The sequence below is a fragment of the Durio zibethinus genome, chromosome 18, assembly GCF_047325235.1.
Source record: "Durio zibethinus cultivar Kanyao isolate XHJ-2024 chromosome 18, ASM4732523v1, whole genome shotgun sequence".
In the NCBI taxonomy this organism is placed as follows: domain Eukaryota; kingdom Viridiplantae; phylum Streptophyta; class Magnoliopsida; order Malvales; family Malvaceae; genus Durio; species Durio zibethinus.
The window spans coordinates 154,193-226,281 of NC_143179.1; the positions used below are offsets into that span (position 1 = coordinate 154,193).

The window sequence follows — 72,089 nt, forward strand, 5'->3', positions numbered from 1 at the left end:
TGAAAAACAGCTATCTGCTCATCTCTACAAAATTACAAATACAGTTGACTATGATTTGCAGAAACATTATGGGAAGCAATTAAACTGATAATTCATTAACGGTAGTATTAAAAATGGGTGAACCTCCGTAAAAAACCTATAATAAGACATCCCCAAAGAACTTATCAGAAAAATACAAAATTATGGTAAATGGTGTAAACATTTTATTACCTATATTATGTCTTCAAGTATGCAGTCCATGACAAATTTAAACTCCGTATACCTTGTTTTATCACAATCAAAGTATAGGTAAGGCATCAAATTTGTCTTAGGCTCCATTTGTTTAATAGAAAATAATTTTCAAAAAATAATTTCTGAAAAATATTTAAATTTTTTGAATTGAAAGAGATTTTTTGTTATCTAGATAAGTTAATGAAAAATATTTTTTGTTGTTTAATTTTTTTGGAAAATCTGTTTTTTTTAATAAATAATATTAATATAATTATTAAAATATTAAAAATTATTTATTATTAAAATTATTAATATTAAAAAATAATTATATTTTAATAATAATATTTAATATTAAAATATTATGTTAATAAAAAATACTTAAAATAAAACTATTTATTATTCTTTATATTATTTATTAATATATTATATTAATAGTATATTATTTATTAATATATTATTATAATATTTATTATTTAAATTAATAATATTTATTATTATATTTTTTATTAATATAATATTATTTATTAAAATTAATATATTAGTATAATATTTATTTATAATAACATTTATTAATATATTATTTATGAATATATTATAATATTATTTATGAATATTATTTATTAATACATTATATTAATTGTATATTATTTATTTATATAATATTATTTATAAGTTAAATTATGCTAAAAAATATTGATAAATAGTTCTACTCATAAATAATATTTTTTTTCAAAAAATATCTTTTCCTGTTTAAATTCGAAAGATAATTTTTAAAAAAATGATCTCATTTTTTATTAACCAGTAAATCATTTTTCATTGACTAATTAATTTTCTATCAAACAAACACATGAAGAAATCATTTTTTAAAAATAATTTTTTCAGAGCTTAATTTCATATTAAAAAACAGATATTTTAGAATAACTCATTTCTCACCATTATATATAGCGTTTTTCTCGGCCGCAAAATTTTCACACCAAAACATTGTAAAAGAAAAGAAGGAAAATAAGAGGGAAGAAGAGAAAAAGAAAAATGAAGAAGCAAGTTTGTTCAAAAGTTTTAGTTCTTATTTGCTTTCTTTTCCTATTTGTAAGCATTGAAGCTCAGAGTTGCAAGCCTAGTGGCAAGATAAAAGGGAAAAAGCCTCCACCAGGGCAATGTAACCAAGAGAATAACTCTGACTGTTGTAAAGAAGGCAAGTTCTACACAACATACAAATGTTCCCCACCTGTTTCCAGCCATACCAAGGCAATATTAACACTTAACAGCTTCGAAGCCAGTGGAGATGGCGGCAGTCGATCAGAAATGTGACAACCAGTACCACTGTGATGATGAACCTGTGGTGGCACTTTCAACTGGATGGTTCAACAATAAAAAAAGGTGTCTCAAGTATATCAATGTCCATGGCAATGGAAAGAGTGTTAGAGCCAAGGTTGTGGATGAGTGTGACTCCACAATGGGATGTGATTATGACCATGATTACCAGCCTCCTTGTGATAACAACGTTGTGGATGTCTCAAAGGCAGTTTGGAAAGCCTTGGGAGTGTCTGAAAGCCAGTGGGGTGGATTGGATATATATTGGTCTGACGTTGATGATTGATTTTCCAGTTTCCAATGTATTTATAGTCATGTCTATTTGTATTAGAATAAACTTTCTTTTGTGTTAGATTAGTGTGCAATAGTACCAAAATTGTGAGAGTTTGTATTATTATATGTGTGTTAATTTTTGAAGCAATATAATTATTTTTTTATACATCTTACTTAAAGTAAGTGCCGAATATGAATATATTTAATTTTTTTAAAGTTTTTTTTTTATATATTTAAAGATTTGATCTCAAAATTCATATTCATTGTTTATGTTTTTCCTTAAATCCTCGTTTGGTTAACTAAGTCATGATAATTTGAAAATAGAGTTGAAAAATTTATATGCTTCATATAATATTATTTTGAATTGGCATCTCTTAGTTAGATTTTTTATCCTATTTTTAAGAAAAATCCGTTAAAAAAAGGAAAAAAAAGTTGAGTTCTAATTATCTAATATGTTTTGTTCTAGCAAAGTTTCAAAATTTCAAAACATGAATTTTGACTATAATATTGTTCCACTCATGGATTATTAAGATGGAAATGGTAAGATTGCTTTTCATTCATCAATCATCATGATGATTAAAAAATAATTATCGAAAGTCAAAATCTCTTGTTTTAGTTTTAAATTATATTACTTTTAAATGGTAAGATCAACTAAAAGAATATTTTATTAATTCACTTAAGCAAAAAAAAAACGTAATTTACCCTTTTATAATCCTTGTCTCATTTCACTTGTTCTTTTAATCCAATGTCCATTATTAAGTCAATGGATTGGGCCCAATAAAAGGCCTTGAAAAAGTCATGTCTTATTCTTAGCCCAATAAAATAATAATTTAATAAAAATTCAACAATTAAAAATATTTAAAAAAAAAAGTCAAAGGGTTTTTGGATGTTTTAAGAAGGCCATGGAAGAAAAGTTCGCTTCAACCACCACTACAACGCCAAAAAAACATTGACAGTCTCTCTCAAAAATGCTTTTCAATTTTGTAATTATGAATGGATTTGATTTTTCTTTACTATGTTTAGGGTTTTATTAGTATTTTGTATATTGATTCTTACAACATGTTTGATAGCGGGAGTTACAATTTCAATCCTTTCATTTTTCTTATGGTCCTTGTATTCCATTATTTGGTTCATTTTTTTAGCAAAAAATAATTATTTCATTGAATATCAATTCCGTTAAAATAAGGAATAGCAATTTTGACTCATCCCTAAGAATTGTAATTCTTTACCCATCACGAATTAAGAATAATAATTTATGAATAATTTTGTCCATATATATTTAATTAATTCTAATTTTGTTCTTATATATTTAATTATGATATTTAATTAAATAATTAATTAATATTAATTTAATCAACACAAAATTATCATAAATTATAATTAAATAATATTTAAAACATTATTAAATTAATATTTAATATAAAAATAATATTATAATACTATTATAATATTATTAAAATCATATTTAATATTAAAATATTATTAACTTAATATTACAACTTTAAAAAATTATTAAATTAATTTTGAATATTTAACTAATATTATTATAAGAATAAAATATAGTAACATTAGTTATATAATATTAAAAAATCATTAAATTAATATTAAAATAAGAAAATAGAATTAAAATAATATGTTACATTAAAAATTATTAAAATATATTAAATATTAAAATAATTTTAAATTAATATGAAAAACTAAAATATTAATAAATTAATATTTAGAATAAAATAATCTCAAAATAATATACAATATTAAAATAATACTAAAATTTTTAAAATAAAAAATTCAATATTTAATACTAAAATAACATTAAAATATTATAATATGAATTAAGTAATATGAAAATATTATTTAATAAAATTTGATATGAAAAAATATGAAATATGAAATATTATTTGAACTAATATTTAATATTAAAATATTAATTAATTTATTATCTAATATTTAAAATTAAAATATTATTCAAATATCCTTAAATTAAAATTTATTATAATATATTATAAAATATTTATATTATTTAATTAATATTGAATGTTATTGAATTAGTTTAATATTATTAAATTTAATATTTAATATGATTGAATTAGTATTTAATATTCTTAAATAATATTTATTTTTATTAAATAATAGTTAATGTAATTAAATTAGTATTGAATTTTATTAAATTCATATTGAATAATATTCAATATTAAAATATTATTAAAATAATGTTAAATTTTAAAAAAAGTAAAATTAAATATGAAAATAAGTTTAAAATATTATGAAATAAATTAAATAATATTATATTCTTGTTAAATTAGTATTTAATACTAAAATATTATTGAAATTATATTTTATATTAAATATTGTTAAAGTAATATGTAATATGAAAATATAATTAAAATTAATATTTAGTACTTAAAATGAAAAAATTATTAAAAGAATATAAAATATTAAAATATTAGTAAATTAATATTTAGTATAAATATTATTAAAATATTTAATATTATTTAACAAATATGTAATATTATTAAATTGAATATTTAATATGATTAAATTAATATTTAATATTGTTCAATAATATTTAATATTATTAAGTAACAGTTAGTATTATTAAATTAATATTGAATATATTAAATAATTATTAATATTTTATTCATTTTATTAATTAATAATTTTGATAATAAATTACAAGGATAAAAAGATCTTTTAAACTAATTCCATTCATATTTTTTGAATTAACAAAAAATATTAATACTAATTCTTCCTTTATTCCATTCTAATAAACCAAACTTTATAATACAAATTTTATTTTATTCGTCTTTTTTATATACCACAAAAATACCAATTCCATTTTCTCTATTTCATTCCGTGAGCCAAATGTACTACTAATTTATATAGATGTTATTGAATTCAAATAATAACTTGTATAAGTTGTAGACACCCCATTTCATCAAGCACCTGTAATTGTTTCATCTGAGGCTTGTAATTGGATTTTTCAATTTAAATTTTGGTCGAACCAGTGGAATTTTATGTTGGGTTTCAGATAATTTTATTTTGCTTGGGCTATGAGCCCATCAAAGGGCTTGTTTGGATTTTTGTTCAGGCTGGCAATAGCTTTACTACCAGGTTTTTTTATGCTATTTTAATTAAAGAAAATAAAAAAACGGAAAGGAAAGAAAATTAAAAAAAAATTTTTTTGATCCCGTACAAGAACCATGAATTTGGCAAAAAGGAATAATGGTTGATTACTTGATTAAATGATTTGTGGGATTTTTATTTCTAATCTATATGAAATAGAAAAGTCATAGAAAATCAAATCACAAAATATCAAGTTTAAGGATTCGATTGAATTTATTTTTGCCCAAATTAGAGGGGTTGAGGCCTATATAAATTGCATTTCGACACACATAGAAAGGGGGAGAAAACATACAGAAAAAGTTGTCTACCAATTGGAGTTTTTTGGTTTCATTCTCGTTTTGGGATTTTTTTTTGGGTTAAATTTGGTTTGTTTGGAACGTGGTTTCTGTTTAGATTTGGATATTCAACTGAGTTTTTTAAGGAATAGTGAGTTATTTTTTTTGGGATTGGATTTGAATTTTTGAAGTTTTTCTGGGTTTTTTTAGAAAATTGTTTGAGTTTTTCAATGACATTTGAAGATTTTCCAATTGGAATATGGAATTTCCGTCATTTTTATGGAAAAGGACATTGTATTCTGAGTTTGTTGACTTTTGTCGGTTAAAACTATAGAGAGAGAACAGAGAAAATCCAAGTTAGATAGAGAATAAAAATTTGAAATATGAAAGAAGAAAGGGGAAATTTGGCTTTTAAAGTAGACCAAAATGCACCGTATCATTAATAGGGACCCGCGTATTTTTATTACCTTACCCGATGCCCACACTTAAAACCCGGTTCCAGCCATTCCCCTTTCAATCGAGTCAATCAACAAGAACCGAGTTGGTCCAGCCATAGTTTGTGCTTAAAGTCAAGCCACGCCTTCAAGTTTTCACTCTTGATCGAGTTCTGGTATTTTTATTATTTTATATTATTTTAATTAAATTTTTTAGTTATTTATGTATTCATTTATTTTATTTATTAGTTTAATAGTTATCTTTATTTACGAACATATATATAAATATTTTCTTAAAAAAAAAAAGAGAATTTTACCAACAGATTTGAGAGTTAATATTTTATTTTCATATAAGGTTTTATTAAAATATTAGAAAGTTTTATAAATTTTAAAATTTAAAAAAAAAAGCAATAATTTTTAAGAAAAAGTCTTACTAACATATTGGATGGCTAATATTTTATTTTCAAAATAAAGTTTCACCAACATATTGGAAAGTCTCATAATTTTTTCAAGTTTTAAAAAATAAAATAAAAAATAAATTTTTTTATAAAATCTTATCAACATATTGAAAGATAATTTTTGATAAAAAATTTTATTATCATATTAAAGGATATTTCTGACTATAAACTAAGTTTATAAAAATTTACTTTTACAAGCAAAATTAAATAATCTGACGATGAAATCTCTTCAAAGCGTGACAAATAGTCTTTTTAAATACTTTTGAGTTGAGAAAATATTCTTAAATTATTATCAGCATATTAAAGTAATTTAAGAAAAATTTTAAATATTAAAATTATTTGATAAATTATAAATATATTCATAGACTTGGATAATTTGAAATCAAACTAGTACCATTTTTTTTATGGGCACTGTAAGGGTGCTATAACTTTCCTCATTCATAACCGTACTCTCAAACCTAAACTTTGATTTTGTGAACTAGAATCTACTATTTAATGATACCTTAATCAATCTTAAGACTCCTATTAAATGGGACAGATTCAGTTAGGTGGTCAATTGTACCTAAAAAAATTTTTTTGTGGTGTCTCCATTAATCCATGTCTAGCAATAGGTCCATAAATATAAATGTTATGACAATTTGGCGACTCTACTAGGGATATCGAGAGTGAAACCAATAAATGATTTTTTGTTATCCAAGCTTGATTTAATAAATTTAAGAATTTCTCTCTTTGTTTGTATTTTATTTATTTATTTATTTATTTATTTTGTTGTCGTTCATTTGCACATGCATAACATGAGCTTTACATTGGAGTTCTGTCACTTGTGAAGGAGTAACGTACCTATGCCTTTGTGACATTTCATGTCTCTGTATGGGCTAGTGAAACACTCTTACCCAAATTGAACCTTTTTCGCTTATAGCCTATAATAGGTGAGGATTATGATGCCTTACTAGTCTATGATGGACAATAATATAAGAAACAATTTGAGAACCTTTAGAAATAGCTCAAACCACATATAGTTAACTTTATGAACTTAACCCATAGGCATGGCCATGTTCCCTCAACCTTTTAGAGTTTACCTTGAATTAGTATCATGTTGTTGTTGTATTTATTTTGTTAATATGCTTTATTTTCTATATATTGAAATAATTAACTAATTTCTTTTTTTTGTGTTTTTTCCTTGTCTTGCATATTCATAAAACATTCATATAGATTGCATAGCATATTTTCCCTAAGGATATTTTTAACAAAAGCTTTCATGGAATCCAACGAACGTCTAGTTTGCCCCCTGTATATGTTCTTTGAGTGTGAGTCACTTAATAATGTGAAGTTAGAATTAGAAAAAAGGCAACAAAAGAAAGGTGATTGTTTATCACTGGGTTATGTTTCCACCTTACTTAAAAAATTTCATTTGCTTCTCAAACAAAATGATTTAAAAGACTTATTAAATATATGGAAATGTATGAGTCAGTCTAGACATTCAACCTGTTATGAGAGGTATGGTCATATTGCACATCTCCTTTTGATGGTAGTTGAACATTCCCTCATCAGAGTAGCGGTAAAATTTTGGGATCTTTCATATAGATGCTTTATTTTCAATGAGGTCGACATGACACCGACTATAAAAGAGTACTTTACATTAATGGGTTTGCATTTCCAATCACTAGATAAGTATATGTTAAGAGGCAAAAACCAGCATTTCGTAAGAAACTAACAAATCTCATAAGAGTAAAAAAAAAAGAAAAAGATATGAGTGTATAGGTTCAATAAAGAAATGACCATATTTGTTTGCCTTGAGAGTTTTTTCGTGAATTCATGACAAAACATTTAAATGATGATTAAGGGTTGGATATATTTGTTTTGGCTATATATGGCATGGTAGTTTTTCTCAGAATTTTGGTCATATTGAAATAGAAGTGATCGATTTCTTTTAGCACGTGGAAAAAAGGTTGTAATCTATTTCCTGCAATCTTAGTTGAAACAATTAGATCCCTAAACTATTATCATCAGAAAGGCAAAAAAATGCTTCATTAGATGTGTGCCATTGTTATATTTGTGGATAAAAAAGTTACTTTGAGTGTAAGAAGAATGCATTTTCCAAACTTTAATTCTGGAATCGAGTCCTAATTAAGAAATTTTATAAGAGTGAATGGCCAAAGTCCAAACTTAAAGAGGAATGGATGATCCTGTTACAAGGTCTCACTTATACCTTGGTGAAATGGTTAATTCTATGGATGAATCATGAACTGATGTTATATCAATGTGAAGATGAGATTGGGGTCCCACTTCTAGGTTTATGAAGAGTAACAAATTATGCACCACATATGGTTTGAATGCAGTTTAGGGTTAAACAGTTCATTCCTATGATAGACAAACTCACTCAATTAGATTTTCTATATAATGAGTAAAAAATTTACAAATGGTGGATAATGTGATCAAGGCATGAAAAAAGCCCAAAAAAAATGAGTCTTGGGTCATTTACTGATAAAGTAACTCATAGGTATTTGGTGTGAAAAGCCAAGAGGGACAAGAAGGTTATGTTTACACTCAAAGATAATTATTAGCCAGTGAATTAGGAGTTGGATGAGATAACTTCAGAGTTAGAGTTTGCAAGAAAAGAATTTGAAGTAGAGAAAGATAAGATAAAGTAAGAGATTCAAAGGCTTTAAAAAAAAAGGGAGTTGTCATAACGTCTAGATCCGGGGATCTATCGCTAGACATTGACTTTAGGGAATCGCCACCAATCTTTTTTATCTAGGTGCGATTGGCCACCTAAGGAATCTGTCCTTTCAGGGAACACCTAAGCTTAAGGGTCCCTAAAAAAATAGGTTCAGGTCTGCTAACCAGAACAGGGTTTGGGAGTTCGGTTACGTGTGAGGAAGGTTATAGCACCCTCACAACGCCCATCAAAAGATGGTACCAGCTTAAATTTGTGTTATCCAAAAGCTTTAAAATTTTACCAAGTAGTTAATTATTGAAAATTATTCTCAATTGACTCTAATACTTTTAGCAAAAAATTGAGAAAATTCCCTCACCTCAGGAGTATGCAAGAAAAACTACTGTTTCACTTACAGAGGCTCCGTCGTCGGATTAGTTAAAGAAGAATCAAAATCAAAATCAAAATAGGAAGGAAGGAAAGAATGATTGCTCTTGCGTAGGGAAAATTGATACTTTCAACTTTTCCCCGAAAATATTTTTTTTGAAAATTTGATTTTCAAGGAAAATTGATACTTTCAACTTTTCCCCAAAAATATTTTTTTTGGAAATTTATTTTTAAGGAAAATTGATACTTTCAACTTTTCCTCAAAAATATTTTTTTTTAAAATTTATTTTTAAGAAAAATTGATTCTTTCAACTTTTCCTCAAAAATATTTTTTTTGAAACATTGATTTCCAAGGAAAATTGATACTTTCAACTTTTCCTTAAAAATCCATTTTTGAAATTTTATTTCTAAGGAAAATTGATACTTTCAACTTTTTCCTAAAAATATTTTTTAAAAATTTTGATTCTCAAGGAAAATTGATACTTTCAACTTTTCCTCAAAAATCTTTTTTTTTTGAAATTTTATTTTTTTACAAAAAATAAAAAAAATAAAAATAATACTCATCAAAATAACTAACACACAGAAAAAAGTAAATAAATAAAATACCAAAAAAAGATTATCTTACCTTGAGGAATTCGACGTAGCTCCACTAGATTATCCATAGCCTTCACCAATTTGACACGATCTCTCCTATTTTCCACGAAGGAAATGATGGCTTGAAGTGTTGCTGAACATAACCATATACTCCCATTTGGTTGCCATACATTTGTTACGGATACATAGAAGCCATTTGCTGTGAAAGTATGTCCATATACTGTGCTCCCAGAACTGATTGAGGATGAAAACCAGCAAACCGGTTTCCCTGAATAGCCTTGTTATTAATTGCTGACAAATGACTGGTTGTGATTGGCTAAATGTACATACCCACCATCTGATCACTTCTCATATGTTGAGGTCCTTGAGGTTGGCCATGTGTTACACTAACTTGAGTAACCATTGATTGAGGATATTGAGCACCCGCAACTGGGCTAGAGTCTGGCGCCTGTACTTCCCAGAGTGGTGATGGTAGCAAGCCACTTCTCTGAGCACCATAGACAGGTGAAGAAGGCTGCTGTTGTAGAACCAATTGACCATTCCAGGCAGGACCTGTGCCTTAAGCATATGACTGCTCAAATCGAGGCAATCCCGTGTTTGGTGCAGCTCCAGTCGCATGAAAATTCTGCTGCTACTGAGTAGGCTGTCGTTTCTGGTCTGTAAAATTCCCATCAATAACCTTCATTCCCACAAATATACACCAATCGGTTCTTCCAAAAATCAACGAAGCTCCAACACTGTCGCCTCTGCATGCCGCTACAGTCGCCCACCGTTGATGCTGAAAATTCACCATGAACCTTCCTTCGACCTACTCATCTCCTATTTATGGTCGGTTTCTCACCAACCATCCTCCAACAACGTAGATCCAAAAAGGAATCTGTGAACTTTCTTCACTGTTTTGGTTCCTTTACACTGTACGATCATTCTAGGTTCTGAGTACGTCAGTGGCCCCTTATTGCTCTTCATTTTTATTATTTTTGATCTCCAAAAGCTCAACATTCGCTATGGTTTGTCACCAGCGCTGACAGTGTATGACCAAAGGGCACTGTGGAAACTTGACCTTGAGAACTATTGTCAGAATGGAAAGCCATCTGCTGGAGTTGCTCTGAAGAATGCGATGCTGTCCTAGAAAATAGCTTCTGTCGAGGCTTCTATCAAGTGCACCATCTGCTCTTTTTTCTCATCGGCTTGGTTGCCAAGGCTGGGAGAAAATTAGAAATATTAGGCAGAGCCCAAAGTCTCCATTATTTTCGAGATGATGTACCCGAACTTGGTGCCAAGGCTGGCCATTGATAGGCGATCCAGCCTTGCTGTACAGCCTTGCTTTCTTAACATCCTGCACTCAGGACCATAAGGGTTAGCCGCTAATGTTTGACCAACAAGCATTCGTGATCTCCTTCGTTGGATAACTTTGTTTTGGCTCGAGAGGGTGCCTTTAGCACCTCGATCTAACGGGATGCCCTCAGGATTTTGATTTTGCGATAGCCCATGATCCTAGACGGGATCATCATTCATTGTGGGTGTAATACCCGAAACATACCACTCACTGCTTCTGTAATATTTTATGGACTGCAGGAAGTGAAAATGGTGGAAAAAAGAGTCATGTATGACACCCCGAATACCCTCACGATCCTCTTTCCACATACCACTGTCATAAGAACCAATCCCTGACTTGATTATGCCTTCGCCTCTGAACACACAAAGCATGGGAAAGAACTTGTCTTTTTATCACCAGCTTGAAGCCGTTGAACCCAAGACTGACATCTCCAGAATTCCTTTTCCCTCTTAAGATCCTGCTTCAATGATTTCGCCTTTACATGGTCACACACGGGCTGTCTAGCTAGCTTCTCCCTCGCCTATTCGATTCTCCTTCTCTATTTTTTTCTTTCCACCAATATTTTTTTTCCTTCTGTTTTTTGTGCTGCGCAACTGATACGGCCTTGGCCTGCTGAGAGCTGTGGGCGTCGCGCCATTGCTGAGTGCTAGCTATTGACTGCTTGGGTTCTATTACCGAATCTGGAATTGTGGTTCGGTGAAAAGTAGTTTTGGATACTGTTGGAAATGGTTATGAATGGAGATAGTGGCTCTGGCAGCAATGGTGGGAGTTTGGCTTGAGTAGAAATGGTGGTGTAATATGAGGTCTGGTTTTCAATTTAGCAATGGCATCCCACGGGACTAAGGCTAGTGATGGCAATGATGGAGAAGGGTGACGTTGGGTTCAGTTGCTGCTAGAGTCCAAGGGAATAGATGAATATCAGAGTCTTTTTATGACTCTTTCCTTTTTTTTTTGTTCTCTCCTTTCCTTCTCCTATTCGGATTTCTTTCCCTCTCCTAATCAAATTCTTCTTCTATCTTTTCTCCCTTTTTTTTCTTCCCGTCTCCTATTCGGATTCTTCTTCTCTCCTATCCCCCTTTCTCCTCCATCTTTTTTCCGTTTTATAAAACCATGCTGTTTTTTTTTTTTTATAAAATTTCAGTTCTATTCCACTTAGCCCTCCAATGCTAAAGATTAGCCACCAATCATGCTTTCTGATCATCATCCAACTTAATCTCAATCTTTCCTTTTTTTTTTTTAAACAATAATCAGATAATAAAAAAATGATAAATATGAAATAAAAAATCTAAAATAAAAATGAATAAAAATCCTTGCAACTGAGCTTGGATTAGTCTCAATTGACAAAGAATCCCGGACAAAATGGGGTGTCTACAGCTGCCCCTCTTTGCACATTTTTTGTGAAACAGAAATTGTGCAAAGACGTAGACACCAATTCAAGACTCAACTAAATTTCTTTTTTTTTTTGCCCCCTTTTTTTTTCTTTTTTTTCTTTAATAAAAAAAATCTTGATCAAAGCTCCTCTAAACAGAAGTTCAATGATTTTGAAAAACATAAACAAAGCTCCTCTAAATATAGGCAACTTTTTTTGTTATTTTATTTTATTTTTTTATTTTTTTTATATATATATTTTTAAATTTGATCAAAGTTCCTCTAAGCAGAGGCTCAATGACTTTGAGAAACATAAACAAAGCTTCTCTAAATAGAGGCAACTTTTTTTGTTTTTTTATTTTTTTTATTTTTTGTTTTTTTTTTATTTTTTTGTTTTTTTATTTTTTTTCAAAGCTCTTCTAAACAGAGGCTCAACGACTTTGGAAAGTAAATTGCTCCTCTAAACAGAGGCACCACGACTTTGAGAAAGTAAATTGCTCCTCTAAACAGAGGCACCACGACTTTTGAAAGTAAATTGCTCCTCTAAACAGAGGTACCACGACTTTGAAAAAGTAAATTACTCCTCTAAACAGAGGCACCACGACTTTTGAAAGTAAATTGCTCCTCTAAACAGAGGCACCACAACTTTGAAAAGTAAATTGCTCCTCTAAACAGAGGCAACGAACTTGGAAAAGTAAATTGCTCCTCTAAACAGAGGTACCACGACTTTGGAAAAGTAAATTGCTCCTCTAAACAGAGGCAACGAACTTTGAAAAGTAAATTGCTTCTCTAAACAGAGGTACCACGACTTTGGAAAAGTAAATTGCTCCTCTAAACAGAGGCAACGAACTTTGAAAAGTAAATACTCCTAGACAATCATGTTCGAAGGAGTTGAAAGTTATGTTTGGAGGAATTTCAGGAGATTATGCCCAAAGGTCTTATAAATCAACCCTGATACCAAAAGACATCCTATTTCAAGGATTAGGAACTTACCTGACAAGCTTTTTCTTTCTCAATTTTGAAAGTGTCTTCACATCTATCTTCTCTATGTGGGATCTTAGAACACCCCTGCTTCTTAGATTTATACACTATACTTTCCTGAAAGTAGTGTATGCTATGCAATGTGCATGATTTTCAATGCATGCTATGCAAATGTTGGCCAATTAATTCCTGTTCAATGTATGGTACTCAAGTTTCTCAAGTTCTTTTTTTCTTTCTTGGGTGTCAAGCCCTTTGATTCCTCAAGGATCCAATTGCACTGCTCTTCTAAGATCGAACCAGTGTAGCTCTCAATTGTCCTTTCCACTCACATTCTTTCTTTGTTCAGTTTCTCAATACTTTGGAATAAGCTTCATCAATCGATCATCCCTTGAGCATCATTCAATGAATTTCTCAGCACTAGCAAATTTCAAAACAAATTTCATCCACCATCACTGGGTCCTTGTCTCAGCATCAACCATTCCAAAACAAACTCTGTCCACTGATTGTTCCCACCATTCGACCAATTCATCCTTGTACTCATCACTTGGTTGTATCACTTTTCAAGATTTGCCCCATCATATTCTCTATTTGGTCACATCATACATCCTTTTAAATCATCTCTTTTAGGTTTCTACCATTTTTTCATCATCTTAGATTTCTTTTCAAATGAATGTAAGATTCTTTTAAACACATATTCATTCATTCATTATCATTTCAATTCTTGACAAATATAATGCAATCAAGCATTTTCTCAATTCATTTTAGGGGTGAAACAATAAGAGAACAGAATGTGAATTATGGTAAAGATAATCAATGAAGATCTATTTTGGTAGAAAATAAATGGGAAAGGAAATAAATTGGATGTCATTGAGGTGAATGGTATGTCCAAATGATGAATATTCAGACAATTTTCAACATTAATCTAGGATTCTTTTTCAGAAACTCATTCCATTTACTGTTGAAGTCATCTTGAACTTGGCGAACTCTGCCCCAGTCTTTGAGGGATCTTCAGATGTCTTTGATCTCTCATTCATGTGAGCCATTTGACCTGGATCTTTTTTTTTTGGACCAAAATCACCATTTCAGGTTTTCAATTTGAATTTTTTTTTATTTTTTTATTTTTTCATCTTTCTTCTTTTTTATTTTTTTTTTCATCATCTTTTTTTCCTCATTTTTCATCTATTATTGATATCTTTCATACATCAAACTTTAGAATAATGTAGCATGATTCCATTGCTTCCTCATGAGCATACCTTCGCCCAACATATGATCATTCAAATTGAGTATTCACACTTGATCCAAATGGACTTTTCAAGGTTATAACGTAGGCCAAGGTGAAGGGTCATAAAAAAATGGATATAATAGGCTCAAAACATATATTAAAAATGATTCAAGACCGAAAGATCATTTGATGCAGCTTGGCATTTTGCCCCCACATCATTTCACTATTTTTTTCTTTCCTCACACAAAGGATTCTCATTACCTTGCCCCAAGTCATGTGTGGCATTTTTTATTTTATTTTCTTTTTTTTTTGAGACTTTTTGTGAATTTTTTTTTCAAAAATTGCCCCCCAGTGTAGAGGGTGATCCTTGGTTAGGGTTCTTAAAAAAAAAATCATAACAGGCTCAAAGGGGTAGCAATAAATGGTTTTTCAAATGGTAAAAGAAAGATGGCCATTTTTCATCTCAATTATGAATACCTTTCTTGAACATCATCTATTGAACAAAGCTCATGAACTTGTATAAAAGATTGCACACCTTCAAGACATATCTATTTCACCTTCAGTAACAGCTTACTTTTTGCTCAAATCATCTCCTCACATTGATGTGGATGAGTTCTCAAAATTAAATCCCAGAATCATTGTTATCATTGTCTAAATATTCATCATCTGAAATTTGAAAATGGGAATGTAAAGTCATGAAAGGTATCAGGGCATGGAATAATGGTCGAGTGAAAGAGAAAATGTAATGAAATGCATTAACCTGCCCTTATTAAGATGATAACAAGTGAAATCATATTGCAGAAAAGAAATCCTATCATTACTTTAAAAGAACTCTTAGAATGACAAGTGGCATTCAACCAGTTTTAACATCCTCTTTAAAATCATGCCCCTGGGCAACCAGGTGAAGGATTTTTATCTCGCCCCATTGATTCATCGTGACTCTTCATATTCTTGATCCTCAAACAAAATGATTGGGCTTTTTCTGCTAAGTTCTAAAGATACAAGCTTGACCATTTGAGTGGCTACTTCCATTATCATGCTCCCTGTTGTAGTGCTTCTAGTAAAGGCAATCTTGTCAACATTGAGATGAGATGCCAAAGAAATCATAACTTTCGGGCTCGATCCAGTTAAAATGTTCAAGACACCTGAAGGAAAACCAACCGTCCTACACATGTCAGCCAGCTCCAAACAGGTGATAGATACCAACTCGAAAGGTTTCAATATTGCAGCATAATCTATAGCCAAAGCAAGAGCTACTTTTCAGGCTGTCATCAATAGTGGATACTTCCATAGAGTAATCAATCCAATGACCCCAAGTGGTTCCTTAAGCATATAACTCTTAAATGTCTCAATAGGAAGAGAGATGGCAACCTTTTACTTCACATCTAAACTTTCGGCAAGGTACGTATAGTACTCAAAATATCCAACAACATCATCAATGTCTTAAGTTGCCTCATCAAGTGATTTCCCGTAATCAATTGCTCAAGCTTTGCTAATTCAAATTTTTTCTTTGTTGTTTTGGAAATGATGGCCCGTAAATACTTGGCATGAACAGCGTCAGAAGCTGAAGCCTAATCTTTGCTTTTGTTTCCTGAAAAAGCTCTCTGAGTAGTAGCCACCACAAGCTTCACATCTTCAACTGTAGCTGTTAGAATATGATCGATGTTCTGTTCAATTGAAATTCACTTCTTGAAAAACAAGCTCTCTCCACTCGCTGTCGATGAGTAACATTTGACTTAAAATTTGGACCACCATATTAAATCAGTTTGCCCCTAAAATCTTATTCAACTCCCTTTTTAACTTTTCCTGAGCTTTCTCTATTCTCTCAAGATGACTGAAATTTTTTTGTTCCATTAGTCTAGCTTGAGCTCTTGTATTGGTGAGTGGGGTTATTTGGTGGAGCTATCCTTGAACCTCTAGCACCACAATTATGATTAAAAATGCTATGTTATGCTTTATGTATGATGCTTTGATGCACGAATGAAATGAACATTTTTTTGAATGAAGTCTAATATGAAATGGATGCAAATGATTGTGTTAAAACATGATCATGAAAGTAATACAGATGCATAAAATCAGACAAACAATACAATTAGTTTCATAGATGAAATGAAAATGATGCTGATACGTAATGTTACATATGATAATGAAAATGATGCACAAAGTCAGACAATCAAGATGATTAGATAAGCACCCTTTTTGTGTCTTAATTTCAGGGTATATCTATCATTGGGTAGAAAGGGCTCTATCCTAGGTTTAGGCACTCTTAAGGTTCACTATATGTGGTTTAAGGTCAAAGTCTAAAGGTTCCCAAATTGCTCCTTACATCCTTGTCCATCACAGACTAGTAAGACACCCTAATCCTCACCCATTACAGGCTACAAGCAGAAAAGGTTCAATTTGAGTGGGAGTATTTCGTTAGCCACTGCGGAGGCATTAGACCTCACGAAAGCAATAGGTACTTTACTCCCTCCTAGAGGGATGGAGCTCGGGTATAGAGCTCATGTTATGCACATGCATATGAATGACATAATTAACAAGGTAACTAAAACATGAATGAATAACAACACATATATACAACAAGGTTCAATTTCATTTGGCTTTTGGATAACACAAATTATTTGCTGGCCTGACTCTCAAGATCCCCAGTGGAGTCGCCAAGCTGTCATAACGTCTAGATCCGGGGATCTATCGCTAGACATTGACTTTAGGGAATCGCCACCAATCTTTTTTATCTAGGTGCGATTGGCCACCTAAGGAATCTGTCCTTTCAGGGAACACCTAAGCTTAAGGGTCCCTAAAAAAATAGGTTCAGGTCTGCTAACCAGAACAGGGTTCGGGAGTTCGGTTACGTGTGAGGAAGGTTATAGCACCCTCACAACGCCCATCAAAAGATGGTACCAGCTTAAATTTGTGTTATCCAAAAGCTTTAAAATTTTACCAAGTAGTTAATTATTGAAAATTATTCTCAATTGACTCTAATACTTTTAGCAAAAAATTGAGAAAATTCCCTCACCTCAGGAGTATACAAGAAAAACTACTGTTTCACTTACAGAGGCTCCGTCGTCGGATTAGTTAAAGAAGAATCAAAATCAAAATCAAAATAGGAAGGAAGGAAAGAATGATTGCTCTTGCGTAGGGAAAATTGATACTTTCAACTTTTCCCCGAAAATATTTTTTTTTGAAAATTTGATTTTCAAGAAAAATTGATACTTTCAACTTTTTCCCAAAAATATTTTTTTTGGAAATTTATTTTTAAGAAAAATTGATACTTTCAACTTTTCCTCAAAAATATTTTTTTTGAAAATTTATTTTTAAGAAAAATTGATACTTTCAACTTTTCCTCAAAAATATTTTTTTGAAACATTGATTTCCAAGGAAAATTGATACTTTCAACTTTTCCTTAAAAATCGATTTTTGAAAATTTATTTCTAAGAAAAATTGATACTTTCAACTTTTCCCTAAAAATATTTTTTGGAAATTTTGATTCTCAAGGAAAATTGATACTTTCAACTTTTCCTCAAAAATCTTTTTTTTTTGAAATTTTATTTTTTTGCAAAAAATAAAAAAAATAAAAATAATACTCCTCAAAATAACTAACACACAGAAAAAAGTAAATAAATAAAATACCAAAAAAAGATTATCTTACCTTGAGGAATTCGACGTAGCTCCACTAGATTATCCATAGCCTTCACCAATTTGACACGATCTCCCCTATTTTCCACGAAGGAAATGATGGCTTGAAGTGTTGCTGAACATAACCATATACTCCCATTTGGTTGCCATACATTTGTTGCGGATACATAGAAGCCATTTGCTGTGAAAGTATGTCCATATACTGTGCTCCCAGAACTGATTGAGGATGAAAACTAGCAAACCGGTTTCCCTGAACAGCCTTGTTATTAATTGCTGACAAATGACTGGTTGTGATTGGCTGAATGTACATACCCACCATCTGATCACTTCTTATATGTTGAGGTCCTTGAGGTTGGCCATGTGTTACACTAACTTGAGTAACTATTGATTGAGGATATTGAACACCTGCAACTGGGCTAAAGTCTGGCGCCTGTACTTCCCAGAGTGGTGGTGGTAGCAAGCCACTTCTCTGAGCACCATAGACAGGTGAAGAAGGCTGTTGTTGTAGAACCAATTGACTATTCCAGGCAGGACCTGTGCCTTGAGCATATGACTGCTCAAATCTAGGCAATCCCGTGTTTGGTGCAGCTCCAGTCGCATGAAAATTCTGCTGCTACTGAGTAGGCTGTCGTTTCTGGTCTGTAAAATTCCCATCAATAACCTTCATTCCCACAAATATACACCAATCGGTTCTTTCAGAAATCAACGAAGCTCCAACACTGTCGCCTCTACATGTCGCTACAGTCGCCCACCGTTGATGCTGAAAATTCACCATGAACCTCTCTTCGACCTACTCATCTCCTATTTATGGTCGGTTTCTCACCAACCATCCTCCAACAGCGTAGATCCAGAAAGGAATCTGTGAACTTTCTTCACTGTTTTGGTTCCTTTACACTGTACGATCATTCTAGGTTCTGAGTACGTCAGTGGCCCCTTATTGCTCTTCATTTTTATTATTTTTGATCTCCAAAAGTTCAACATTCGCTATGGTTTGTCACCAGCGCTGACAGTGTATGACCAAAGGGCACTGTGGAAACTTGACCTTGAGAACTATTGTCAGAATGGAAAGCCATCTGCTGGAGTTATCTGAAGAATGCGATGCTGTCCCAGAAAATAGCTTCTGCCGAGGCTTCTATCAAGTGCACCATCTGCTCTCTTTTCTCACCGGCTTGGTTGCCAGGGCTGGGAGAAAATTAGAAATATTGGGCAGACCCCAAAGTCTTCATTATTTTCGAGATGATGTACCCGAACTTGGTGCCAAGGCTGGCCATTGACAGGCGATCCAACCTTGCTGTACAGCCTTACTTTCTTAACATCCTGCACTCAGGACCATAGGGGTTAGCCGCTAATGTTTGACCAGCAAGCATTCGTGATCTCTTTCTTTGGGTAACTTTGTTTTGGCTCGAGAGGCTGCCTCCAGCACCTCGATCTAACGGGATGCCCTCATGATTTTAATTTTGCGATAGACCATGATCCTGGACGGGATCATCATTCATTGTGGGTGTAATACCCGAAACATACCACTCACTGCTTCTATAATATTTTATGGACTGCAGGAAGTGAAAATGGTGGAAAAAAGAGTCATGTATGACACCCCGAATACCCTCACGATCCTCTTTCCACATACCACTGTCATAAAAACCAATCCCTAACTTGATTATGCCTTCGCCTCTGAACACACAAAGCATGGGAAAGAACTTGTCTTTTTATCACCAGCTTGAAGCCGCTGAACCCAAGACTAACATCTCCAGAATTCTTTTTCCCTCTTAAGATCCTGCTTCAATGATTTTGCCTTTACATGGTCATGCACGGGCTGTCTAGCTAGCTTCTTCCTCGCCTATTCGATTCTCCTTCTCTATTTTTTCTTTCCACCAGTATTTTTTTTCCTTATGTTTTCTGTGTTGCGCAACTGATACAGCCTTAGCCTGCTGAGAGCTGTGGGCATCGCGCCGTTGCTGAGTGCTAGCTATTGACTGCTTAGGTTCTATTGCCGAATCTGGAATTGTGGTTTGGTGAAAAGTAGTTTTGGATACTGTTGGAAATGGTTATGAATGGAGATAGTGGCTCTGGTAGCAATGGTGGGAGTTTGGCTTGAGTAGAAATGGTTGTGTAATATGAGGTCTGGTTTTCAATTTAGCAATGGCATCCCACGGGACTAAGGCTAGTGATGGCAATGATGGAGAAGGGTGACGTTGGGTTCAGTTGCTGCTAGAGTCCAAGGGAATAGATGAATATCAGAGTCTTTTTATGACTCTTTCCTTTTTTTTTTGTTCTTTCTTTTCCTTCTCCTATTCGGATTCCTCTCCCTCTCCTAATCAAATTCTTCTTCTATCTTTTCTCCCTTTTTTTTTCTTCCCGTCTCCTATTCAGATTCTTCTTCTCTCCTATCCCCCTTTCTCCTCCATCTTTTTTTCGTTTTATAAAACCATGCTGTTTTTTTTTTTTATAGAATTTCAGTTCTATTCCACTTAGTCCTCCAATGCTAAAGATTAGCCACCAATCATGCTTTCTGATCATCATCCAACTTAATCTCAATTTTTCTTTTTTTTTTTTAAACAATAATCAGATAATAAAAAAAATGATAAATATGAAATAAAAAATCTAAAATAAAAATGAATAAAAATCTCTGCAACTGAGCTTGGATTAGTCTCAATTGATAAAAAATCTCGGACAAAATGGGGTGTCTACAGGAGCAATGGAAAGACAATATAAAAAAGATAAAAGTTAAAGTCCACAAGATCTCTAATGAGTATGATATAGTAGTAAATGATTTAGCCAAATTTCAATAACAATTTAAGAAGTAGAAAACTGAGAGTCAAGCTCCATGGGTTGTTAGTAAGTGTGACAATGCCCTTAAAGAGTTGATGGAACTATGTCAAGAGCATATAAGATTACGTATCTAGGTGAAGACCAAAGAAATAAATATAACTTATTTGACTTATGAGAATGAAAAGTTAAAGAGAAAATATTCCTAGATTGAGAATGATTGTGTTGAAGCCTAAAAAGAGAATGAGATGCTTGGAGGGTATATTTAGACATTGAAGCAGAAGTTGAATGAACAAGGGGATCATATCATGGCACTAATAAAAGAGCATAAAGAGTTATCTTACTAAGCATGGTTTAGCAAAAGAGAAAGTTTAAAAGGCAAAGGTATATAAAGCATCTTGCAACCTGGATAAGTAAAGCAGTGATCAAGGCAAGAGAAATGGTTGAAGAGGTTGAGGCATTAAAAATAGTGGTTACACCAACTAGAACATAGACAGCATCTGTTGAACTTCATTGATAAGGCTAAAGATTAGTATGAGCAGATTAAACTTTTTTACAAGTGGAAAATAATAGACTAAATATAAAATAGACTTTTATAGAATAAATGAAAGTTAACTTTTGTTGAAAATTTTTAAAAAGGCAAATATTTTCTTTATTGTTTTTTCATGCATTACATTCAATCATTCATAATTAAATTTTTAATTATGTTAGTCCATAATAAGATCACTAATTTAAGTTTACGGTACATAAGGTTCAAGGATAGCTTAACATTAGTACAACATCCGAGCTCAAGTTAGAAGAATAGAACAAGACAATGCAAGTCATTTTGAAAAGTTGAAAAAAGCTCAAGAGAAAATCAAGGGAGAACTAAGCAAAATCTTTAAAGTTTTAAGTAAGCTAAATAAAGGAAAAGCGATAGAAAAAGACATTTCACATAAAGTTACTAATCCTTTGTATCGTCTGGGTTATGACCTGTATCAGGCCTAATTTAGTCAAAGTTTCCCACCAAAATAGCCTATAGGTTATACAAGCTATACTTATTCAGGAATGCCATCTGCACCTAACCAAAGAAATGTCTAAAGTCACATCAACCATGCTTTCACTGAAAAAGGCAGTTAAACTAGTCCATGTTCCCAATTTGGACAAACCTAAAGAGAAACTAAAATCGAAGGTGGCTGAGTCATTGGAAGACTCTAAAGTTGATTACATGATGAACATACTTGAAGAGAGATTGTGAATTATGGAAAGCATTGATTTTTATGATTCCATGGATACCGTTGGGTTTTGTCTAATTTCAAATGTGGTTATACCTCAAAAGTGTAAGATACCGAAGTTTGAAAAATATGATGGTACGAAATATCCTATCACGCATGTTACAATATATTATTGTAAGATGGCAGCCTACACTAGTAATGAAAAATTACTTATACATGAGTTTTAAAATAGTTTAATTGGTTGGCTACAAGGTAGTATGTCTAGTTGGATAAAACTCACATCCGATCATGAAAGGATTGACTCGATTTTTCATCAACCACTATATCATAGATATGTCTCTTGATCGTCTTTATTTGTAAAGTATAAAAAAGAAAGCGATTGAGACATTTAAGGAATTTACCTAAAAATGACAGGATATAGCTACTTAAATCCAACCATCCTTAACTGAAAAAAAGATAATAGTTCTATTTGTGCGTACTTTAAAGTCATCTTATTATGAAAAGATGATAAGGAATATGATTATAAATTTTACTGATATGGTGGTCTCATGTAAGATCATTGAAAATGCCATTAAGAATGGCAAACTTGAAATATGAGAGTCCTCAACGACCAAGAAAATGCTTAAGAAAAAGAAATGTGAAACTCAAGCTGTGAGTTTCGAAGGGCAACAATTCAAGAATTATACTCCTTACTGACAACCTATTTACCCCACATATTACCCCATTATAAATAATGTCTTAGCTTTCCCATACTAACCAGTACCATAACCATCATATCCACCAATCTATCAACTATCATTCAAACCACCTACCGACGTATACAATCCTAATACCCCTCTTATTGCAAGGCCTTTTATAAGCCCACCAACCCAATAAGTGGTCTAAGAGAACCACAAAATAATCGAGAGAAACCTTAATTTGATCCATTCACATGACTTGTATGAATTGTACTAAGAACTCTACAACAATCATTTGATTGCTCCTCTCCGTATAAAACCATTTAAACCTTTGTATTTCAAGTGGTACAATCCCGTTGCTTATTATGATTACCATTATAGAATCATGGGCTATTCCACTAAAAATTACACTATTTTGAAATACAAGGTGCAAAATCTAATCAAAGATAGGTTGATCAACTTTGATACTAATAAAAAAATAATGCCCAATGTTAGTGGTAATTCATTGCCTAATCATGTAGTAAATGCTTTGAAAGAGAACAGGGGACATATAAAGAAAAAAGTAAAGAAAATCAAGATTTCATTCATTCAGTTGTATAGTGCTCTATATGAGTCTGAAATGATACAACCAGTGGACCCACACACTTTTCGTGATATATGTATCCTAAACCAAAGGTATAAATATCATAATGGGGCTCTCAATCATTCTATTAAGACTTACAAGTAATTTTAGGAAGAGGTATAGAAGTTGATAGATTCTTATCAGATTAAGCTATATGAGGAAAATGAGCCTTTGAAAAGTACTAAAATGTTTATAACTGATAAGTCAAAATGGATGTCGAAGCCAATAACCATTTATTGTGTTGAGAAGCCCAAATCAATCATAGACAAGTTTATCCTTAAGCCAATGACTTTCAAAGTCCCGAACCTGTTCCTATATAAAGATGAAAAGGTTGTGCCATTGAGGTATGGCTATGAAGTGACAGTCCAAAGTTAAGAGAAGATCATGTGCAAGCTAAATATCACCAAAATAATTGGCGTAGGTGGCATAACCAGAATTGAAAGTTGCTATACTCTATAGATGTTAGAAAAGGTAAGAAAAAAAATCTACAATGATGAAAAAAATAGGTTGAGCCAAAGTTAACTCCAAAAAAAGATAGTCCAAAGCCAATGTCTGAAAAAGAAACCTATGAATTTTTAAAGCTGGTAAAGCAAAATGAGTATTTTATGGTTGAATACTTAAACAATATGCCAACTAGGATTTTTTTGTTATCATTGCTATTAAACTCAAACTACACTGTAATACCTTATTAAAGGTGTTAAATCAAGCTTATGTGACACATAATGTATCTGTTGAATATGTGAACCATTTGACAAGAAATTTGGTGGTGTCATATTACATAGCCTTCAATGATTATGAGATCCCACTTGAAGGAAAATGAAGTACAAAGGCCTTAAATATTATTATCAAATATAAGAGTCACATTATAGCCAATGTGCTTGTTAATAATGGCTTTGTGATTAATGTTATGCCTATGTCCATTTTAGCGTAGCTACCCATTGATATGCCCTATATAAAAAGTAGTTATATGGTCATCCGAGCCTTTGATAAGACTAGGCATGAAGTATTATTGAGAGGCATCAAAATGCCTTTAAAAATTGAGCTTTTCACCTTTAATGTAAAGTTTCAGGATATGAACATCTTTCAATCTTATAACTATTTGCTGGGTAAGCCATGGATTCATATGACAGGTGATGTTCCGTCCTCCTTACACTAGAAAGTTAAGTTAAATGTAAAGGGTCAACTTGTGATCATGGTTGAGAGGAGTACATATTAATGACTCAGCCTATGGATGATCCCTGTATAGAAGCTGTAAAAGAATCATTTGAATGTTCTTATCGATCCTTTAAGCTTGTTAATACTATAGGTGAGGGGTCTAAATCATACTAGCCAGATTTCACTAGGATTGTGATCATTTAGATTGTCAATAAAGGTTGATATCTTAGAGTTAGGCTAGATAAAAATTTGTAAGAAATAAGGGAGCTTCTAATGATAACAAACAATAGTGAAAGATTGGACTTAGGGTATAAAGTTAAAAAATGAGAGATAAAAAGAATGCAAGATAACTAAAAAGGAAGAAAGATAACAAGAAATATGTCAATGGTCATTCCACATTTGTATGAAATATTTAGGCCATAAGGATATATGTATCTAGGATCAAAAGGAATTGTTGACGATGAACTGAGCATAAAAGAAGTTTTGGCTGAGATGTCTATCTAAATGATAGTGAAAAAGTTTAAGAGGAAGATGTGTTAGTCCGTCAATATTTAACAGGCCTTAAATTGAAAAATTAGAGTGTCATCAAGATGCCTGCTATCCTTGATACCTTTCTAATGTAATTATAATTTCTATTTGCTTATACCCAAAAGCATTTGGATGGTATTTCATGTATAGGCCTCTTTTATCTTAATAAAAGAATAGGAATATGCATTTTCATTCATTTCTTTTATTATTTCCATTCATTTTAGTCAAAGCATTTGCCAATACTTCTCATTTCACTTAATTTTTGGTCTCCAAATAAATGTAGAGATAATCATGATAATAATCAAAAATTTAATTTTGAAAATTTAATTAATGCTTATGAACTTGACACTGAAGATGACTTTAAAAAATACACTTTGCCTCTAGATCAAATGAGATTGTTTGAACAAGAGAATAAATCTATTGAATCTCATTAAAAAATCACTAAGATGACAAATTTAAGGGATGAAGAGAATTAGAATGAGGTTAAAGTTGGCACATCGCTTACATCGACTGATAGACAAAGGTTAAATGATCTACTCTAAGAGTTTATAGATATGTTTGCTTAGTCTTTTCAAGATATACATGGCCTTAACACTGAAATAATAGAGCATAAGTGACCCCTAAAGCCCAAGTGTAGGCCTATTTAACAAAATTGAAAAGAATGAAGCCTGAAATGCTATTGAAGATTAAAGACAAAGTTAAAAAGTAGTTCGATGCAGGCTTTTTGCAAGTGATTAAATATCTTGAATAGGTAGTTAATATAGTATATATTCTTAAAAAAGACAAAAAGGTATGAATGTAAGTGGATTACAGCGATTTAAATAAAACTAGTTTAAAGGATAATTTTTCTTTACCTAATATTGACATAATGGTAGATAATACGGATCAACATTTGGTTTTCTCTTTTATGTATGGATTCTCAAGTTATAATCAAATAAAGATGGCCTAGGATGACATAGTGAAAACCACATTCGTAACTATTTAGGGTACTTTTTGTTATAAGATTATGCCCTTTGGAGTGAAAAATATCGGAGTAACTTATCAAAAAGCTATGGTAACACTTTTCCACAACATCATGCATAAAGAAATTGAGGCTTATGTGAATGATATGATCACAAAATCTCGTGAAAGGGAAGACCATGTAGCTAACCTCAAAAAGTTGTTTGAAAGGTTAAGGAAGTTTTAACTTAAACTAAATCCATCCAAATGCACATTTGAAGCTAAGTCAAAAAAATTACTGGGCTTATTGGTTAATGAAAGTGGATTAAAGTTGATCCAGCCAAGATACGTGCCATCTATAATTTATCTCTTCAGCACATCGAATGAAGTTCAAGGTTTTCTAGGCCGATTGAATTACATCTGTCGATTCATTTCCTAACTTATCTCCAAATGTGATTTCATCTTTAAACTTTTTCGAAAGAATAATCTTGGTGAGTAGAATAGATAATGTCAAGAGGCTTTTGATAAAGTTAAGTAGTACTTGTTAAATCCTCTAATGTTGTACCCCTTATTCTAAGGATATCATTAATTCTATATTTAACTATAAATGTGAAATCAATAGGACATGTGCTAAAGCAGCAAGATGAGTCTAGTAAGAAGAAAAAAGCTATTTACTACTTAAGCAATAAGTTTAATATGAGTCCAAGTTTTCATCATTAGAGAAAATGTATTATGCTTTAGCTTGGATAACTAAAAGACTCAAGCAGTACATACTCTACCGTACCACTTGGCTTATAGTTAAATTGAAACCAATCAAGTACATCTTCGAGAAGTTGTCATTGTCTAAAAGGATTGCAAGATGGCAAGTAATGTTCTTGGAGTATGATATTATATATGCAAACCAAAAAGTAATAAAAAAAGTACCATAACAGAATTTCTTACAGATCGTGCTACTAAAAGCTATGAGCCAATGAAACTTGATTTTTTGGACGAAAAATAAATGGCCATTTTTGAGTCAAAGAAAGAAGATAATAATGAGAAAATTTGGAAAATGTACTTTGATAAGGCTATTAATGCCTTGAGGCATAGAATTAGGGCAATTTTGATATCTCCTGAAGAATATTATTATCTTGTTACGGTAAAGTTAAACTTTAATTATACCAATAATGTGATAGAATACAAGGCATGTGTCATGGGTTTACAAGTTGCTTTAGATAAAAAGATTAAATTATTAAATGTGTTCAGAGATTCAACTTTGGTTATTTATTAATTGAAGGGAGAATGAGAGACAAGAGATTCTAAGCTTATCTTATATCTTATCTCAAAGTTATGCAAATAGTTTTAAGAAGTCCAATTCAAACATTTGCCCAATGAAAAAAATCATATTACAGATACCCAGACTACTGTAACGACGATGATTCAAGTTGATAATAATACAGAGATATAGCCCATTAAGTCAGATGTCAAAGATATGTCAATACATTGCACCAATGTGGAAAAAAAACAAGATGGAAGCCTTGGTATTATGACATTCTATAATACTTAAAGAATCAACAATACCCAGATCAGGCAAAAATGAATGATAAAGGAGTCTTGAGGAGATTGGTTATGGATTTTTTTCCTAGATGGTCAAGTTCTTTACAAAAGAAATAAAAATCATGTGTTATTGTGCTGTGTAAATACAGTTGAAGCAAAAAAAATTATTGAGGATGTGCATGACGGGGTATATGAGGCATATGCTAATGGACACACGATGGCAAAATAGATTATAAAAGCTAGATACTACTAGTTAACAATAGAGAATGATTACATCGATTATGCTTGAAAGTGCAACAGGTGTCAGATTTATGCTAACAAAATCCATGCTCCGCCTATTGCTTTACATGTTTTGGCACCACCTTGGCCATTCTCTATGTGAGGCATGGATGTTATTAGTCCCATTACTCCAAAAGTATCAAATGAAAATAGATTTTTTTTCATGGTGATTGATTACTTCACTAAATAGGTTGAAGTAGCCTTATATATAAATGTTACACGATCAGTGATTTGTAAGTTTATGAAGAGAGAAATAATCTGTAAATATGGACTCCTGGAGAAGATTATCTCAGATAATGCTAAGAACTTAAATAGTAAGATAATGAAAGAGATATATGTTCAATTCAAAATTAAACACTATAACTCAACATTGGACCGCCCAAAGATGAGTGAGGTAGTAGAAGTTACGAATAAGAACATCAAAAGAATTTTAGAGAAGATGATTAAGACATATAACGATTGATAAGAGAAATTACGTTTTGCTTTATATGCCTATTGGATGTCAATATGCACCTCTATTGGGGCAACCTTATTTTTTTTAGTTTATGGGATGAAAGCTGTATTGCCAATATAAGTAAAAATCCCATCTTTGAAATCTTAAGAGAAATGGGATTGAAGAAACTGAATAAATTCAAAAGTGTTATGAACACCTAAACTTCATTGAAGAGAGGAGGTTGGTAGCATTGTGCCATGGTTAATTATATTATAGAAGAATAATGAAAGTTCATGACAAGAAATCTGACCTCGTCAATTTCAAGAAGGAGAGTTGATGTTAAAAAGAATTTTTTTCAAATCAGCATGATAATAAAGGTAAGTAAACCTTAAATTGGGAAGGGCCATATATGGTAAAAATGGATTTGTTAGGTGGAGCATTAATCTTAATAAAAATATATGGAGACGATCTTTCTAATATCATAAATTCTGCTATTGTGAAAAAATACTTTGCATAAAAAAAAGAGTTCAAATCGAAAACTTGGAAGGGCTATTTGAATTAAAATGGGGTTGATCTAAGTTAAAAACCTATAAAGACAACTTGGATAATGAGAGTACAACATTATTTAAAGGGTGCACCAACATGAAAGCTGGTATATTTTAAAGAGCTCTAAAATGCTAAGGGCATGGTATGGTTGAGTCTTTGGAAAGAATTCGAGATATCTTATCATGATTATCTAATTGTTTATCTTGGGGGTAGTGTTATCTCACATAGCCATCATTGTTTACTTTTACCATGTCCAATTGATAGAATTGTCCTAAATAGCCATCATTTGTAATCTGGCTTCTTTTTCAAATAAAAATATTAATTATCTATATCTCACTTTCAATCTTTGACCTTTTTTTTATTTAAATGCTTTGCAATGAATAGAAAAAATGTATGATTTGCATCTTATATTTCTTAAAATTGGGATAATGATTAATAATTGAATAATATCATGAAAGACTGTACATTACTATGAAAGGTTGAACGATAAAAAAGTAAAAGATGAAACCTTCAAAGCTTGGTAAAGACGTTGATTCCAGAAAAAAAAATTCCCCTAAAAAGGAAGACGAGCACCTATTTTGAACAATAAAGAATGGAGTTGGTTTTGTTCCCATTACTGGAAACTTGAAGTGTTTGGAATTCAAAAGAAAAAATCTTGATAATTTATGCACCATAATTGAAAATTCATTAATTATCATTTGCACTGCATACAGTACATATAGGGATATTCATTCCATTTATCTAGAGCATGGATGTTGTAAGATCCAAGATAGAGAATGCGAATGCAAAGATTTCAAATCCTTAATAAAGAAGAAACTTTTTGAGGTAAGATTTTTTAATCTTCGAAGAAAAAGCTTTTTAAAATCTTTGAACCTCTGGTTAGAGGAACCCATTTTCTGAGCCTCTAATTAGAGGATTTTAATTTAAAATTGTTTAACCTTTGTATAAAGGAGCCCATTTCTTAATTAAAGTCATTTAGCTTTTGTATAAAGGAACCTATTCCTTAATTTAAAATTGTCTAACCTCTGTATAGAGAAACCCATTTTTAATTTTTTTTGCTTCTGTATAAAAGAGTCCATTTTGTTAAATCTTTATTTAGAGGAGTTATTTGGAGTTTTTAAGTTTTATGCCTTTGCTTAGAGAAGTTTTTAAAATTTTTAAAAATTTAATGCCTCTGTTTGGAGGATTTTTTTAAAAATTGCTTGAGTTGAACCGAATGCTATAGTTGTTTATGTCTTTGTATCATTCTTGTTTCATAAAATTGTGCAAAGAGAGGAAACTGTATATACCTCTGAGGCTTGTAATTGTTTCATCCGAGACTTGTAATTGGATTTTTAGGTTTCAATTTTAGCAGAACCATTGGGCCTTTATATTAGGTTTCAAATAATTTTATTATGCCTTAGTATAAGCTCATCAGAGGGCTTATTTGGATTTTTGTTTGGCTCGATAATAGCTTTAGTAAAAGTTTTTTTATGCTACTTTAATTAAAAAATAACAAAAAAGAAATGAAAGAAAATCAAACAAAATTTTTTTTGATCTTGTACAGGAATCATGAATATGGCAAAGAGAAATAATGGCTGATTACTTGATTAAATGATTTATGGGATTTTTATTCATAATTTGCACGAAATAGGAAAGCCATAAGAAATCAAATCACATAATATCAAGGTTAGGGATTCAGTTGAATTGATTTTTGACCAAATTAAAGGGGTGAGCCTTGTATAAATCATGTTTCAACACAAAGAGAAAAAGGAAAAATATACAAAAAAGAGAAATAATTTTGTCTAGCTATCGAAGGTTTTTGGTTTCGTTCTCGTTTTGAGATTTTTTTAGGGGTTTGATTTACTTTTTCTGGAAAGTGGTTTCTGTTTAGATTTGGATGTTCAATTGGGTTTTTTGGGGGATATTGAGTTATTTTTTGGGGACTGGATTCTAGTTTTTGAAGTTTTTTTGGAAAACTATTTGAGTTTTTTGGTGACATTTAAAGATTTTGACAACCGGAATATAAGATTTCTACCTTTTTTCTAGAAAAGGATGCCATATTCTAGGTTTGTTGACTTTTACCAGTTGAAGCTATAAAGGGAGAATAGAGAAAATCTAAGTTAGAGAGAGAATAAAAATATGAAATCTGAAAGAAGAAAAAGAAAATTTGGCCTTTAAAGTAGACTAAAACACACTGCATCATTAACAGGGACTTATATGTTTTTGTTACCCAACCTAATGCCCACATTTACAACTCGGTTCCAGCCATTCCTCTTTCAGCCAAGTCGATCAGCATGAGCTGAGCTGATCCAACCTTGGTTTGTGCTTGAAACCGAGCCTCTTCATTTCGAACCAAGTTCTAGTATTATTATTATTATTATTATTATTATTATTATTATTATTATTATTATTTCTGTTAAATTCTTTAGTTATCTGTGTATTCATTTATTTTATTTATTAGTTTAATATGATCTTTATTTATGAATATATATAAATATTTTGTTTAAAAAAAAACAAAAGAGCTTTACCAATAGATTAGAGGGCTAATATTTTATTTTCAAAATAAGATTTTATCAACATATTGAAAAATCTTACAACCAAATACAATGCTCATGTTTATACTTGACTTGTAATGCTATAAGAATTGAAAGGGGCTTCACAGTGGGGGAATGAGGGAAACACCAGAAAAAAATCACATATGGGGCGAATTCAAGAGGAAAAAATTCACTTGCATGAACTTGAATTTCCTTTTGAAAAATTGGCTCTTTTGATCTTTGTTGTTGATATGTTCAATAGCATTTTTTTTTATTTTACAATTTTTTAAAAATTCATCTTTTATAATAATTATGAGCTACTCTTTCTTCTTTTCTTATTTCTCATACTTTTTACCCATCCTAAGTCTTAAAACTTTAACAAAATTCGAAAACAACCAAATCAAAACCCTTGCATTTGCTATCCCTTTTATTATTATTATTATTATTATGATATATTGTGTTTATTGTAATTGATTTTTTTTTTTTTGGATAGTGTCTTTTATGCTCTTGAACTATTGTTGTTTGTTAGATTTGGTACCTAAACTAAAAAAATTGTTAAATAGGTATCTAAACTCTGAAATCATGTATCGATTCGGTTCAAGAGTTTACTCTATTAGTTGAATTGCTAATTTGGCTATTTTAGCCAATAAAAATTCTCCATTTGGATACAAAATGACATGTTATGCTAACATGTTATGTTTGTATAGTCATATATTTTGAAAAAAAAAATAAGTAAAAAAAAATTAATTCCCCTTTAAATTGTAAATTACAAATTCAATATTTAAACCTTAAACCTCAAATTGGATTTTTTAATTAGAGTAATTTTTCTTGAATTTTTTATAAAATTTTTATTTATAAATTGCCCAAATCAAACATGGAGTTAAATTTTACAAGCAAAAAATACTTTGCTAAAATCCTAATATATCTACACCCAAACCATTAAGTCAAGAAATTACCATCATTAATTTCATCCCATCGCCACTATCACTAATTCAATAACTCATCGAAATCACTATCCAATCAAAATCATCACAGTCTATCGCTAGCCCTTAAGTCGTTGTTTTCATCAATACCAGCTAGCCAACACAATTGAGGTATCACACTAGCCAGAAAACATTTCCTTTTACTTGAGCAAATGCACGAAAAGAGAGAGTTTCGGTTTGGAAGAATTTTGAGTGGGCTTTGGATTTTAATTTTTTGGAGGGAAGGAGAATCAAGAAAATACAAAAAAGAAGGCCATCGATGGCAATCGTTGTCAACAGTGATAAACGAGCAATAACAAATTGAGGCTTATAAGGTGTGATTTTTGGGAGATCCAATTGGTAAAAACGAAGGTTGAAGAAAAGAGAACAAAATAATAAAAAAGTACATGAGGATTGGATAGTGGAAAGAGGAGATTTTGAGATTTGAAGTTTCGAGCTTTGACTTCATATCTAAGAGCTTTGAAATGTTTTAGGAGAAAACTAAGTTGAAAAATGGAAATAAAAGTAAAAAAGTTTTGTTTGGGTGAAATTGAAGATCAAAACGGCACCGCCAAGTGATGGCTAGGCTGTTAGTCGCTAAAATCTGGGTTAAGGGCTATTTTTTATTTACAATAATTATTATTTTAAAAAATTTAAAAATTATTTACAATTATCTTTATTTTTAATACGATTATATATTATTGTTCAATTTAATATCATTTTTATACATATTTTATTTTTTAAAAAAAGCCAGCTTGAAATAAGGTATAATTCTAATAATTAATAAAAAAAATCGTTTTATACTAAGAAAAAAATATATATATGTATATATAAAACAAAATATAACATTTTGTTGTTAAAAGGAAAGTTATAATATTGACATTATAACAAAACATAATTTTTTTTACAACTTTTCATTATCTCTACTCCTATAAATTTAAGAATCATCTAAATAAAATAAAATAACTTTAAGACCTTACTCATAAAATAATTATAAAGTTAAAATCCAAGAAATTCACATCATAAACCTCATTTTAATTGTGATAAGGATGGCGTGGCAAAATCAGAGCCGTTCATCTCAACCATCTCATCTATTGCCGCCATATCCGAACGCTACGGAAACCAAGTTCTCTCCACTTCCAGGCTCCAACTGAGAGAGCCGAGCCGATCCCTCTAGAAAAAACTGGAAAAAAAAAATCCAAAAGAAATGGCATTATTACAATTACGCCACTTAACGCCTCATTCACTTCCTTTCACTTCCAACCTCCTCCATTCCCGTTTCTCCCCTCTCAAGTCCCCTCGCTTCTCCTTTTTCGCCTCTGCTTCAACAGCCATGGCTAAGAAAGTAAATACCAAAAATATAACAATGGTTTTTTAATTAATTTTATGATTATGATTTTTTCTTTTTTTTTTTCTTTTTTAGGTTTTGGTGCCGATTGCAAACGGGACGGAGCCAATGGAAGCTGTGATTACGATCGACGTGTTAAGGAGATCGGGAGCTGACGTCACGGTGGCTTCCGTCGAGAAAGAGCTTCATGTTGATGCTTGCCACGGTGTCAAGATCATTGCTGATGCTCTCATCGCTGATTGTAAAGACACTATTTTCGATCTCATCGCGCTTCCTGTAAGTTGTAATTCTTTCTTTCTTTTTTATATCTTTTTTCAGGTTTTGGTGTTGAAGTAAAATGCAAAAAACTAAAAAACAATTTTAAAATTTAAATTTAAGAAATATTTGGTTAAAAACTGGGTTTTTTTGGTTATTTATTGCTTATTTACTTCTGGAAGCAAAAGCGACAAAGTGTTTTCGGTTACAAAAGCAAATGAATTGAATGAAAGTTAATGATTTTTGGAAGCAAAAAAAGGAAAAAAAATGGTTTTTGTTATAGAAGTAAATAATTTTTATGAAATTAAATGATTGGTTTTTGTTTAGAACAAAAGCAAAACTATCCTCTCCTTTTCATTGGTATGGAAACAAAGTCTAATTTGATATAAAATTTAAATTGATATATGGTAGAAACAATTTTGGTCTTCTCGTGTTTTAATTCTCATAGGTTCTAAGGTTTTCATATTTTTCTTGTTTATTGTGTCTGTGCTTGAAAATGTACTTTTTTTTAATTGAATTTTCTCATTGATATATATTTTTGCTATTAGGGAGGCATGCCTGGTGCTAACAACCTTAAAGATTGTGGAGTTCTTGAAAGTGTTGTGAAGAAGCAAGCTGCAGATGGGCGGCTTTATGCTGCCGTTTGTGCTTCACCTGCGGTTGTGCTTGGTTCGTGGGGTCTGTTGAAGGGACTGAAAGTGAGTACTAAGTGATAAGTTTTAAACTAAATTATTTTAGAGATCATGATATAGATTTTTGCTATTGTTGGCACCTTTTTTATCCTGTAAATGTTGCATGATTGATCTCATAATCATCGGATTTTTTCTGACAGGCTACTTGCTACCCATCGTTTATGGAGCAACTGAAATCTTGTGCAGCAGCTGTTGAATCAAGAGTTGAGCAGGATGGCAAAGTTGTGACAAGTCGTGGACCTGGCACTACTATGGAGTTTTCTGTAGCACTAGTTGAGCAATTGTATGGCAAAGAGAAAGCTGACGAAGTTTCTGGGCCATTGGTACATACACTTTTACTACAGTAGTTATTCATTCTTTTGGGGAAAAGGGAAAAGCCCTGTGGCTAATTGGAAGTTCAATAAATGAAACCACTATTTGCTAATAGGAGACTGATTATCTTCAGGTGATGCGTCCTAACCATGGTGATGAGTATACAATCACTGAGCTAAATCCCATGGAATGGAAATGCAACAATAACCCTCAGGTGAGGCTTTGGCTTTATTTTGTTGTTTTATTTAATTAAATTTTGAATGATATTTGAAATATTAATTTTTATTTTGAAGTATGTCTCAGTGTACACTTTCTAGTGTGTTCAAGATCTTAGTCTTACCCCAACACTAATTAGGATATCCAAAAACAGTTCTAACACATAATTCTAAAGAGTTTCAAGGACAGCAACTTTACAACTAGCTAGTGAAGTGCAGAAAGACTAGAATAGCATAAAGAGATAATAGTTGAAAAAGTAGATCTTAGGCATCAGACTTAGGGATCTAAGCTTTACATGTTAGGAGATGACTTGTATCTGGCAATTTCTGCACTGTTATTATCTTCTTTTCTTCAAAAAGTAACATTTAGACTTCTAAATATGCAACAACACTTGTTTTCCAAGTTTTGCTGCTTTGAAAAAGTAGATCCTAGGCATCAGACTTAGGGATCTAAGCTTTACATATCAGGAGTTGACTTGTATCTGGCAATTTCTACACTGTTCTTCTCTTCTTTGCTTCAAAAAGTAACATTTAAACTCCTAAATATGCAAGAACACTTGCTTTCCATGTTTTGCTGCTTTGAGTAACTGCTATTCCTATTTGTATTCAAGTGTGCTATTGCAGGTTCTAACAATAGTTTATGATTGAGACCCAAAAATGCAACTAGAACTTTGACAAGGTCAAAAACCAATTAAAGGCCTAGAGAACCTAGCACAAGCCGCCCATTAAGCCACAGAAATAAGAGTCTTCTAATTAGGCTCAATTAACATACAAGCCCACAGGACAATTACTAGTATGCACTCTGCCTTTATAATGAAAATCAACAGAAATTGAACCTAGCTGCAGTTACTCATTCCAATTGGCAAGTTCTATATACGAGTCTTGTTAACTAACTCTATAGCCTTTTGATCCAAATTTTCACTTTCCGATTATCATTGGTATTTCTGGCTCTATATATATTTGCATCAGTAGTTGATGAAAGCAGTTGAAACTCAGCTGAGTTTTGACAATCTTCTAGTGTCAATGGTTTCTTGATTGCATGTAAGAAATAATGGCAATCATTTTGGTACCTGGGCCACTGGACCAAGGTGGTGTTTCAAAGTCTGGCAGGCTTTAGTGGGGATTGTGAATTTGTTATAAATCTGTAGGTGCAGGAAATATGAAAAATTGAAAATAGGCTTCCTGGACTTGATATATCAATAGCGGCAAACTTCCCTCCTTTGCCTTCTTTCTGCTTTCTCCTGCCCTGGGTGAATCAAAACATTAGTTATTTTTTATGTAGTTTATTAGATATTTTGTAAGTTGATTGCAGCAAGAAGATAGTTATCGTATTTTCCTTGCTGATATGAGTCTGTGCAATCAGTTGCAAGTTCATTCGCGTATTCAGTTCCAAGTTTTCTGACGTTCAAATTTGTCTTCCTTGCAGTACTATTTCACTAAAGTTTTGGGTTTCTTTGCTATAATAAAAGTAGTGTTTCTTTAAATTTTCAGATCCTTGTACCAATTGCCAATGGCTCAGAGGAAATGGAAGCAGTTATGACCATTGATATTCTGCGTCGAGCAAAGGCAAATGTTGTGGTGGCCTCTGTTGGAGACAATCTTGAAATTCTGGCTTCTAGGAAAATAAAATTAGTGGCAGATATGTTTCTTGATGAAGCTGCTAAACTTTCGTATGACCTTATAGTCTTGCCAGTATGTTGGAATTCTGTCATGTTCCATGGTCCCTGATTCCTGCCGACTCTTTCTTTCTTTGCTAAATATATTTTGAACATTGTTTTGCATATTTTCAGGGAGGACTTGGTGGTGCTCAAGCATTTGCAAACTCAGATAAGCTGGTGAACTTGCTAAAGAAGCAAGCTGAATCAAACAAACCCTATGGAGCTGTATGTGCATCTCCAGCTTTGGTCTTGGAGCCCCATGGTTTACTCAAGGTCTAATTTTGATCATGTTAACATTTGCTTGTCTTGATTATAAAATTTGTATGGAGAGAATACTTATTTCATGTCTATTAATTTTGTAAAAGCTAATTTACTTCAATACTTCAGAGTCGATAAAATAAATTATTGACTCTGATGTATTTAGAAAACCATAATCTGCCTCCGGGAAATAGTCTCTGCCTCTCTGGGGCTATGATTAAATAATTCTAATATTTTATACATAAGAATGTATAATTAGGCTATAGGTTCATTACAAACTGTTTTCACTTTAGTTATTTGCTTTTGGCTCTGAAACTTTGAACTTTTACCATGGCACAAAGTTATCAGTAATTTGGAAATTGTGCTTGCTTTTGCCTTTTTAACTTTGTTACCTTGATAACCATAAAACATACATACATCTGCTTGAGTTTGTGTACGATTATTGTAATTATCTTTGTTTCAAACGTATAGATCTTGAGTAAAAAGAAATGGTAAACTGAGTCGTGAGAAATATTTTGCATTTGGTATTCTTGGATGCTTACGTTTGTATTCTCCTATGGTCCAGGGCAAAAAGGCCACAGCATTCCCTCCAATGTGCAACAAGCTGTCAGATCAGAGTTTCATTGACAACAGAGTCGTGGTGGATGGCAACCTGATCACAAGCAGGGGTCCTGGAACTTCCATGGAGTTTGCACTAGGAATTGTGGAGAAGTTTTTTGGACGCCTGAAAGCTTTAGAGCTAGCAAAAGTAATGGTTTTTGTAAGCGAGTAGAGCTAGTTAGAATATTTGTCCTTGGTCATTGGTACCATAAAACATGCTATGTGACAATGCTTGGTCACTTTGCGGTTTATGTACTGTTTGTTGACAAATAAAGGAGCTTTGGAACAGCTGAGCAACAAAGCCAACTGGTTCTTCTGTGATGTTATCCTTGTCGATGTATCATATTGACATCCTAGTTTACACCAAGCTTTAATGGGTGCAAAATTTTGTCCTCAGCCACATCTGGTTTTCGAGAAGTTTTCAATAAATTTTATTATAATCTCATCTAGCTATCATTTCCAGGAGTTGATAATGGTTTCGATATTCGAATTAAAATTTTATTGAAGAAATCTACTACATTTGTGATATGATGAATATATATATATATATATATATATATATTGATATATTAATATGATGAATTTTTAATCCTAAATAATTACCAGATCGTTGTCTCCGTGCTTCGACCGGGGGATTTTTTTAAATATTCAAAAGAGTGTAACAGGCGCTACTCGGGATTTACAATTAAATTTTAAATCATTAAAAGAATTATTTATGTAAAGTTTAAATATCTGTATTAACAAAATACTGATATATATTTAAGCATGCAAAAAATGTTTTGAATATTTTAATTTGCATGACAAATATATGATACGAATATTACAAAATAAAATATGAATAAAAAATGTTTGCTCGCAATTTTAAATGTGAGACCTTTTCAACCACACCATGGAACAAATTAATACAACCCTATTAGAAAGCTAGACTCCTATAACTACTTAACACAAACCTGATAGAAAACTAAATTTATTTAACAACTTTACAATAATAGACAAATGAATGAAATGGGGAATTTTTCCACTATTTCTAATTAGATAGTTTCCTTAACAATAAACAAAAGGTTTAACAAAATAGGAAACTGACCTCTTTAACTTCAGTCCTTTATGTTGGTCTAACAGCTTACGAATAATAAGTTATTCTTTTCTTTTGCATTTTTGTAATTCATGAAGGTCATAGTTTGGTAGTGCTTAGCATAATATAGTAATGCACTTAAAGTTAATGGTAATATCTGATTTTTGAAACAATCATGATGCGAAAAGATGAAATATATAACAAAATGCAATAAATTTTGTTGTTCCAAACAATATAAATACTTATGAAGATTAAATGCTCACAATTTTGAAACCAAAGGTGCATGCCAAAAACAAACGTTAACGCTATATAAAAAATGACAAACCTCTCACTCTCGAAACAATCCTATGATCACAAAATATTTACTAAATGTAATAAATTTACTTTTCCTAACAATATGATTAAATGCTTGTGATTTCAAGTACCCAAGATGCAAATTGTAAATTCCCTTAAATTAAATCCATAACAAAACTATAACTTTAAAGAAACAATATACTATCACCAATCAAATAACAAATACTCATATTATAACCTTTCAAAAAAATTCCAAAAGTTACCAAAATAAAGTAAAAGAGACTGTGAAGCAAATCCATAAAATAAAAAAAAAAAGACAGAGTATGAGAGAAAGGGAACATACAATTTGCCGTATACATCTTAACGAACTTAAATTATTTCCTTCGTATATTCCAGCTTCAAAATATATCAAATTTTGAATAAATACTCCATAAATATATTAGAGGCATAAATCGAATAATTTCAAGAAATAAATTATTTTTAAAACTTTCTTTTCAGAGTATATCCAAAAAGTGTAAAAAATTATCTATCAAACGCAATAATGAGTAATTAACAGTAGGAAGTCAAATTGCCCAAAAGATGAGCATGTTAAAACTGTGTCAATAATGCTTAAACTAAATTGATAAAAGAAAACTTACCTTATTTTCGATGAGTTCAGCATTTTCTTTGTAGTCTTTGAAGTTTGTCTCTCTGCAAGGAACCTTCCTCTTAACACTCCTCAGTCCTCAATCCATTATCTACTTTCATTAAATAAATAAGAACTTTAACATGAAATGAATAGTTGAAAAGCATAGTTCCAAAGACTAACAGAAAGAGTGGTCAATAAAAATGAAAAAGAAAAAGGATTTATTATTCCCTAGAAAACATATGCAACTAAAACATGCATTAATAGCAAATGTAAAAAAGATTAAAGTAACAAGCAAGAATTTTCTTTACCTCAATAATGTTAGGAAAATGGGGTCCAGCCTCATGCAAGTAGTTTTGGACCAAGTAAAGGCTATGGGTCTTAATCTTTCATTTTACACAGAGCCTTAGCTACTTAATAAAAAAGAGGTGAGGTTGTTTTAAGTGTGTGTCAAAAACCAAGTAGAGAAAGAGGAAAAGCCAGGAAAAACAGAGAGAAAAAAGAGAAAGGAGAGTTGGTTGAACAGAAGTCGATCCGTGGTCCGATTGAGTTGGAACCTTGTCAGGAGGTTTATGATTCAGAGTTTTACATTCTAAACGGTGAAGATCAGGTTTGAAGCTCTCTAGGAATAAATCCAGGGTGTATTTGTTAAATCACTTATTTGGTGAGATTTCTCCAATTGTTTCTCTAGTTATTGATTAACTCTAGTTTTAGCTAGAGAAGAACTTTGTATACATATTATTTGATAGTGAAGATTTTTCTGGTGGTCCGTGATTTTTTTCCCTCTACACTGGAGGGTTTTCTACGTAAATCTTGGTGTGTTTTATTTTTCTTGCGTCTTTGATTATTGATTGTTGTCTATTGCTTCTGTATTGTTGTGATTATTGCTTCAGGCGTAACAAGTCGTATCAGAGCGAAGTTATTTTGAGACATCGATACAAAAGCTACCCAGGATAGAAGTAAATTTTGTTTGAGATCATAAAGGGTGATACATGTTCCATGATAAAATTGACAGCATCGAATTATTCAATTTGAAAGCTTATGATGGAGGATCATCTATACTGTAAAGATTTGTATGAGCCAGTATTAGGTGATTCGGCTAAACCAGTAGATATGAAAGATGAAAGCTGAAAGAAGCTAGGTAGAAAGACGCTGGCTACAATCAGAAAATGAGTTGATATCAGCGTGTTTCATCATGTAGCGTAGGAGTCAGATGTTCACATTGTTTGAAAAAAATTGGCAGCATTATAAGAGAGAAAAACAGGTATGAATAAAGTTATGCTTGTTAAAAAGCTTGTAACTTTACATTACAGGGATGGACGATCTGTTACAGAACACTTGAGTGATTTTTAAGATATATTTAATCGAATGACTACTATGGAGCTTAAGATGGATGATGAAATGAAAGCGTTATTTCTTTTAGGTTCATTGTCAGACAGCTGGAACACTCTAGTTGAGGCTGTTCTTAATTCAGCTCCTGATTATAAGGTGACATTGGAGATGGTAAAGGATAGTATGCTTAATGAAGAAACAAGGCGAAAAGATGTAGACCTTGAAAATCAAGCTCTGGTCACAGAGAAAAGGGGTAGAAAAATCGATAGAGGTCAGGACTCAAAAGGCCGTGGTAAGTCTAAACATAGATCCAAGCCTAGAGGTAAAGTGAAGTGTTTCTATTATGGTAAGGTAGGTCATATAAAACGAAACTATAAAATCTTGAAGCAAGAGTGAAAAGATGAGAAAGCCAAGAATTCAGATGATGGCAATGTTGCAGCAGTGAATTCAGATAGTGATTCAGTTACTTTGATTTGTACACATGGTGATTGTAATCATGTTAGTGATCCCGACATTGAGTGGATAGTTAACACAGGAGCGGTATATCATTGTGTTCTTAAGAGAGAGTTGTTTATAACTTACAAAGTAGGAGATTTTGGTTGTACCAAGATGGAAAATAAGAGTGTGTCACAGATTGTTGGGATTGATGATATTGTTGTATAAACTAGTACAGGCTACATGTTGACTTTGAAGGATGTCAGACACATTCTAGATATGAGAATGAACTTACTTGCTATTAATGTCTTTGATAAGGAGGGATATTAAAACCGATAAAAGAATGGATAGTGAAAGCTTCTCAAAGGATCTATGGTAATTGTAAGGGGAAAACTATGCTGCAAATGTATAAGACATGGATGCAATTGAACGGTAACTAGGTAAATACCGTTGAAAATGATGCTTCAGCAAACTTGTGGCACAAGAGGTTGGCACACATGAGTGAAAAAGGGTTATAAGTTTTGGCAAGATAGTCTCTCATTCCCTTGACCAAAGGTATGTCTCTCGATTCATGTGATTATTGTTTGTTTGGTAAGCATCATAAAGTTTCTTTTTGTAAAAGTTCTCAGAGAAAAGAAAATATATTGAAATTAATTTATTCTGACGTATGTGGTCCCATTGAGGTTGAGTCATTAGGTGGTAGCAGATATTTTGTTACTTTTATTGATGATGCTCCACGTAAAACTCGGATGTATATGTTGAAATATAAAAGTCAGGTACTGTAGTATTTTCAAAAATTTCATGCCATGGTTGAAAGGATAACAGGGTTACCTTTGAAGTGTATTCAAACTGATAATGGTGGGGAATACACATCTAAAGGCTTTAAAGAATATTGTTCAAAGCATGGGATCAGGCATGAGATGGCAGAACCTGGAACATCGTAGCATAATGGTATAGCTAAAAGAATGAATCGCACCATTATGAAAAAAGTCAGATGTATGTTGAGGATGGTAACATTACCAAAGCCATTTTGGGGTGAAGCAATTAGCACAGCTTGTTATTTACTTAATAGGTCACCATCAGCTCCTTTGGGCTTTGACATTCCAGAAAGAGTGTGGACAGAAAAAGATACTTCATACTCTTATTTGAAAGTTTTTGGGTGTAAAGCATTCATGCATGTGCCGAAAGAGCAGAGATCAAAGCTTGACAGTAAAGCCACACAGTGTGTGTTTGTAGGATATGATGATGAAGAATTTGGTTACAGGGTATGGGATCCAGTAAAGAAAAAGACAGTCAGAAGCAGAGATGTGATTTTTCATGAAAAAAAAAACCATAGCAGACTTGAAGAAAAATGAGAAGATTACACGAGTTACTATTGAGTGTGATGTTTCAACACTGACAGAGATTTCACAGAAAAGAGCCACAGATGGTAAAAATGAGCAAGAAACAAAACTTGAGGATATAAATGAGCCAGCCACAGTAGGTGATGAGCCAGATGCAATTTGTTTTGAGCAGGGAGAGTAATCCTCTCTACCTGAAAGTGTTGAGCAGGAGGAGCTACCTTCGACATCAAGTGATGTAAAGTCTCAGCCCAAGAGATCTACTAGAGAGCGCAGGCCATCTACTAGGTATCCAAATTTAGATTTTATTTTAGTTACTAGTGAAGGGAAGCCAGAAAGCTTCCAAGATGTGTAGGTTACTCCGGATAGAGAGCACTGATTAAAAGTAATGAAAGAAGAGATAGAGTCTTTGCGAAAGAATGATACTTATGATCTTGTTAAACTTCCAATAGGAAAGAGGCCATTAAAGAATAAATGGGTGTTCAAGTTGAAAAATGATGGTGACAAACTAGTGAGGTATAAAGCTCGATTGGTAGTAAAAGGTTTTTCTAAAAAATCAGGCATCGATTTTGATGAGATTTTTGCTCCAGTTATAAAGATGAGTTCTATTCGAGTGGTACTGGGATTGGCAGCTAGTTTGAATCTTGAGCTTGAGCAACTTGATGTTAAAACTACATTTTTGCATGGTGATTTGCAGGAGGACATTTATATAAATCAGCCTGAGGGTTTTGAAGTGAAAGAGAAAGAGCATTTAGTTTGCAAATTGAAGAAAAGCTTGTATGACTTGAAACAAGCTCCGCGACAGTGGTACAAGAAGTTTGATTCTTTTATGGTGAGTCATAGCTATAAAAGAACAGCAACGGATTCTTGTGTGTATGTTAAATAATTCCCTAATGGTAACTTCATTATCCTATTATTATATGTTGATGATATGTTGATTGTAAGACAAGATGCTAGTATAGTTTACAGGTTGAAAGAACAATTGTCTAAGTCCTTTGATATGAAGGATTTAGGTCCAGCAAAGTAGATTCTTGGTATGGACATTATCCAGGATAGGAGAGCTAGAAAGCTGTGGTTGTCACAGAAAAAATATGTTGAACGAGTGCTTGGTAGATTCAACATGCAACATGCTAAATCAGCTAGCAGTTCACTTGCCAACCATTTTCATCTAAGTAAGAAATCTTGTCCAGTGTCTAAGGAAGAGCAATTAGCTATGTCTAGTATTCTTTATTCTTCTGCAGTCAGTTCTTTAATGTATTTTATGATTTGTACAAGGCCTGACATTGCTCATGCAGTTGGTGTAGTGAGTAGATTTCTTTCTAATCCAGGGAAGGTTCATTGGGAAGCAGTGAAATAGATTTTTAGATATTTGAGGGGTACCTCAAAAATGTGCTTGACTTATGGAGTTTCACAACCAGTTCTAGAAGGGTTTACGGATGCTGACATGGTAGGCGATCTTGATGGTAGGAAATCTACTTCAGGGTATTTGTTCACTTTTGCAGGAGGAGCTGTATCTTGAGAATTTAAGTTGCAGAAGTGCGTTGCTTTGTCAACTACAGAGGCTGAGTATATTGCAGCAACCGAAGCATATAAAGAAATGCTTTGGATGAAATGTTTTTTTTTTGAATTGAGATTGAATCAGAAAGAGTATGTGATATTTTGTGATAACCAAAGTGCTTTAGATTTGAGTAAGAATACCATGTACCATACTAGAACAAAGTACATTGATGTTAGATATCATTGGTTATGTTCAGTGATTGAAGAATAGCAGATGTTATTGAAGAAAGTCCATACGGATAAGCATGTAGTAGATATGTTGACTAAGATACTTCCCAGGGAAAAGCTTGAGCTTTGCAGTAACTTGGCCGGAATGAGTTCCCTAGTTAAGGTAAGTTCCAAATGAAACTGCTATGGTGATGAATCTCCTCCTAATGGGGTTGGAGGGGGAGATTGTTAGGAAAATAGGGTCTAGCCTCATGTAAGTGGTTTTGGACCAAATAAAGGCCATGGGCCTTGATCTTTCATTTTACACAGAGCCCTAGCTACTTAATAAAAAAGAGGTGGGGTTGTTTTAAGTGTGTGTCGAAAACCAAGTAAAGAAAGAGGAAAAGCAGAGAGAAAAATGAGAAGGGAGAGTTGGTTGAATGAAAGTCGATCCGTGATCCGATTGAGTTAGAACCTTGTCAGGAGGTTTATGATTCAGAGTTTTACATTCTGAATGGTGAAGATCAGGTTTGAAGCTCTCTAGGAATAAATCTATGGTGTATTTGTTGAGTCACTTATTTAGTGAGATTTCTTCAATTGTTTCTCTAGTTGTTGATTACCTCTAGTTTTAGCTAGAGAAGAACTTTGTATATCTATTATTTGATAGTGAAGATTTTTCTGGTGGTCCGTGATTTTTTTTCTCTACACTGGAGGATTTTTTACATAAATCTTGGTGTGCTTTATTTTTTCTACGTCTTTGATTATTGATTGTTGTTTATTATTTTTGTATTATTATGATTATTGCTTCAGGCGTAACAAATAATATTAGTACTAAGAAAACAGATCAGTTCAAATATGAGTGATAACTTTGCATCAAAATTTCATAAAGTTACGACAAAAGATAAATGGATTGTTATTATTATTTGTTTTGGAAGTCCTTTTTGCTTCCCTCTATTTTTATATAGGTAGAATTTTCCTTACCTCCCGAAATCCCGTCATTGCATGCAATAATAGATTAGAATAAAAGAAAATATAATCAAAAGCTGAACAATGAAAGTGATTGAACAAAACTCTTACTCTTTTCATTTCCTTTCCGCTTTTTAATGTTTTTTTCCTTGTTTTTCCCCGACTATCCTTCTCTGATTGCCAGTACCTATCCCTGCCTTCATTCTTCTTTTCTTCTTCTCTCATCTAATTTTTTCTGTTTAGATCAATCTTTTTTCTCTTCATCTCTTTATCCTTTTTCGATTTTTTTCAGTGAGTAGAAAGGTTAAGCTTTATCCTTCTTACCTTCATAATTCTCTCTCTCTCTGCTCTTTAGAACATCTTTTTTTGCATTTTAAATTTTTGATCCAAAACGAAAACTAACAATAACTATTTATATATTTTATTTAGCAAATTTGAAGTTTAATCTTTTCAAATATATATAATTGATTAATTAAATATCAATATTCTCTTAATTTTAAACATTATTGCATATATATTATTTTATATAATCAAATAGAGCTAATAGGCATTAGAATCATTATTTTTTAATTTTAAAATAACATGGTTTATTTTTAGACTCTTGATGAATGATAATTATTCGTATCAATATTATTTGAAGATTTAAGTTTGAATATTTTCAATTAAAATTATTAACAGCTTGGAATATGTTGGATTGAAACCAATTTGTTCAATGTCTTTTCATCGAACTGTTGCAACATACACACAATAACTTTTCTGGTCCAACTTTGAGAACATCACAAATCAAGCCAATCCAAATAAACAATAGAAAATAAACATGTGTGGTGCTAGCTAGAGGTTAGACGCCTAAATCTGGGAATTATATGACGAACAATAACATGAAAAAAAAAATCATAATTATGTTATAAAGAATGCGTTTTAGCAAATAATATAAAAAGTGAGTCAGTTAGTCACTTTTTTTTTATACTTTTTTTATTTACAAAAATTACAATCCTTTCACTGTATAAGGTAAAGTTAATTACAAAATAATTAAAAAACAAATTGAATCCCATAAAGTTAAGGCTCAAGTGGTTTGCAGAGAATTCTACTTTAGACTAATTAATCAAAAGTACAAACTTAAAAATAGATATTAATAAAAATCAAAATCATCAAAAGAGAAAATCCAATAATTCCAACCTTAAAACCAAAATAGAAAAAAAAAAATCACCTACAGCAAGAGAAATCTACCAAGCTGAGAACAAGCCAAAAAAACCAAACAAATAAAATCGGCTAAAAAAAAAAACAAATACTGAACAAAAAGCTTAAAAGAATCACATTCAACACATAAACTAAATAAATAACTAAGAATGAAGAAAGTATACAAAAAAATATTTTTTTGAATTAATTAGTGGAGGCAAGAACATGCAACAAAGAATTTTAAAATCATAAAAAAATACAAGCACATGCATCAATTATCAAAGAAGAAAGTAGAGAAAAAATAAAACATGAATGAAACTGAGCGCTCTCCCATTTCATACCTTGTCTCATATTTTTAGGCATATTTCTTCCCTTCTCTTGTTTTGATGATTTTCTTTTTCTATCTTATTTGTGAAAAGAAAATCAAAGAATAATCAAGAAAGAGCAAAAATAAAAGAAAATAAAAGAACAAAATAGGAAAAAGCGTAAAAAAAAATGAAAATAATGAAATAGTAAAATAACAAAATAACAAAACTGGCTAAAAAAGAAATATTCTATTTTGTTCAAATTTAGGCTAGTGAGGAGTCATTCCGACAAGTGACCAGTCTCCCTAAATCAATTACTAAAAGCCTTCTAAAATTAGCCAAATTAATTTTTTTAAAAAAGTCGAACAAAAAAAAATCCGACATATGAAAGCCGAATCTAGCATTGAATGATAGGAAAAAGCCGGTAAAGGATGGATTTCTCTCTACTATCCTGTTTATCCCCCTCTTCCTCCCCCTCTCCCTTCCTCACAGTTTTTATTTCAATCTTCTTTCACCATTTTCACCAGAAGAAATATGAAAATCATCACTTCAATGGTAATTATTATACCAACAAATTTGGACCAGTCTCTTGCTTGATCAAAGTGAGTCAAAATTCAATCAAAATGGACCAACTTGTCAACAAATTAAATGGTTGAATTGCAAATGAGCCAGTTGGAACCGCGTGTTGACGCTATAATTAGTCTCCAAACCAAACAGATTCGTCCCCCTATAGTCCCAAATTTTTTCCTGGCTATTTTAATACATCCCTTCTCTTTCTGGGTCACTCTCTCCCTAAAACCCAAAATTTCCTGTCGAAAAAACCAAGTGAAGCCCAATTCTCAAGCGGATACAACCGTGCCATTCCGAAAACTTCAAAAGGAACCCAAATTTCGGCAACTAGTTGCCAAAATCTCAACATTTGCCAGATCTCATCCACCGACAATCATGTGATTGCAGGAAAACCCTTCCAGCCGCTTCAAACCCTAAAATATCCCAAAAACTCCTCTTCAAAACCTCTTTTCACTTTTCTAGCTTGCTTCTCCAAAAAAAAAAAAAAAAAGCCTTTATTTTCCTAGATCTGGATTTAAATTTCTTCGTTTCAAAAGCCTAAAATTCCTACATCTACCTATGCGCTTCTCATCCTCAGTGTCATGAGCCACCCTTGTATAGGGCCATGACCGGGACTTAGGTTGCCATGAGCCACCCATATATAGGGCCATGGCCAGGTAGATCCCTTGTGCTAGGAAAAGTGTCCCCATTTCAAATATTGTAACGGTTATTGGTAGCATAGCTCTAAAAGTTCTAAGGCTCTTTAGGGGGGTGAGCCGGCAGCGTAGTGTTGGGCTGTCTCACCGGGTGCTATGCGAGCTTAGGCCACCCACCAAGGGCTGCCCCCTGGCCCTGGTGATGGTGGGAGGTCCCGATGTATAATTCCCGTTTATAATAAAATTCACCCCGATTGTTGCCTCATGTGTTTCTTTCTTTCTCGATGTGAATGTGCCTTGTTGTGTGTGTATGCTTGAGATTGACCTCGATATATTGTGCCTTATTGTGAATGCTTGAGACTAACCATGGTTCATGGTTATTTGTTCAGATCTCGATCTATTGAAGGCTGACTTGGGTGGAAGCGTCCATTCAAGTGCCACACGGGCTAGTGTTTGTTGAGAGAAAGCTTAGTCCGTGACACGTGGTATCAGAGCACGGTTGAAAAGTGCTAGAAAAATAGATGAGATGCCACAAGTGGTGGACCGGATCATCAACAGAGAATTGAGGAACTGGAGGCCGCGGTGGCCGTAATGAAAACTCATATGGTGACAAAAGCTCGAGTGAGGGAGATCGAGACAACCCAGCGGGAGTTATCCAATACTCTCCACAATGTGAGCGAAGAGGCTAGAGATGCCTTGAACATTCTCCAAAAGGAGTTTGAGGAGCTCAGGGCCAGGTGAGCATCCTACAAATGGCTGTGGCCAGATCAGGTTCGAGCTCGATGGACAGGGGATAAAGGCCCAAGGTGCCAGAGCCTCGATGCTATGAGAGGGCAAGGGATGCCAAGGAACTTAAAAATTTCTTGTTTGACATGGAACAATACTTTCGAGCTATACACACAAGTTCAGAGGAAGACAAGGTGACAATGGCGTCGATGTACCTCGCAGGGGATGCCAAGCTGTGGTGGTGCTCCAAGTTTGTCGATGACGAGTGCCTGATTAAGACTTGGACGGATCTGAAGCGAGAACTGAAAAACCAATTTTTTTCGAAGAATGTGGAGTATATGGCTCGAAAGAGACTTCGAGAGTTGGTGCAAACCGGAATGGTGCGAGAGTTCGTAAGGAACTTTTCTACCTGGATGCTGGATATTCGGGACATGTCCAAAAAGGACAAGATGTTCTATTTTCTTGAGGGCCTCAAGCCTTGGGCGAGGACAGAGCTACAAAGGCAGAAAGTGCAAGATGTGGCCACGGCCATGGTTGCAGCGAAACGTCTTCATGATTACAATGATGGCTCCATAAAACGGAAAACTCCTTCATCAACTGGCAGTAGCTTTAACTTTGGGAGTGGGAGAAAGATGACTAGGTTGGACCGACCCTTCAGTGAGGGATCAGACATGAGGTCCTTTGGTTGAAATAGCACCCAGCCCAAAACAAACAACGCAGGGATTTTCAAGCCTAGGCAACCGCTAGCTTGCTTTCTTTGCAAGGGGTCACATCGAGTGGTTGAATGCCTGCACCGAGGAGCCCTTAATGCCTTAAGGACCTCATCTCAAGAGTCCGCAAAAACGTTAGAGAGCGTTGAAGAAGCTGAAGAGGAGCCAGCCAGGATGGGCTCAATAAGGTTTCTCAGTGCCCTCTGCACCCAATTGAACACTATAAAGAAAGAGCAAAGCAAAAGCTTGATGTACGTGAACTTGACGATCAATGGGAAAGCCACCAAGGCCATGGTGGATATGGGTGCAACCGACACTTTCATCACACTAGAAGAAGCAAAGAGGTGTGGTCTTCAGATTAGTAAAGACTGTGGGTGAATGAAGGCGGTTAATTCGCCAGCCTTTACGATCAGTGAAAGCTTCAAAAGTGTGACAACCCGATTGGAGCCATGGGAAGGGAAGGTAGACTTCACAGTCTCCCCTATGGATGACTTTGATGTCGTTCTCAGATTGGACTTCATGATGTTGGCTCAGGTGATCCTTATCCCCGCTGCTAGCTGCTTGTTGTTTTTAGGAGAACACCCATGTGTGGTGCCAGCCAATATCTTGCCAAAGAGTGGGAAGAAAATGATTTCGGCTTTACAATTCAAGAAAGGGGTAAAGAGAGGGGAACCCTCTTTTGTGGTCATGCGGATCTACAAAGAAGGGTCGAAAGTAGAACCAATACCCGATGGCATAAAGAGAGTGTTGAAAGAATTCGGAGAGGTGATGCCAGAGATGTTGCCCAAGGTTCTACCCCCTTGACGAGCAGTGGACCACGAAATTGAGCTCCTCCCAGGAGTAAAACCCCCTGCTAGAGCTCCCTATCGCATGGCCCCGCCAGAGTTGGCCGAGCTGAAAAAACAATTAGATGAGCTTCTACAAGCCGGGTTTATCCGACCATCAAAGGCTCCTTTCGAAGCGCTAGTGCTATTCCAGAAGAAGCATGATGGGAGTTTACGCTTATGTGTTGACTACAGGGCCCTGAACAAAGTCACCGTAAGAAACAAATATCCTATCCCGCTTATAGCAGACTTATTTGATCAATTGAGTCGGGCCAAGTACTTATTCAAACTGGACCTGAGATCTGGATACCATCAGGTCAGAATCGTTGAGGGAGATGAGCCAAAGACCACTTGTATAACACGGTATGGCGTATTTGAATTTCTTGTTATGCCCTTTGGACTAACCAATGCTCCTGCCACATTTTGTACATTGATGAATCAGGTGTTCCATGACTACCTTGACAAATTTGTAGTCATTTATTTAGATGATATAGTGGTGTACAGCTCCACCTTAGAAGAACATCAAGAACACCTACGTCGAGTATTTAAAAGGCTGCAGGACCACCGGTTATATGTAAAAAGGGAGAAATACGCGTTTGTTCAGACCCAAATCCACTTTCTCGGTCACATTGTCGAATGTGGCCACATTCGAATGGACATGGAAAAAGTTAGGGCCATCAAGGAGTGGACAACACCAAAGAATGTTAGTGAACTCCGCTCATTTTTGGGACTAGCCAACTATTATAGAAGGTTTGTGGAAGGGTACTCTCACAAGACCACGACCCTCACGGAGTTATTGAAAAAGGAGCATAAATGGTGTTGGACTAACGAGTGCCAAGAGGCCTTTGAGAGATTGAAAGATGCTATTATAAAAGATCCCATCTTAGCTCTCCCCGATATTGAAAAGCCTTTTGAAGTTCAGACGAATGCATCAGATTTTACTATTAGAGGTGTGCTTTTACAACAACATCACCCGATAGCATTTGAAAGTATGAAGCTAAGCGAACCGGAGAAGAAATATACGGCCCAGGAAAAAGAGCTCCTGGCGGTGGTTCATTGCTTGAGGGCTTGGCGACATTACTTGTTGGGTTCACACTTTGTCGTGAAGATGAACACTGCAACCGTTAACCACTTTCTCACCTAACCAAGGCTTACGGCAAAACAAGCTAGGTGGCAGGAATTTTTAGTGGAGTTTGACTTCCACCTTGAGCATACCGCTGGAAAGACCAATCAAGTGGCGGATGCATTGAGCAGACGACCAGAGTTGGCGGCCCTCAGAAGAATGGCCCCAATGGCAACTAGTAGAGCCACTACGGACATTCATAAGTTGATTGGAGATCATCTAGGAAAAGACCCGCAAGCCTGTGCCATCTTGAAGCTAGTAGAAGAAGGGAAATCCAAATACTTCTGGCAAAAAAATGGTGTCTTGTGGACCAAAAGGCCTCGAGTGTTTGTGCTGAGAGCAGGAGGGCTGAGACAGATGCTGATGAGGGAATGCCATGACGCCCCATGGGCGGGACACCCAGGCTGGCAACGTACTTTAACGTTACTGAAACAAGGATACTATTGGCCCCACATGCGACAAGATGTGATGGACTACACGAAGACTTGCCTCATTTGCCAACAAGACAAAGTCGAAAAGAAGAAACCTGCGGGCATGCTGGAACCATTACCGGTACCCACCAAACCGTGGGAAAGCATCTCCTTCGATTTCATTTTGAGCCTACCCAAGGTTGGGGATCTTGAAACTATCTTGGTGGTAAATGACCGGTTCTCCAAGTATGCCACATTCATCCCCGCTCACAAGTATTGTACAGCAAAAGACACAGCTCGACTATTGTTCAAACATGTGGTCAAATATTGAGGCATCCCTCAAAACATCATCAGTGATAGAGATTCGAGATTCACGAGGTCCTTTTAGAGGGAACTTTTCAAGATTTTGGGGTCCCAACTCAACATCTCTTCGAGCTACCATCCTTAGACCGATGGCCAAACGGAACGTTTCAATGGATTGTTGGAGGAATATTTGAGGCACTTTGTCCAAGCCAACCAAAAGGACTGGCCTTCATTGTTGGATGTTGCTCAACTCTACTTTAATTCCAACAAGAGCTTTTCCACTAACAAGAGCCCATTTGAGGTGGTCACCGGACAACTACCAAGGCTACCCCACACTTCCTTGGAACAATATGGAGGAAAGAATCCAAGAGCTTTCAACTTCAGCAAGGAGTGGAAATAAAACACAGAGATTGCACAAGCTTACCTGGAGAAGGCATCAAAGCTGATGAAGAAGTGGGCAGACAAGAATCGCAGAGCTCAGCAATTCCAAGTTGGTGATTTGGTTCTGGTCCGACTAGTTCCAGAACAAATCAGGTTCTTAAGAAAGAGAGATCGTAGACTGGTGCGTAAATATGAAGGTCCAGTAAGAGTCATTTCCAAGGTGGGGAACGCTTCTTACAAAATCGACCCACCGAAGTGGATGAAGGTGCACCCAGTATTTCATGTAAGCAACCTGAAACCTTTCCATGCAGATCCTATAGATATTAACCGAAGGGACCCAACCAGAGCCGCCATCACCATGAAGCCACCCTCAGAGCGTCGAGTCGAAGAGATCTTAGCCGACAGGAAAACCAAGATATATCGAAGACTAGTTCGGGAGTACTTAGTGAAGTGGGAGGGCTTAGGATAGAAGAAACCAGCTAGGAGAGAGAACACGACCTCCAGAGATTTCAAAGGAAGATTGAAGAATTTCAAGCCAGCAAGTCGACAAGGACGTCGATAGAATAGGTGGGGGAGGATGTCATGAGCCACCCTTGTATAGGGCCATGACCGGGACTTAGGTTTGCATGAGCCACCCATATATAGGGCCATGAACGGGTAGATCCCTTGTGCTAGAAAAAGTTTCCCCATTTCAAACATTGTAACGGTTACTGGTAGCATAGCTCTAAAAGTTCTAAGGCTCTTTAGGGGGTGAGCCGGCAGCGTAGTGTTGGGCTGTCTCACCGGGTGCTATGCGAGCTTAGGCCACCCACCAAGGGCTGCCCCCCTGGCCCTGGTGATGGTGGGAGGTCCCGATGTATAATTCCCGTTTATAATAAAATTCACCCCGATTGAATGCCCGATTGTTACCTCATGTGTTTCTTTCTTTCTCGATGTGAATGTGCCTTGTTGTGTGTGTATGCTTGAGATTGACTTCGATATATTGTGCCTTACTGTGAATGCTTGAGACTAATCATGGTTTATGGTTATTTGTTCAGATCTCGATCTATTGAAGGTTGACTTGGGTGGAAGCATCCATTCAAGTGCCACACGGGCTAGTGCTTGTTGAGAGAAAGCTTAGTCCGTGACACTCAGCGTGTTTACATCCACCATATGGCCTTAGATCTGTGTAAAAGAATTAGAAATTTTTATGTGCCGCATTAAATGAAGTTTAAATATTTAGATGTGAAAAGAATAGACGTCTAAATGAATAGAGTTTTCAATGAATCATAAGTGAATATGTTTGGTTTTTATTCATTTATTAAGTTTAACAAATTATTTTAGATAATATTTGTTTGTTCGTTTATATGAATCAAACACAAACAAATTTTTATTTGGTTTATTTATATTCATGAATAAATTTCTTTAAAGTTTATTAAAACTCATTCATTTATTGTTAGTTTTTTTTGTTTATAATAATAATAAAATTATATTTTTAATTTTTACCCTAATCGTATTTTAAAATTCGTTTATATTTATTTGGATTCATTTATATTCGTTTAGGATTTGACTGTTTAAATTTGTTACGATTTGTTTATTGTTTATAAATATATTCATTTATTTATATTTGTGAATATATTCTTATAATATTTATAAACAAATTCATTTAATTTAATTAAATCAAATACGAACCAAACATGAACATGCTACTATTTAAAAGAACTGAGGTCTAATGAACAGAATAACTTTTTTACTAAATACAAACTGAATTTAAATATTTTTAAAAATAAATAAATAAATCATAAATATACATTCGTTTGTTCATTTATATTCAATTCATTTATATTCTTAATAAAAAAATCCATACTTTTAATCTTTATTATTAATTATATACACAGATCTAAGGTCATATAGTTCTGTTCTCAACATCTTCACCTAATTCCTTTACGTCTCCTTAGATCTTATTTTTGTTTGTATTTGGAAATTAGATCTGTTTATTGCCTTGTTAAGTGGCAAAATGAAAATTTTGTAACATTTAACAAGTTTGTAATATTAAAAATGAGTGAAGGTAAAATAGTAATTCTTGGACAGCTGTCAATCTTGTGGGATTATTTTAATATAGGTAGTAGATATATAAATGTTGTAGATAATTTTTAGAGGAGGGATGAACTTATACAGTGTTAAATTTTTTTAATTTCACTCATTTTTTTAATTATTGATTTAATAAATTTAAGATATGAGATTAAAATATTTTTTTATTTTTACTTGTCTCGCTAATCTTTAGATCTATTAAATTTAAAGGTTAAAAAATATATATATAATTTTTATTATTTTACATTGTGTAAGTTGATGCCTCTTCTAATTCTTATGCCTTTTATCTTTCAAACTTGGAGATTAATTTAAATTGTTTAAATTCTAATTACAGTAGTGCTCCTTTAATAACTCAACTATATCTTTATTTTCTTTATTTAAAAAAGATAACGAAACTCATCTATGAATAAGAGTATTTACGCTGTGTTGCAAACGAAAATAAAAAGAAAGGAAAAAAAGATTTTTTGAAAGAAGAAAAATATATATCTATTCTTTGTTTGAATAGTTAAAATTAATAAAAAAAATGTTAATAATTATTGTTTGGTTAAAAAGTAAAAAACAAAATATGCATTATAATATTTTTTTCTAATTATACCCTATTCTAAATAAAATGCTTCATTTACTATTGGAGTAATTTAGAAATTAATTGTTTCAAGTAAAAAAGAAAAAAAAATTCAATAAAAAAGATGAATTTTATTAATCCATAAAAGAATATAGGTTTGAAATTATTTTTATATAATTATATATATTTTTTAAATTAATTCTAATGAAAAAATTTTAAGAATCTAAATACGTTTTAGTTTTAGTAAATGAAATTAATTATAAACTTATATTAATATTTTCTTACAAATTTAACGAGCTTCATTAATATAATATAATTTATCCGATTATATGTGTCTGTTCATGTACATGTTTCTTGTTTTCCAAATTTATGAAACAATAATAAAACATCGAAAGAGATATATGGCTCGGCATAAATTAAAAAGTAAAGGATATGATTACTTTTTTATGATTACTTTTTTATGGGTAAGGTACTTAAACCAATAATTACTTCAAACTTATTTTCATGTAAAGTAAAGCAAACATGCTAAAAGAAAGCAAAAAATATGTATACATAAAAAATTCATAATAATAAATTTGTAGATCATAATATAAAAGTTGATGAAAGCTGTATGTAGACACTCTAATTTGTACGAGCTCATTGGGCCTGATTCTACAAGGGCCTAAGCCGATTGGGTTTAGTTCAGCTCTGGTCTAATTTTAGCTTTTAGTTTTTAATTTTTAATTTTTAATTTTTAATTTTTGTTATTTTTAATTTTTGTTTTGGTGTCTTGATCCGAAAATTAAACTTTAATTTTTGTTTCTTTCTGGAATAGTTTTTGGTAGAGTTGGACTAAGATTCAATCCTTGAATCTCAGTCAAAAAAAGAGTAAGAATTTATCAGAAATTGTTTCTGATCAATGCTTATAAATAGAGGCTCAAACAGAAACATAAAGAAAATCAGAGAGGAATCAGAGAAAAACTTAGACACGAATAAGAAAGAAATAGAGAGAAAACAGAAGCAAAGGAAAAAGGTTCTGAAGAATTATGAGCAATTTTTAGGATTTTTGAGAATTTTTTCAGATTTTTGAAAAAAAAAATTTTTGGGAATTTTTTGGAAAAATCCAGATTTCGAAGAAATTTTCTGTAAAACTTGAATTTTTCATCGTGTTTTCTAGATTTTTGCGTGATTTTCCAAAATCCAGTGAAAATTTAACCGGATTCTGGGTTTTGTTCTAGAAAGGGGAGAGAAAAAGGGAAAAGAGAGAGAGGGATGAGGAGAAGTCTAAAGGAAAAGATCGGATTTATGCTTTTATGCCAAGGCAAAACGGCATCGTTTTAGCGTTGGTAGATACCTAAGATCCGCGTGTTTCTGTCTAGGTCAACCCGACCAGATCGTAACCCGTTAGACTGACCTGAGTTTCAACCAACCATTCCAGCCGAGCCGAGCTTAGCCACATTTTTCAAGTCGAGCCAAGCCACATTCTTTGAGTCGTGCCTTTGAGACGCTTTTTCTGTCTTAAGCCGAGCCGATCCTAGCCGTAAGTCGAGCCGTTTCCATTTTTTGGTATTTTTAATTATTTTTTTATTTATGTGTTTATTTATTTTAAGAGTATTTTTTACATGATAAAATAAGAAAAAATAAAAATTTTGAGAGTAAATATTAATTATCCAATGATGAAATTTATAAAAATTTCATAAGAGAAAAATATTTTCGTAATTATAATACAAATGCAAATTTTCAATTTGATGTCATGTCAATTTTCTATCATATAATGAAAATGGTATTTTGATAATTTCTTAGGTGATTATTTAATAAATAATTATAAGAGAATGTGTATGTTTGTAATTACGACCTGAGGGCATAATAGTCCATTTGGTTACATGATATTTTCTTATCATATAATGGAAAGGGTATTTTGATAATTTTTTAAGGGATTATTTAGTAAATAATTATGAGAGAAGGGTATTTTCATAATTATGGTATGAGGATATAATATTCGATTTGGCCACATGTCAATTTGTTATCATATAATGGTAGGGGTATTTTTGTCATTTAATAAGGGATTATTTAGTACATAATTATAAAAGAAGGGTATTTTCGTAATTATGGTATAGAAGTATAATAGTCTATTTGGCCACATTGTAATTTCTTATCATATAATGCATAGTGTATTTTTGTAATTTCTTAGGGGATTATTTTAAAAATAATTATAACAAAAGAGGTATTTTCATAATTATAATATAATGGCATAAGAGTCCATTTAAGCATATGTCAATTTCCTATTGTATAATGAAAAAGGCATTTTGGTAAATTTCTAAAGGATTATTTAGTAAATAATTATAAAAGAATGGTATTTTCGTAATTATAGTATGAGGGCATAATAGTTTATTTGGTCACATGTTAATTTCTTATCATGTAATAGAATGGGTATTTTGGAAATTTTATTGGAGATTATTTTGTAAATAATTATAAAAAAATGGGTATTTTTATAATTATGATATTAGCACATAATTGGTAAATTGGTCACATGTCAATTTCTTATTATATAATAGAAAGAGCATTTTAGTAATTTTATATTGGATTATTTAGTAAATAATTATAAGAGAAATGGTATTTTCATAATTATGATATAAGAACATAATAGTACATTAGGATACATGTCACATTCTCATCAGATGATGGGATGGGTTGCTTGTAATTTCACAAACAATTTTTTAAATGTATATCATATAATAGAAATGGTATTTTCATAATTTCAATTGGAATTATTTAGTGAATAATTATTAAAGAAAGAGCATTTTTGTAATTATGGTATGAGGGTATAATAGTCCATTTGGTCATATATCAATTTTCTATCATATATTTGAACGTGTATTGTGAAAATTTTATAGGGGATTATTTAGTAAATAATTATAAGAAAAATTGTATTTTCGTAATTATGGTATGAGGGTAGAGTAGTTAATATCGTCATATGTCAATTTATTATCATAAAAAGAAAAGGTTATTTTAGAAATTTCATAGGGGATTATTTATTAAATAATTATATGAGAAAATGTATTTTTGTAATTATGGTATGAGGGCATAATAATCGATTTCACCAAGTCTCAATTTTTTATCATGTAACATAAAGGTAATTTTAATAATTTCATAAGAGATTATTTAGTAAATAATTCTAAGAGAACGGGTATTTTGGTAATTAAAGTATGATGGCCACATTTAAATTTCTTGTCATATAATGGAAAGTGTATTTTAGTAATTTCTTAAGGGATTATTTAGTTAATAATTATAAGAAAAGTTGTATTTTTGTAATTATGGTATAATGGTAAAATAGTCCATTTGATCAAATGTCAATTTCTTATCATATAATAGAAATTATATTTTCATAATTTCATTTGGGATTATCTAGTAAATAATTATAAGATAATGGGTATTTTCATAATTATGATATAAGGTGTAATTGTTAATTTCACCACATGTCAATTTCCTATTATATAATGGAAAAGGGCATTTTGGTAACTTTGATAATAGTCAATTTTAATAAGGGATTGTTTAGTAATAATTATAAGAATAAAGGTATTTTGGTAATTAAGGTATGAAGGAATACTAATCAATTTGACCACATATCAATTCTTATCATATAATGAAAATGATATTTTGGTAATTCTATAGGTGATTATTAGTAAATAATGATAAGAGAATGGGTATTTTCATAATAATGGTTTGAAGGTATAATAGTCCATTTGACCACATGACAATTTTTTTATCATATATTTTAATGGGTATTTTGGTAATTTCATTAGGGATTACCAAGTAAGTAATTATAATAGATGGGGTATGTTCGTAATTATACTATGAGGGTATCATAGTTTATTTTACCACATGTTAATTTCTTATAAGATATTGGAAACGATATTTTAGTAATTTCTTTAGTGATTATTTAGTAAATAAAGATACTAGAAGTGATATTTTCGTAATTATGATATAAGGGCATAATAGTCAATTTAATCACATGTCAATTTTTTATCATATAATGCAAAGGTAATTTTGGTAATTTCTTATGTAATTATTTAGTAAAAGAAGGGGTATATTTGTAATTATGATATGAATGCATAATTGTCAATTTAGCCATATGTCAATTTTTTATCATATAATGGAAAATGCATCTAGTAATTTTTTGAGAGATTATTTAGTAAATAATTATAAGAGAAGAGGTATTTTAGTAGTTATGTTATGATGGCATAATAGTACATTCAGTCATATGACAATTTCTTATCATATAATGAAAAGGGTAATTTCATAATTTCATAAAAGATTATTTAGTAAATAATTATAAGAGAAGGGGTTTTTTCATAATTATGATATGAAAGCGTAATTATCAAGTTCACCATATGCCAATGTCCTATAATATAATGGAAATGGCATTTTGGTAAATTTTTAAAAGATTATTTAGTAAATAATTATAAGATAAATGATATTTTCATAATTATAGTATTCGGGCATAATAACCTATTTGACTACATGTCAAATTCTTATCATGTAATAGAAATGGCATTTTGGTAATTTCATAAAGGATTATTTAGTAAATAATTATAAGAAAAGTATATTTTCATAATTATGGTATGAAAGAATGATAGTCCGTTTGGCCAAATTTTAATTTCTTATCATATAATTGAAAGGGTATTTTATTAATTTCATAAGGGATTACCTAGCAAATAATTATAAGAAAAGGGTATTTTCGTAATTATGGTATGAAGGTAAAATACTCTATTTGACTAAATTTTAATTTCTTATTATATAATGGAGTGTGCATTTTTGTAATTTTTTAGAGGATTATTTAGTAAATAATTATAAGAGATTCGGTATTTTCATAATTATGATATAATGCCATAATAGTTAATTTTACCTCATGGCAACTTCTTATAATATATTGAAAAGGGCAATTTAGTAATTTCTTGAAAGATTATTTTCTAAATAATTATAAGAGAAGGGATATTGTTGTAATTATGAAATGAGGTCATAAATGTCTATTTGATCACATCTCAATTTCTTATCATATAATAGAAATGGTATTTTCGTAATTTCATAAGAGATTATTTAGTAAATAATTATAAAAGAAAAGGTATTTTTGTAATTATGATATGAGGGCATAATGGTTAATTTGACAACATATCAATTTATTATCATATATTATAAAGGGCATTTTAGTAATTTCTTAGAGGATTATTTAGTAAATATTTATAAGAGAAGTGGTATTTTCGTAATTATGGCATGAAGGCAAAATAGTCCATTTGGTTAAATATCAATTTCTTATCATATAATTGAAAATGACATTTTAGTGTTTTCTTAAGTAATTATTTAGTAAATAATTATAAAAGAATGAATATTTTCGTAATTACGATATAAATGTGTAATAGTCAATTTGATCATATATCAATTTCTTATCATATAATGGAAATGTAATTTTGGTAATTTCTTATGGGATTATTTAGTAAATAATTATTAGGGAATGCGTATATTCGTAATTATGATATAAGCGCATAATTGTTAATCTGGTCACATGTCAATTTCGCATCATAAAATGAAAAATGTATTTTAGTAATTTCTTAAAAGATTATTTAGTTAGTAATTATGGTATATTGGCGTAATATTCCATTTTGTCATATGACAATTTCGTATCATATAATAGAAAGGATAATTTCATAATTTTGTAGGAAATTATTTAGTAAATAATTATAAGAGAAGGGATATTTTCGTAATTATGAGACGATGGTGTAATTATCCATTTGACCACAGTCAATGTCTTGTCATATAATGCAAAGTGCATTTTGGTAATTTACAAGGGTATTATTTCATAAATAATTATAAGAGAATAGATATTTGTATAATTATAGCATGAGGGTATAATAATTTATTCGGCTATATGTCAATTTCTTATCTTATAATTAAAAGGATGTTTTTGGTAATTTTATAATAGATTATTTAGTAAATAATTATAAGAGAAGTGTATTTTTGTAATTGTGGTCTGGGAAAATAATTGTCCATTTGATCAAATATTAATTACTTATCATATAATTGAAGGGATATTTTTATAATTTTATAAGAGATTATTTAGTAAATAATTACAAGAGAAAGGTATTTTCGTAATTATGGTATAGGGGTATAATAGTTCATTTGGCCACATTTCAATTTCTTATAATATAATGGACTATGCATTTCTATAATTTATAAGGGGATTGTTTAGTAAATAATTATAAGAGAAGGGATATTTTTGTAATTATGATATAATGGTTGCCATAACGTATTTGTCTAGAGACTCGATTGCTAGACGTAAAAAATTTAAAATCGTTAAAATATAAGGAGTCGCCACCAATCTTTTTTAGTATGTGATTGACCACTTAAAAATTTTATTTTTTTAATAAAAAAATAAAATAGGTTTAAAGTTTATTAAAAAGATAATTTTGGTCTATGAAAACAAGATTGAGTTCGAAAGTCGATTATGTTTGAAAAAAGATTAGCACTCCCACAGCGTCCACAAAATTAGTACCAATTAATTATGCACTATTTATAATTTTGGACAAAATTAGTTTTTATATGAAATTTCATTATAATTTCCTTCATTTTGAATAAATAAAATCCATTAAAAATCTTTACTTAGAAATACTGTGAACATTTATAAATTAAAGAAATACCTTAAAATTGTTCAACATAAAGATAGAATTCGAAGATAATCCTTTCCGTTTAAAATTTACCACCATATTTTCTTAAAAATAAAAATAATATTATTTGAAAATGATAATTATTTGTGACTCTTTTAATGTATAGTGTAGACATCCCAATCTGTCTGGGAGTCTACAAGATCAACTTTGACAATTAAAAAATTAAAAAAATAATAAAAATGAAAAAACAAAAAAAGTGTTTGAGTTTGCATAAAATTAGGTTGGTAGAGTTTGGATTGGATTCAAAGATTGAATCTCAATCACAAGAAGGAATTAGGATTGATCAGAAACTCCTCTGATCAATCCTTATAAATAAACACTGGGACACAAAAAATTGGGGGGAGACAGAAACACAATCAGCAGAGAAAATATAAAGAGGTGTAGCATAATAAGGAGGACGGCGCACCATCAGGCCATTGCCAACCAACATCCACTGACAGCCAACCTAGTGCCACTATGGATCAAAATGCCTAAACCATTGAACATTACACAATCACAGTGTTAGTTCTTCGTGGTTCAAATTGGTTCTGTTTAAATAAAAAGAATCAGAGTTACGGGTCTGGTAGAGAAGGAAATAAAGAGAAAAATGAGTTGATAGGCTAGCACATTGGTTTGGTTTGGTGGAATTTCATCCTCAAGTCAACTTTGGTACCTTTTTTTTTTTTAAATTCTTTAATTGTTTGATACTTTTTTTTCTCTTTATTTGATTGTTTATTCATTTGTTTTGTTTTATGCATAATTGTTTATTTATTCATTTTGTTTTATGGTTTTCATTATTTGATATTAATAAAATAATAAAAAATAAAAATTTTGGGAATAAATATTAATCATCCAATGATGGAATTTATAAAAATTTCAAATGACAAATTTTTATGAAATTTCTAGGTGAGAAATTTTGTTTCAATTTATCCCAAATGGTGGAATAATTTAGATAAAATTTCAATAACAATAATTAGTATTTTATTTTCAAACCAAAAAAATTAAAAAATTAAAAATAATAAAAACATAAAAATATAAAATTTTTGAAATTAAATACAAATTACCCAAGGATGAGATTCTTAAAAATTTCAAATGGTAAATTCTTAAAATATCTGTAGGTGAGAAATTTCCTCTAAATTTGGCCCAAATGGTGGAATGATTTAGATGAAATTTCAATACAAGTAATTGTATTCTTTTCCACATAAAAATTTGGATTGAAAATATTTGATAATTATCTAAGGATGAGATTCTTAGAAATTTCAAATGGTAAATTTTTAAGAAATCTCTAGGTGAAAAATTTTCTCTAAATTTGATCCAAATGGTGAAATAATTTAGATGAAATTTCAATAAAAATAATTGTCATATTATTTTCTTTCCAAGGAAAAAAAAGAATTTTTAAATAGGCCCAAATGGTGGAATAATTAGATTTATTTTCAACAAAAATGGTAATAATAAATAATAATAAATAAATCTTTTTCCGACGACGGAGCCTCTTCAAGAAATCAAATGGGATTCTTGAATACTCTTGAGGTGAGGAAGAATTTTTTTGAGAATACTACCAGATTGATGGAGAATCTTAAAAATTGTTTCCAATATTTAACATAAAATTTGAAGCCATTAGATTCTAAACCTTAGGATAAATTTGAAATAATATGGTACCATCCTTTGGATGGGTATGTGGGGGTGCTATAACCTTCCCCACATGTAACCGAACTCCCGAATCCTGTTTTGGTTCGTAGACCTGAACCTATTCTTTTAGGGACCCATAATCAAGCTTAGGAGTTCCTTAAAAGGATAGATTCCCTAGGTGACCAATCAAATCTAATAAAAGATTGGTAGTGATTCCATTCATTTGTTAAATCTAGCTATAGATTTTTGAATCTATATGTTATGACATATAGGCGAAGTACCAAAAACATTATATTCCTCAAAATATTATTTTAAATTTATTCATTTATTTGTTCTTGAAGTTAAATTTTCAAAGAACTTTTTATATAGTTAAAACGAAGAATGATATAATTAATATTAAATATCAATAATTAAAATAAACATATATATGCATAATGAATGTAAACATTAATCTAAAAATAAGCTATATGCAAATGATGATAACATGCGAATTTAGGAATGGCTTTTTAAATATAAAAAGATCACCTAGACTCTCTGACTTCTAGGTAGAGTTTGGGTGCGACTATTTATATTTAAAATCTTATTTTATTACTTTATTATTTATTTAATTTTATTATTTTAAATTACGAAAATATATGAAAATTTTTAATGAAATAAAATTTCTTAAATACACCATCATCTAGGTGACATTCGGGAACCAATTATTTCACAAAACATTTTCACATAAATTTTTGAATTTTAGGATGGTCTTGGGGTTTTAAACGGATTAAGGTTTCAGACTTCATTTTAGGGTTTTAAGATTTTACCTAGGGTTTAAGGCTTCGCCTAAGATTTTATTTAAGGGTTTCATTTTAAGGTTTCACATTAAGGTTTTGCTTAAGGTTTTGAGACTTCGCTTATAATTTAGGGTCTCACATAGGGTTCTAGTTTCACCTATAGTTTAGGGTTTTACTTAGGGTTTCAAGTTTCACCTAGGATTTAAAATTTTGTTTTAGAGAACTTTAGGGTTTTGTTTTAGGGTTTCATATTAGAGTTTCAATTGAAGATTTCATTTAAGATTTTAGGGTTTTATTTTTAAGGTTTCATTTAACGTTTTGTTTTAGGATTTCAATTTAAAGTTTTAGTGTTTTATGATTTCATAACTTTACGAACCTCTCTAAAAATTTCTAACTTTTAGGTATACTTTTGAAGTAGGCTCACTTTTTTATAATTTCTCTAAAGAGTGAACTTTTATATTTTTATACATATTTTTTATTAAAATTTTATATTATTATTTATTAATATTTTATTATTTTATTCTTATTATTTAATAATTCTTCAATATCTAGATGAAATTATTTTTGTTTATTATTTTTTTAAAAAAAATTTGACTTTTATTCCCTTTAACATCTAGGTAAGAATTTGAAAATCTTTATTTTTATTATTATTATTTTTAAAAAATTTGATTTTTTTTCTCTCCAACATTTAAGCAAGAATTCAAAATCTTTATTTTTATTATTTTTATTTTACATATTTATTATTTACTATTATTTTTTAAGAAATATTGTGGAATTAATTAAGTTAAAGTGCATGGATAATGAATTGGATCACAAGTAATTCAAAGCTTGAAACATTAAATTGCATAAAAATTAAAGCATAAAAATTTGACCAACAAGAAAATTAAAAAAAAAATACATGGAATTTAAATTATAATTAAACACAATCAACATAAAGAAATATAAATGGCATGAAATATGCATAAATATAAACTTTATGGAGAACAAACAAGCTATAATCCAAAGCTAACCTCGCTTTTTAACCTTTTTAAACCCTTCATTCTCATGATTTAAAACAAGTTTTAATTTTATTAATGACTAAAATTAATAAAATATGAAACTTCCACACCTCATAAACCATCCATAACCCACATGCAAGTAAACTTAACAAACAGGAGATGAGTGAAATAAATAAAATGAAAACGAATGCCTAGACAACCTTATAAACGTTGGATATAACCGACATAAAAAGTTGAAAATTTTGAGCTTAAATAGAGCTACAAATGGCATAACAAGCTTCATAAAAAAAAAAAAAAATTTTGTCTTCTATCTTCTAGCATTTAACTAAGACCTCCCATAATGATTAAACATTCTAAGTTTTTATCCTTTTCCTTCTTGCTCAGTAAACACAAAAGCTCCATATAGAATGATTTTAAGCTATTTTATGCATTCTAAACCTATGTAGAAGGACATGAAAGCTACTTTGTGTACCTTAAACCATGTATGAAAAGCATAGTAATAAGCACATGCATGGAGGGATCCCATGAGAAAGAAAAATGTTTACTTTTTCTTACTTTCCCTAAAGGTTTCAACTCCTTCTAAGTTTTTTTTTTTTCGTTTCTACTGGTATCGTGTTCTAGTTTCTACCAATTTTTTGGATGCTGGCTTGCGTTTTTGCCCTTTCTTTTTTTTATTTTTCGTTTCCTTTTCACAAGGCTACCCCTTTCTCCTATCTTTCTTTCCCTGTGGTTTTTCTATTTTATTTTAGTCTTTTTCCTGCAGCCTATTGGTGTATTTAGGGCTATTTTTTTCTTTTTTTTTGTCTTTCTTTTTTGCTGTTTTGCTATCGCGCTATCATTATTTTTTTGTTCTCTCTAGCCTTTTTTTTTTGCTTTTTTTTTCTTTTCTTTTTTTTTTATTCTGTTACTAGCCTTTTTTTAGTTGCTTATTTTGCTATTCCTTTTTGCTTCTTCTTTTTTTGTGTTTCTTTACTTTAGCTTTTGGTTTCTAATTTTTTTTATTACGTTTTCTTAAATGCCCACTGGTAGTTTTTTTTTTCTATTTTTTTTGCTTTTCTCTTTTCTTTTCTATTTTTTGGCTGTTGCTTTTTTTAATCATGCTTTCAATTTTTCCCCTACTCTCATCCCTACAGCTACCAATTTTTTTTTTACTTACATATTCCCTCTTCATGCGGTTGCTCCATGACACGACCCATGTCCTTTGCACTTTATATCCCATGCTGTTCATGCCTTCATAAGTTTTTGTTTTCATGCTTCTTTCAGTTTTATGGCATGCACGACATGCTTTTTTTTTAAAGTGCTGGCTAGTTTTATAAAGGTTTTCTAGCCGATTAAGCCCTTGCTTTGTTTATATTTCATTCATTCCTGTGTTTTGGGTTTCATATTATTATTATTTGGGTCTTATTTTGTTTATAGGCTTTCAAATTTTTATTTGTTTGGGCTAAACTCATATATTTTTTATATTTTTTAATGTTTTGGTTTTGTATTTATTTATTTACTACTTTATATTATTAATTTTAAAATTTTAAATTATTATTATTATTATTATTATTATTATTATTATTATTATTATTATTATATCTTTTTGTGTTTAATAGTCAACAACAAGCCATTAATGGGCTTTAAAGACGAGCCTCTTTATTAGGCCACTTTAAGTATTCATTAGGCCAATGCAATGAACCTTACTATAAGGCTTGCATTGGGCTTCATTCCAGAGCATTTAGTAAATATTAATAAGAAAATTGATATTTTCATAATTATGACATAAGGGCATAATTCGTAATTTGGTCACATGTTAATTTCTTATTATTTAATGAAAAGTGGCATTTTGGTAATTTCTTAGCATAATTATTTAGTAAATAAATAATTATAAGAGAATGAATTTTTTTGTAATAATATAAGAGCATAATAGTATATTTCGATTTAAAGTTTCAGTGTCTTAATTGTGGGAGAATATTTCATTTTTCAAAGTTTCAAGGCCTCAATTTTGAGGGAGCATTGTATTTTTCAAAAGTTTTAAAGCCTCAATTATGAATGAGTATTTTATTTTTTAAAACTTTCAATGCCTCAGTTGTGGAGGAGCATTTTATTTTTCAAAAGTTTCAAAGCTTCAATTGTGGGAGAACATTTTATTTTTCCTAAGTTTCAAAGCCTTTGGTAGGGGAGTATTTCGAAAAAAAATTTAAGGAAAAGTCTTTTTGATTTTTTTTTTCAATTTTTCTTGACCTGAACAAAATGAATTTTTTTTGTCTTTGTGCAATTCATGTTTCACAGAAAATGTGTAAAAAAAGGCAACTATAGACATCCCATTTTATCCAAAAATTTTTTTAGTATCAAAATAGGCCTTCTATTGTAAATTGGGCCTTAATTAAATAATTTTAAGCCCAAAATAAAAAACCCAAAAAATATCAATTTTGATTTTAGTGTTGATTTCAACTTTGATGTTGATTTTAATTTTATTTTTATTTTGGTCAAAAAGTCAAAAGAGTAAAAAAAGTCAGAAAACAAAAAAAGAAAAACATGGGATTTTATCTTGCATAAAGAAAGCTTTGGATTTGGTCCTAGATTCAATAACAGATTGTGAATTTATTGGTTCAATGATTATGGAAAACTTAGGCTACAATTCATCTACAAAAAAAGGAAACACCATAGAAAACTGAATCTTAGGAAAATTTTCTTACATTTAGTAGAACTTGAATATTTCCAAACTATAGGGGTTAAATCCTTATATAAAGACCTAATTTGTGCATAGAAAAGAGAAGTCAGAACAAGCAATCAGCAAACAAGCACATACATAAAGCAAACAAAGGCAGTTCTAAGCATTCAAAATTTTTCTAGGTTTAGGTTCTTGGTTTTTGGAAATTTAATTTAGATTCAAGGTTAGTTAGGAATTGGGTTTTTTATTTCTAAAGCTTTTGGTGTTTATGGGAATTTTTGTTTTGATTTTGGCTTTGAATTTGAATTTGAATTTTTGGGATTATTTGGGTTTTTCTAGGTTTATGTTGAATTTTTAGGTAAGTTTTAAATTTTTTGTTGAATATCACGGTGGATGGAATCTAGGTTTCGCTACCATTTTTTGGAATTGGATGAATTTCACAAATCTAGGTAAGGTCATAGAAACTTGCCTAGAGAGAGAAAGAATGAGTGACTTCCGAAGAAAAGAAGGATCTTTTTGGCTTGTATAGAGATTGCAAATGGCATCGTTTTGAGAAAAGCTGACTCGCGTCCTAACTCGAAGCAAATCCATATGTTAACTTGGTAAGACCTGACTCGAATCGCATAATTTTGCTTTTCTTTTTCTTTCCAATTTCAATTTCAATTTTCATTTTATTTTATTTATTTTCTTATTTTCTATTTATTTTATTTTTTGTTTTTTATTATTTATTATTTTAATTGTGTGATTAAATTAAGAAAGAATGAGGAAAAGAAAAAAAAATTGGTAAGATTTTATAATTTATTTGCATAATTATAATATATTTATTGGTGATATTTATTAATTGTAGGATTATTTATTAATTGCATGACTTTAATTTAATTTCATGTTTTTGCATGATTGTTAATTATTTGCATAATTATTTATTATTTGTATGATTATTAATATATTTGTTTGTGAGATTGCATGATTGTTAAGTAATTGCATGATTATTTATATATTTGCATGATTTTTAATATATTTGTATGATTAATATCTGCATAATTTATTAAATATTTATTTGCATGATATTTTATATTATTGCATGATATTTCTATTACATAATATTTTTACATGATACTTTTGGTATGATTAATTGTTGCATGATTGTATGATATTTTTTATAGAATTTTTGTATGACAATGTTTTGTAAATAAATAAAAGGACTAGACTTAATTTATTTGCATGATAAAAAAATTATTTTTGATTAAGGCTTAAATACGATAGCATGTGACTAATTAATTTGGTACCAATTTTAGACATAATTGGGTGCTAAAATCTTTCATGCACATAACCATTTTTTAACTTTAGTTTTTGTTGATATAAACTAAAACTTATTCTTTTTTAAAAACCCTGAGTTTAGGTTTAAAATAATTTTTTTAAAAATAAATTTACATAAATAATCAATCACACTTAAATAAAAAAGATTGGTGATGATTTCTTATTTTTTATATCTAATAGGTAGATTTTCTAACTTAAACTTTATAACAAAAAACATAAACTTTGAATTTTATTAATAAAATTGATAAATTCATTCATAATTTTTTATATGTATTATAATAAATGAAACTCGCCACTCCTAACGGTACATGTACCATACCTATTATCTCATCCAAAACAAGTTGACTTAAATAAAAACCGGGCATTACTGTTTTCTTAAATATCTCCACTTTTGTTTTTCATTTCAATTTCCTTTCTCTTTTTGCTTTAGCTAGTACGCTAGCCAAAGTCCCAGCAAACAAAACCTTCATATTCATCAATCAAGGTGAATTCTGAAATAGATCGGATTACAGAATATGATATCGAGTAAATCGAACAATGTTTACACTTTTCTTGCCATCCCTTTTCGCCTCTGTTTCTATAATAATACCACTCCTTATGAAAGCCTTCCTAACGATGAAAGCCTAATGAGGTCCAAGATGGCTAACAAAGGATTAAGTTACTACCAAAATCGTAACTCAGTACTGTTTGACAAAAATGAGAAATTTATTTGGCAAAGTCTTGATGGGTCAATCTGTTAAAATCTACGGCCGAAACAAGCTTGTTCGCCGAAAACAAGTTTGTTAGCTGTCCATAGCTTTTCATCATAATCAATTTAAGACTAAAATTTATTGTGTATATAACATGACATTTTATCAATAAATTACATATATACATAAGGATATTTCATATATCTTTTTATAATATAGTCATATTAGAGGTTCATCAACAGACCTATTAAGTGACTATCAAAATCAATATATATATATATATATATGTATATGTATGTATCTTTTATCATGAACATTGTTAGCCATTTAATGACCTTGATCAAAATCATGTCCACCACCCAAATGAGTCATAACAGTATTTCTAGTTATATAAAAAAAAATTCAAATTTTACTCATAGGACCTACATATCTATGTGCACTTATAGCCCATTGATATTCAACTCTAATTTCAAACACTTTCTCAATCATTTTGGGATTGTTCGCAACAAAATTTTATTTTGCAAAATTACTTCTAATGTAATATATCCATTAGGCAAAAGACATGTTACATTGCCCATGTTCCTAATGATAAAACTTATGTTCATGTACATAATAAACCATTATTTGGTTTATTATCCTCCAATTAATCCATGAAACACCACTTCTTGAACATCTATGCACATACATCAATTTAATTTCAATTGATTTTCACCTAAACTAGATACTAGTCAAAATATTGAATCATTAATAAATTAAAAAAAAAATCAACCTTTACATTCATAAATTGCAAATAAAGATAGAACCATATAAGACTTAATTTGTTATATCAATTTTGGTTCCAAGAATTTTAAAATAAAACCAATCTTGCAACCAAATTTTAGCCTTTTTTTTAAAATATATTCTCCACTTATATCTTTCTATGGGAAATTCCTTTACCAATTTCAATTATTTTCTTAAAGACCATGGGAGAATTTGCCTATTCTAGCCCTAATCCAATTCATACCTCTCTTTAATATGTTTAAGCTATTTCCCATCCTAACATTTATATGTATCAGTTTTTCAAATAGATATAATACAATTTATTAAATTTAATTGTGAAACCGATTTTAATATATGCAAAAATTTATGCAGTATAATCAATATTTTGTATATAGTGTTTTGATTTTACACATTAATGAAATTAATTATTAACATTTTTATCTCAAGTCAATTTTCTTATAAGCAATTATGTATAAAATAAAATATATACCCCTAAAGAAGACTTTTATGTGAAATGAACATTTTGGTCCATAAGGAAACTTACCTTGATATGTAGACAATCACCAACTTTAATTTGAATTTTCTACTGTCATACTTGTGACAAAAATGTTACTCAGCATTTATCCTTTAACACCTTAAGCTTCCTTTAATATTGATTTCCAAATTTGTAAGAATCAATTCCAAAATGCCAAAATAAAACCTTAAGATTGTTAAAACTTAAAGTTTAGAAAATCATGAGAAATTGAGAAAATGCTTCAAAAAATGCAACGGTACCATTTTCTTAAGATTTTATTTGCCCTCGCCATTTAATTAATTGATATGAAAAAGAATTACTGGCAATAAAATTTTAAAGACACAATAAAACCTAATGATTGACTATGTTTTGCATTGATAAAATCAATCGGTTGAACATTCATTGGCATAAGAACAGAATTATATGATTTGGCTATAAAAAACTTGTGATGCTTTTTTTGGCTTTTGTTTTATGTGCAAAATATTTTTACACTAATGATACTTTTCAATCTCTTCCCAAAAAAAGAAAAACAAAAACAAAAAAATTCTATTTATAATTAAATAGAAATCTCTTTGTACAGACATAACTATTTATAAAAATTTTTATTTGTATATACACAATTCTTTATAGGATATAACTCTTAGCAAATAATTATGTCATATAAAAAAATATAACTTTTCACTTTCACATACAATTCATGTAATTTATTATTTTGAAAATGTTCCATCAGAGCATT

General features: G+C 31.3%; 1 protein-coding gene and 2 pseudogenes across 2 annotated transcripts; 2 read left to right on the forward strand and 1 right to left on the reverse strand.

Annotated features, from left to right (window-relative positions):
* The first annotated feature begins 1,164 nt into the window (after positions 1-1,164).
* Positions 1,165-1,920, forward strand: LOC111300208 (kiwellin-1 pseudogene; annotated as a pseudogene).
* Positions 1,921-15,321: 13,401 nt separating this feature from the next.
* LOC149513582 (aminoaldehyde dehydrogenase 1, peroxisomal pseudogene) lies at positions 15,322-18,314 on the reverse strand (annotated as a pseudogene).
* A 15,269-nt stretch (positions 18,315-33,583) lies between these two features.
* On the forward strand, positions 33,584-38,231 carry LOC111298855 (protein DJ-1 homolog B-like). 2 transcript variants are annotated; one of them, XM_022893559.2, is made up of 8 exons: positions 33,584-33,782; positions 33,861-34,061; positions 34,589-34,738; positions 34,873-35,055; positions 35,178-35,258; positions 36,751-36,951; positions 37,050-37,190; positions 37,741-38,231. In XM_022893559.2, exons 1-8 carry the CDS (start codon positions 33,645-33,647, stop codon positions 37,945-37,947), a joined length of 1,302 nt encoding a protein of 433 aa, XP_022749294.1. In that variant the 5' UTR covers positions 33,584-33,644; the 3' UTR covers positions 37,948-38,231. The 2 variants fall into 2 exon arrangements, with proteins under 2 accessions (XP_022749294.1, XP_089603015.1); XM_089746889.1 differs by having other exon boundaries at positions 33,625-33,782; positions 35,160-35,258.
* The last annotated feature ends 33,858 nt before the right edge of the window (positions 38,232-72,089 follow it).

Coding starts and splice junctions, on each gene's coding strand:
- LOC111298855 (XM_089746889.1), top strand. CDS start 33,645: ATGGCATTATTACAATTACGCCACTTAACGCCTCATTCACTTCCTTTC. Junction 33,783..33,860: donor CAACAGCCATGGCTAAGAAA/GTAAATACCAAA, acceptor TTTCTTTTTTAG/GTTTTGGTGCCGATTGCAAA. Junction 36,952..37,049: donor ATGACCTTATAGTCTTGCCA/GTATGTTGGAAT, acceptor GCATATTTTCAG/GGAGGACTTGGTGGTGCTCA.